Source organism: Bactrocera dorsalis, chromosome 2 (genome assembly GCF_023373825.1).
Source record: "Bactrocera dorsalis isolate Fly_Bdor chromosome 2, ASM2337382v1, whole genome shotgun sequence".
Lineage (NCBI taxonomy): Eukaryota > Metazoa > Arthropoda > Insecta > Diptera > Tephritidae > Bactrocera > Bactrocera dorsalis.
The window spans coordinates 48,110,608-48,182,696 of NC_064304.1; the positions used below are offsets into that span (position 1 = coordinate 48,110,608).

Sequence of the window (72,089 nt, forward strand, 5' to 3'; positions counted from 1 at the left end):
CAGCCGTTCGATTGCCAGCCATTAATGGGCGCATGGCCACATCCAAACAGGCCGGTTCGCGTTGAAGCACTTTCTCGTGCTCGTATTAGCCCACAGGCAGACTCAGTGTACTTTTATATATATATATATTTTATATATATATATAAGTGTATATATATATCAATTACAGCTTTTATGAGTCCGACGGCTTCGTTGCCCCTGTTGTTGCAGCACATTGTTGTTTACCTACTTAAGCAATATTTATGTTTAGGCGCACGTTAAAGTTGCAGTTACCTCGACATATTAGCGACTACAGAAGCATGTGGAATAAATAAATGTATGTGAGCATGAAGAAGGTAAGGCGGGCGCAAATCCAGTGGAGAATAGTGTGCACGCACTGCGCATACAAACGAGTTAAACTTGCACGTATTTGTGGGCGTATGTGTGTGCGTGCGTGGGTATGCGAAAAAGGAAAAGTAAAATATCTAGGCATCCAAACAACTGTAAATAGAGAAATTCAATGCTTGTGAAATGCGCATGCTGACTGGACAAGGGGTTACGGGTTGTGCGTTAATTAACGAACAAGGAAAGTAACTGTTGTGCCGCATAGATGTCGAAACTGCATACAAAACAGCCTTGGAGAAATCATATGGGGCAATGGCCAACTAACATGACAAATACAAATGAACACCTCCATGAGGTTCGAGACATAGACAAGCAGCGACAATAAGGAATGCTTAGTGTAGCGTGTGTTGTTAAAACAAAAAATTAAAAACAAAATGAAATTAGAAGAAAGAACATCGATTCCACACTTCTATTGCAGGCAGTCAAATGTGCAGTTTAATTGAATTCTTTGTCGTCAATGACTCCAAGTGTGTCAGCAACTGTTGCTTCAAGTTTAAAGTAGGCTGCCACTGTTGCCAGTTTGCCGTCAATTACGTTGCACGCAGAAGTATGTAGTTTAGCTAACATTTCGAACTGGTCTTCTACCGCGAATTTTCTGCTTTGGGAAAAACTGACGCAGCTGCATGCGATGTCTAGAGCTCCTTCGATTTCGACTAAACACTAGCCACCGATTGAAAATATTTTATTTGTTCCATTTTTTCATGTCATTATTATTATTATTATGTAAAAACCGATAATGTTGACTTTATTTCCTTCTTCCCCATATGTTCATTTTCCCGTTCTAATGTTCTATATTGACTGGTCCCTGAACCCTGGCACTTTAAGCCTTCTCCCATGAATGCATATTCACTAAAACTGAAAGAGACGAGTTTATTTATTTTTTAAGTATATATATGTTGTATATATGTCTTATAATAATAATTCGATTTCGAAAAGTTGAAATTATTTTATGTGAGGTTGGATGGCTGATACAGAGATCGCACTTGGTCTAATAAAAACATTTATTTATAAAGCTATTAAATTAGAATTCCCCATGTTCGATATTATTAGACAGGAAAAAACAATACAAGGTTGGCTTTACTGAGGACAATGAGCTCACCGAATGGCTTCCGATCGATCTTGGATCTGTTAACAACGCATGGACCGATGGTAGACTAAAGCTGGCCAAGTTCCCGTGAAACCCAGCTATCCCAGCAATAGAACACACGAGGAGAGGGAATCGCCGACGCGTTCCCAATATATTGATAGCGGGTCTAGGGTACTTTTCCTTAGGTGGGCAGATAAAAAGCCGTCAGAGTTTGGTTTCGCCACTCACGATTCCATGGATCCGGTATAAAGTCAAACCCTTTGAGGATTTCCGAATGTATATGTTTATTTACATAGAAACTAAAATTTTCTGAATCTGATAGGATAGGATGACATGCACCTTCAACCATTCTAATAAGCGTCGCTCATTGAACTATTTCGTACTTCCATGCAAGGGTGGTCCTTTCTAGGAAACCATAAGAAATTTTTGAGTTACAAAATTAGGAAAATTTTAATTATTACCTTCTAAAACTTTCAGGGAGTTAACAACAATTAACGGATCTTAACAAGAAACATACGTACATTCATATAACTTTCAATAGCCGCAAATGAATAATGAATTCCGTTAAGTGATGACCAATATACGTAGTAAATTCTTTTTCTAGGTATTTTCACACCCTAACTTCTTTCGGTTTCTAACCAACATCAGTACCAAATATAGCGAGTCTTTCTCCTTTTTCTTAAGGAACTTGATTTAATTTTTTCTCTATATCAACTGAGTTGAGGAGCTGATTATGGGATATATCTTAGTAGAGTAAAATAAAATAGACGGACTAGATCAGCTACTTACTATCGGACAAAATGCTAGTCCCTTCCAATAGTTAAGAATACCCCTCTCTTTAATAAAATATTAATAACAACTATCAACCTTGCAACAGTACCTGCAATTTTTGCCTTCAACTCACACTTTCACACTTAGCGCTCGTCTTCAATACACAATTTTCTAACTAGCTAATCTTTGACCATACGTACATATCTATGTACGAGTATTTATACTTTTATATATAGATATGTATATTTAAGTGTATATATATATAGGTATGTTTGTGTAAATAAACATGTGTATTTACATTTTCCTGTTCATTGCCTTTGCTGTTGGTAAACTTTGGAAAGCTGTTTTCTCCTGCAGCTAAAGGCAGCACGTTGTCTGGTTATATTTATGGAAAATGTTGTTGCAATTGCTTCTGTGGCCATTTAACTGATTTCTTTTCATTCTCAGGAAAGTTGTGGCAGTATTTGTTTTTGTAATTGAGGTTTCTTTTAATTTCTTGTTTGTAATTTATTGCCAACAATTTCGAATGACTTTTCTAAACCACTTTATGGAAAGCTTGTTGATCCTGTCGTGGCTGCTGCACAGATGTCCACACATGTATGTTTATGTATGTGTGTGCGTTTATAACTGCACACTCGATTGCCTATTCACACCAGCGAGCTGTACATACTACTACGAATAGAAGCAAAGTGCATTTGAACATTTGCAGATTAGGCTTACACACACACTTATAGTATATTCGTATGCTATATGTGTATACGTACACAAACACATGAAGACAGCTAAAGTAAGTTGTTTGCGGAAATTTGCACCAAAGTTCTTAAGTTCGTCCATTGAATTGCTGCCATCTTCCGAAAAGTTAAAAGCACCAACAACAACTACAACGAGTTTACAAGTGTTGTTGAGGAACATTTTAAATACTAAATTTATTAGCTACAGTAACTACAAGTTTGTCCTTGTTTCTTTGTTGTTGTTTGTTTGAGTGGAAATTTACTTTAAAGCTTGCTTAGAAAATGTGTTGGATTCCAATCTATATAAACTATTTGCAAAGAAATACAATTCTTAAGCAGCATTTGTATTAAATAAATTCAATCGAAACGCAACACAAAAGCTTATATCCAGAAGTACTGAAGCTAGATACGGAAAAGTAAATTTAGAAATGAAATTAAAGTGATATTCATTTATAACAACAAAAACAACACACTTACACTTAAAAAAAAAACTTTCACAGACAATACATTACTCACTCTCTTTCTTCTGTATTTAATTTAGCGCGCGGCAAGAAGAAGGAAAAGAAGAAGTACCTCCTGCCTCTGTTGATGCTCTTCAAATTGAAGATGGCCGCACTCCTGCCACTCGCCATCGGTTTCCTAGCTCTGATCTCCTTCAAAGCGCTCGTCATCGGCAAGATCGCATTGCTGTTGAGCGGCATCATTGGCCTGAAGAAGCTGCTTGAATCGAAGAAAGAGAACTACGAAGTCGTGGCACACCCACACTACTCGCACGAAGAACACGGCTACGCACGCTCAATGAACGAAGCGCAAAAGCTGGCCTACTCAGCGTATCAGCAATAGGAGGCGAAGAGGAACGTGGCTAAACGGGAGTGCAATATGTATATCCTGAAAAACAAAAAACTAATATAATTTTCTAATTTATTTATTTATTTAATTTATAACAATAATTGAGTTTAATTTAGAGCAATTTTTTTGTTTTAAAAGAACTAATAATGAACGCCATGCTTTTTTGTACTTTAACCGGGGCAGAGCGGGGTATACAAATTTTGAAATGAAGAAATATTAAAAATTAGTGAAAATTGCAGTGCAAATACAAAGTTGGGTTAGTGTGGAAAGCTAAGTGGAAAGTATCTAGTTGTGGAAAACGGAGAATTATTCTAAAATTAAGTCACTAAAGCATTGTTAAACTCCATCATCAAATCAAAAAGCTACTTTTTGCAATTAACTAATACTAATTAACTCATAGTCAAATCAAATATTTATTATATATTTGCACAACACACACACACACACATAAGGATTACGTTCCCGAATTGTTCGCGTCGGTTTCTTTTTATGCCAGCTCAGCTGCCCGCCTGCTCGCTTACTATGTAGTCCAATTATGAGCTCGCTTAAGTGTTTATACTAAAATTTATCTAGACCCAACTAAGTAGTTTATATTTTATTATAACTGTATTAACTTTATTGTACTCGTTATGTACTTATATTCACCGCTCATTGTGTTCTGTTAGACTAGTACTAACTGCATTAGCGTACTTTCGAGGTACTCAACTGAGTACTTTAACACTTGTATTAACAGTTTAACAAAGCTTCGCCTACTCTATTTTTTACTAAAATGAAAGACTGGTCCTACGGTTCCACACACATGCCGACTTAATGTCTTAGCGTATGCTGGAACGGAGGACACTTAAGCTATGACTAACGCACTTAACGCTTAATCTGATTACTTCACCAAAAACAATTTACAAGCTGCATGAGAAAGTTTTCAAACTTCTAAAAGCTACTCGTTCTTCATTACGACACTTTTAGCACGCTTACATATTATGCACACACACACACACATACATATACAAATGTTCACAGTTCGCAAAAACTATCTCAACTTACTAAATCATGCTTTCTTCTCCATCTATATTTCCTCTAAGGCTTACAATCTTTAAATATCTGCGCAAAGTACAAAACTAACAAAAACACTAATTTTATTACGCTCCATTTGCAACGCATTTAACTCAATTCCCTCAATATTTACTCAATTCAATTACCCATAAAGAGAGAAATGCATTCGAAACTCATCGAAATTGAAAACCCTACTAATTATTGTGATTACATAACGGTTTCACCTCCAGTATCTCAGTGTCCTGTATTGCCCTTTCGGCATTCGGTGCAGCCAAAAATGGAAAATTTGCATTTAAAATATTGAATATTTTATCAAATAAGGACGCTTAGAGAAGACGTGGCATAAATTTATTTTTCGTGTTTCAGTTTTTAAGATTACGAGTATAAACAGAATGAAAATAAATGTTTGAAAAAAATATAAAGCTGGTTCATAATGTTTAATTGTGGGTTTATTATATCACTCCTTTATAACTAATTTGTGTCTAAATGTTCTCTGCGTGGTGTATTCGCTCACTGGTACCTAAAATTCGATCAGTTTTCTTTTTCTTAATGTGTCATGTCGTAGCATTTCTAAGGAAGCATCCTCAAGACCCCAACTGGACTGCACTGTAATTTAAGCCGGGTTGTACATTTGTGAAGAAGTGGTCTGACCATTATGGAGAAACTGGAAACATAGATGACAGGAAAAAATAGGGAGGAAACAAGTGACATCTAAAAGTGAGGACAAACCTACTATCATCCTTATTTAAAAGAAACCACTGATTAAAGAGAAACTAAAAAGAATTTGTTTAAAAGCATATAAGATATATGTATCTCTGTGTACACATCGATGTAGACTTCAGAAATCTATCATCAAACCCAATAGTACTATAATTAAACCTTTAATATAAAAAAAACACATATTGAAGAAGATTAGATTAATGCAATATTTACAGATGAGTCGACTTTTGTATTTTTCAAACCTTTGGGACATGTTAAGAAAGCAGACGTTTTTGAAAGGTACAAACTTCATTTATTATGTTTATGTATGCTTCTCTCCTCATGAATTTGCATTTTTGAGATGCTTTACAGAAAACCTGAAGGCTTTTAGAATGATAAAATTGTATAAAAAAGATTTACCGAAGTCAGCTGAAATTCTTTACGCAAAAATAACCATAATTGGATACAGCAAGTAGACAATGATGCGAAAGCATATCAGAGGTCTTGGTCCTGCGGATTATGCGGAAAGTTTAGTGCAGGTTGTCATCAGAGATGTCAGGTTACAACATAATAGACTACGTGGGAGGTTGGGGCAAGTACTGAATAGACGCGAGCTATATGAAAGCAGTTCATTATCAATAGTTGCAACATTTTTCCAATAAACACTGACCATGCTTTGGAAATCGAAAAAGTTAATTTTTTGTTTTCGAATACGGTTTTTCAAAAAGTTGCAGATATTTGGAACAGGATTAATGTCTGGTAATTGCGGGACCTATGGAGTTATTTTTATTTCCATAACAACCCTGCACGTACAAGGTACAATGTGTACTTTGGGTCGATATCCTGTTGAAAATGATTTTACTGCTATTAACAGCCGATTTAAGCACACTTAAATTTTAAATTATCTTGTTAAAATGTTCAGATACATGTGTTTATCCATTTTTGGAATGTATTCAAAAAATAAATCCCCAAACAGTAGGGAATGTGTTGAATAGTGCTGGTTATCATAGACGAATCACGTCGTAAGGCTAATAAAAAGAAGAGTTCGACGTTTGCTGAAAAATATTTAAACAAACCGTATTGGTTATGGGAAAATATTGTGTTCACCAACGAATCAAAATTTAATATATTTGGTTCGAATAGATAACGAAAAGTGTGAAGAATGATCAATTAATAGTCGCAAGGAAAAAATGTATTGCCAGCGGTAAAGCACTGTGGGGGTAATGTTATGGTTTGGGAGTATATGGTATCATCTGAGGTTGGACATTTGGATTTTATTAGTAAAACACATGAAACTGAACATTTTAAGAGAAAAATTTAAATTTTAAGTGTGCTTAAATCGGCTGTTAATAACGATCACTTCTATTTACACAGGATAACGACCCAAAATACACGTCTTATTAAAAATTAATTAATTAAAAATTTTTTATAGGTCCCGCAATCTCTATACAGTAATCCTATTCAAAATATATGGAACTTTTTGGAAAAAAGTATTCGAAACATCGAATTTAATAAATAATAAGGCCAAAAAGCTGGATCATGAACTTAGTGGGTCTAAATATCCGGAAATAGTGCTAAAAATTGAGTGGGGAGCATATATCGCTGTCTAGGGACAATAATATCAACAAAATGTAGGCCAAAAACCGCTACAATTATTGTAATTACTTTTGATTTATATAAATAATCATTGGTGTACGTAAACTTTTTTGATATAAATTATGCCAATTTTAAGCTTTAGCATTAATTTATTTGAGTAAAAAAAAATATTTTGATATGCTATATTTAATGTTAAATATACATATTTTGAAATGGATAGAAAAAAACACAAAATTTATTAATTTTATAACAAATAAACGCGCTGAAATTTAAGAACTAGGTGTATGTAAACTTTATTGGTCCACTGTATGTCCTACAGTAAAAATTTATGTTACGGAAGACAGATACTAGTTCACAGCTAGTAATAATATAAGTATTATTTACATTAAAGTTAAGAAACTTTACTTATCATGCAGGGAGGTAAGAAAAGAAAGGCTTTTATCTTACTCCATAATCGGTTTTATATCTGTCTTGAATTAGTATAAGACTAGTACAATAGGGTTATTCAGACCGAAGCCTGTCAATTTGGTAATTCGTTAGTTGATACTTCGTTAAAAGGCTTAACTGTGAACATATTTTTTGTTCTATCTTCGTAGTTTGGTAAATTTCATTCCGAAACAGCTGATTCAATTTTATTAAAGAGTAAGAATGCCTCAACAAAGTGCGAAATCCAAAATTGTCAGTTATTTAATTGAAAATTATGTGGAGCAGATCAAATTTATTACTGGTAAGTACTTTAAATTAATGTACAGAGGAGCAGAAGAACAGCTGATGTGATATTACCGAGTAACGAAACAATTATTAAGCTTGCCAGATGGATAGTTCGTTACTCGGTAGAACGATAGTCCGTTAATTTTACAAAAGTAAAATACATGTAAAAAAGTAAAACGACTAACGAATTAACAAGGCTGGTCTGAATACCCCTAATGTATTTTTCAAAACTGACTATCTAGTTGCGCTCACTAGTTCATATTTAACGCACAGTAGTAACTATTTTTTTACTACAGGGTGCATACAAACTGTACCGTTACAAATATGTATGTATATATATTACATATTCACATTTTTTTTTTGTATTTATTCAGATATTTTTCTTTCTCGCTCTTCATTTTTGTAATCAAGTCATGCAACGCTTGGTGCACTGAGCACTGTGCAGCAACAAATGCAATCGAGAATTGTTTAGATTTGCATGCAACAAAGTGGAGTGTGAGCACTCACCTGTGGCGGCGGCACGCAAAAGCATACATAGACATGCACATGTGTATTTAACCACATAGTCCATAGTATTTCAAAGCAAGCAAATATAAAGTATGTACATACATATGTATTTGCTACACGATCTGCAAATAATTAAAATGAAATGTATCAAATTCTAAATCGGATATCTCCTTGGAAAATAGAAAGTAAATTTGACAGCATGTGTGTGTATATTCGTGGCCGTGCAAATATGAAAACGTGAATGTGGAAAGTACATAAATTAGCCAGGTTTTATTTGCTCATACATATGAACTTGATCATATAACTGCCACATTTAAATCACAATGCTCTTATATTCTATTTTACCCATATTGGCATGTTTGTGTGTTTTGATTCAATCTTCTGGAGATTATTTCATTAACTACTTTGAATTTTCTGTGGTTATGTGCGTAAGGAATTTTTCCATTTTCCAGTGTTGCAGAAGTAGTACTAAATTCCGAATTAAACGTACAAAAACAGGTTAGGAATACGAAAACATATAGTTGTCTTAGTTGTAATTTGCAATTTCGATCTTTTTATTAAGATTTCTGTGAAATGGGGTACAACTAAAAATCCTTGATTGTTATATGACTACTGAGTGAATACTTGTAAGTATAATCCTTGTTCGCATCACCCGAAACCAACCGAAAAAGATTTAGAGTTGTACATAATGCTATATATTTATATGAATGATAAGCATGATAAAACGGGTTAAAGAGATATAAATAATAAATACAGACAGACAGATGGAGTTTTCGCCCAATTTTGTCCATTTTAGGCACAAAGATAAAATGTTATGAGTAAAACAAGTTATCTGAAACATTATCAGAAATAGATACTCTATGAATTTCAATTCTATACCTCTCACATTGAACAATGTATTTGGTTTAGTCAAATTTAGGTACTGTGGTCCACATAATCGTTCCTTAGGGCGTGAACAAATTTGATTCAATTTGAATAGTTAGGGGTCATAAGATAGCATACTTAAAAGGTACCGCTTGTGCAAAGTTTTATTTGGCTATACTATACAAATTGCTACTTGATTTGTCTACTGAAAACTGATAGAATAAAAAGGAATTTAAAATTGTATGGGAAATATGTGACGAGATATGTGATTTCACTTAAAAGTGGGCGGTGCTACGCTCATTGCCCAGTTTTGACCTCGGATGTAAGATTCAGTTCAAGTTTCATCAAGATATCTCAATTTTTACTCAAATTACAGCTTAACGGACAGACGGACAGACAGACAGTCATCCTGATTTTAACTCGTTTCATCACTTTGATTATTAGGTCATACGTACAACCGTTAGGTGAACAAAACAATTATACTCTGTATGTATCAGGTTACAAGCGTAGTATATTCTTTGTAAAACATAACGACTTTTTTCATACCAGTTGGCGATATTCTTTGTAGTTTTATATTCCACAAGAGGCCTTTTGCCGGATATTTGTCAAAATAATACTGGTTTCGCTATTGCTTATAATATCTACATATTCGTCTAAGGTAATTTGTACTCTCAATGGAAACTTTAACTATATTCCCTTTCTGAAACACAACTTTCCGAAAATTGAAATTTGTCCATTGTTTTTCAGACTAAGTATTTAATTCAGTCAGGTGACTTTGGCTGCAAACTGCAATTTATATGAACCAATTTGGCGTTTCACCCCGGTGTAAGCGCGTAAAATTGTTAACTATAAGGAATGTTTCCAACCAATAATCTGGATACATTTGATAAGCATGCGTCCATGAACGCCTTTTCGTTTGTGAAGCTGCTGCACCAAGTATAATTAAAGGACGACGCCAACATATTTCACCCATGCTGATATTTCTCATATTTTGCTGGTATATACCATACGTATGTATGTATACATATATGAATATGAATATGCGTACGTGAAACTGACGTTGCTATTGAACGCTCAAGTGCAGGCTCTAGCGTTGTCTATTGAGGTGAAAGTTTGTGTGTGCGTCAATGTGCTTTTGCACATATGCTATCGAATATGAGTTCAGAGTTTAAATTAGGCGTGGAAATTGGATTTTGACGCAAAATCGAAAGCGATTAAATTTGCCGTAAATTCATTTTCATTTATTTGAATATACTTGTAGTATAATTTTATCATGCTCTATTTACCAACGTGCTATCTTGCTCTATTTGTGATATTTGAAATTTCTAATTTACATTCATACATATGTTTACTATCGCTCTAGTAAACCAAATAACGTTTCGTTAGAAGCAGGCAATCTTCTTTAGATAACTTACTCTTAACTTTAGCTCATGATGTTTAAAAAAATTAGTAAACAGGAACGGGAAGGTCCTCCTACATACAGTTTTCTATTTTTTCTTATTAGCAAATGGAAAAATTTATATCTCGCTTCCAACAACTTGATAAAATAACTTGTTCCTTAGTTTTTGTAGGAAATTGAATGCTCTACAAAAAGGTCTCGAATAATTTTTTCATAAACCCAACCGTTTAAAAGATATTAACAGATAAAATTTGATTATTTGTGCGAAAACTTTTTATTTCTTATGAATTTTATAACTCAATGAAAAAAATCATTATGAATGTTGAAACTCATAGGTTTTTGGAGAGGCTTTCTTAGAGGTGTCTAGGAACCTATTTTTCAGAGTACCAAACGAAAAAAACAATTTTTTTTTTGATCCACCTTAATATGCATTGATGTTTGACGATGAATATCTCGTAAACGCTTAACTTAATCGAAAAATCATACCAGAACATTTTTATAGAGCAGTAAATTTCCTACAAAACATGCATTGCACCTGGAATGTCTGGTCCTTTAATTGGGAAGGTGCTGCTGCCCAACTGGTTGATGTCCTAGTTAGAGTAAATGCTGACATAACCACCGCCCAAGAAATGCGATGGCAGGGACAAGGACCAAGGCGAATAGGTCCTTTTGGCATTTACTACAATGGCCATATAACGAAGCGAAAATTCAGTGTGGGATTCATTGGATTCACCTCGGTGGATGAACGTCTAGCCATAATCCGCACCAAAGCGAGGTTCTTCAACATATCGCTGATTTGCGCCCACGCCCCGATGGAAGAGAAGGATAATGTGACCAAAGATGCCTTTTATGAACGCTTGGAGCGCACCTATGAGAGCTGCCCCCACCACGATGTCAAAAACGTGCTTGGCGGCAGGGTAGGCAAAGACCGCAACAGTCGGTAAATACAGCCTCCACGAGGAAACAACCCCAAATGAGTTGAGGCTGATTGATTTCGCCGGGGCCCGAAATATCTGTAGTACTAGATTTCAGCACAAGAAAATCAAGCTACCTGGCTGTCGCCGGTTCGAAAAGCCACCAACCAGACCGATCATGTTGTGATAGACGGAAGACACGTCTCCAGTGTTCTAAACGTGCGTACGTTCCGAGGTCCTAACATCGACTCGGACCATATCTTGTTGCAGCCAAGATTTGCACCCGCCTCTGTGCAGCAAAAAACGCACGTCAACAAACACAAGGAAGGTGCAACGTCGAGAAGCTGCAATCACAACAGACGGCCGAACGATTTTCTACTCGGCTTGCACTCCTGCTCTCTAAGAGCACTCGTCAACAATTGAATATGACGGAACTGTGGGACGGCATTTCAAGCTCCTTACGTGCCAGCTACAAGCGAAACCATTGCTTTTCGGAAAAGGTAAAAGAATAACAGGTATGATAAGGAGAGCTGTGTCGCAGTGGAGAGAAAACAGACCGCCTACCGACATGAGACGGTACGAAGAGCTTGACAAGCTGACCACCAGAGGTTATGCTCGAAAATTCCACGAAAGGATTCGGCGGCCAGTGAAGGTTTTAAGACCGGTGCATACCCCCAAAGGTGATCTAGTGATTGATGCCCAAAGCGTACTGAAATTATGGAGGGAACACTTCTCTAGCCTACTCAATGGCAAGGAAAACATAACACCAGGAGATAGCGAACCCGATTCCAGAATTGATGACGATGGAGCCCTTCCTCCCTCTTTAACATCGCATATAAGGTTCTATCGAGCGTATTGTTTCAAAGCCCTCAGTGAACACACTGATTGGACCTTGTCAGTGCGGCTTTCTTCTTCTTCTTAATTGGCGTAGACACTGCTTACGCGATTATACCCGAGTCAACAACAGCGCGCCAGTCGTTCCTTCTTCGCTAAGTGGCGCCAATTGGATATTCCAAGCGTAAACAGGTCTTTCTCCACCTGGTCCTTCCAACGGAGTGGAGGTCTTCCTCTGCTTCCCCCAGCGGGTACATCGTCGAATACTTTCAGAGCGGGAGTGTTTTCATCCATCCGGACAACATGACCTATCCAGCGTAGCCGCTGTCTTTTAATTCGCTGAACTACATATGTCAATGTCGTCGTATATCTCATACAGCTCATCGTTCCATCGAATGCCATATTCGCCGTGGCCAACGCGCAAAGGACCATAAATCTTCCGCAAAAGTTTTCTCTCGAAAACACGCAACGTCAACTCATCAGTTGTTGTCATCGTCCAGGCCTCTGCACCATATAGCAGGACGGGAATTATGAGCGACTTAGGTGTGGCCAACGTTTGCGCCACGATAGATCAACGTGATTTGACTTCGACTGTTTTCAGTTCATTCTGTCGTACATGACCCACTTTTCATTACAGGCAACTCATTCGAATCATTGCTTGCTGAGTTGAGATAACTCCGACTTTATTCCCGTATAATTTCCAAAATTTTAAGTTTTAGGTTTGTTGTTGAGTCAAACCACGTCAAGTGCTCCATGAAAATTTCGCAAAATCACCAATTTTAAAAATTAGCAGTTCATTAGGAAGGGGATGAGATGCATACCCCGTGATATAAATATTTCGTCAAAATTCCATTTTTTGTCAAAGTTATTGAATGTTGAAATTTAGAGCACGATACAATTGTAAAATTATTTTCTCATAAACTACTGGAGACAAATCGATGAAATTTTGTGAAGTTAAAGAAAAATGTTCTTTATGTAAATAATAATATTTGTTTAAATAATAATATTTTACATAATTTTGGGTTAAACAATTGAAAATTTTCATGTGTTCTTCACGCTAAAAAAAAACTGAAAACTGAATTTTTTGTCCCCCTACCGCAAAATGTATGGCACATCCATCGAAATGCATAAGCTAACTGCTAATTTTCAAAATCGATGAACTACTTGACGTGGTTTGGCCCATTAATTAAATACTACGATGAATGCAACTCTCTCAAAGCAACTCCTTACTATGTCCTTGGGAGTAAGTTTATCTTTGAAAGTAAGAAATTTCTTTCGTCATTATAAAATTGATTATTTTAACAAAAAAAGAATTAAATAATAATTTGCTTATGATCACGAACGTTCACTATCATTCCCGTCAACGCATTGCGTAATGGAGAGATCCTACACAGCGAGTTTAGTTGAGTTGTGATAGCTCAAAATGAAAGTTATAGATATTTATAAACTTAAATTGCCAAAAAACATTATTTCAAACTTTAAAATGTTTGACATGTGACGTAACAACATCCAAACATCCCTAGTTATAATAAAAATAATTGCACCAGAAGTACTGTTAAGGAAGAGAAAAAATACGAACAAATCACAGGACAAAAAGTTTTTCAATTAATTTCAATTTCGGGCTTTACTGCAAACTTCTAAGAGCTTCATATGCTTTTTGTGTTGTGTAATTATGTATGTATATATGTATTTTAAAGGGTCTCCGACGTTTCCTTCTGGGTATATATGTAGAGAGGCGTTATTGTACAAGAACTTATAAAAAGAAACCAATATTAGAAAAGAAAGTGTAAGGCAAATAAACTTAAACTTACTGGAAGCATCATTAGGAAGCTTTCTACATATTCACCCAATTCTGGCTACTTAAACACACTTAAGCATTTTGAGTATAATATGTATATTCACAGAGAAGTAAATGGAAGTGAACTCATGCAATCATGTGCTTGAAGTTTGAAAAATGTGATATACAAAACTATTTAATAACAAAATTATAGAAAAACATGCAAGTAATAACAAGTAAGAAAGGGCTAAGTTCGGGTGCAACCAACATTTTATACACTTGCAACTTGCAAGGATTAAAGCCAAGGAAATACGTTAAGGTGTAAAATGTCAACCAGAAAATCTGAATACCAGCAATTTTTATATACATACTTTTTCCTTATATAACTATACATACATCACCATATACTAACCGACATATTTTACATAAGATTTGTTAGGAAAAATATAATCATTATACATATGAAGTAATATCGAATCGATTTAATCTAGTTTTGCCAATACCACATACTAACTATTAACCTGGCACATATTAAGCAATATTCCCTGGATTTAAATTGTCTCACATACAATCACCTATCATATGGAATAAAGTCACCTGGAAGTTCGTTGACTCTGGATTTACACTAGAGGCATTATTCGTTCAAAGTTTTAAGTTCCGTTACATTAATTCATTCTTGATTTGTGTTTAGGATAGTAAAAGATTGATGTAGACGTGGTTGTAGTCCGATTTCGCCCGTTTTCAAACTTTGACAAAGAAATACGAGAAGAACGCCACGGACAAAAATTAGTCAGCGGGACCAGACATATTGGATTTCAACTGAAATCGGGCGGTGCCCTATCGTCCAATTTTGACCGTGGCTCGCATAAAGCATTCAGTTCGTGATTTATTTCACCTTTCTTAGTTTTATAACAGTTATATGGGGAGGGGATGAGGGTATCTTCTGATTTCATCCACTTTTACAGTGTCGATAGAGGTGCTAAACGAATTTATTCTGAGTCATTTAAGTTATTGTAGCTTTAGTGACTTAGGAGATATGTGCATTAACCCAAATAGAGGAAGGGGTCACGCCCAATTTTTGAAAATTTTTAGCCCACGGGAAGCTCCTGCTACTGCCATCTCCTATGCCAAATTACAGTTATCTATCTTAGTTTAGTGCTTAGTTATGGTATTTTATAAGCTTTCGAATAATCGTGTTTTGGGGGTGTGGGAGTGGTCCGAACTTCGCCTCACTTTTTTGCTAAGGAACATGGACCAAGTTTCATCACGATATCTTAATTTCTACTCAAGTTAGAGCTTGCACGGACGGACGGACGGACGGACGGACAGACAGACAAACAGTCACTCGGTTTTCAGCTCATCTCGTCATTCTGATCATTTATACATACATATGTAATCCTATATATATGTCGATTAGTTTTAGGTGATACATACAACCGTTAGGTGAACTATTAAACTCTGTAGCAACATGTTGAATTTACGTTAACAACTGTAAATTAACTTAAAGACCTTATTTACTTTTATTTATAGTTCTACTGTATTGCCATTACTTCCTTGGATTTTATGACTTTGACATGCGGCTTCTGTTATTACAGTTCATGAACGCCATAAAGTTTTGCGTGAGCTTGAATGTATTGCCTAAAAGCATGCAATACTTTTCTTGCTTTCAATATTCACATGCCATTGCAAAGTGCCGCTTGCATGTACAGGCGTATAGGCAGACTACAGAAATGGGCAAGCTTTTGTTCTTTCCTTAAGAAAGTATTCTTGACAGCGACCTTGTTTAGTTTCGAATTAATCCGACAAACTTAGGCTGAAGTGTAAGCCCTTGACCATTATTTCTACCATCCGATTTTAATCAAACGAATATTCGACAGATTAGAGCCCTGTGAACTTTTTTAGATAGCCGATTTAGATCACACTTTGTGAATCACAGAAAACGTGCACCGACTTTCCGGCAACGAAGCAATAGAGAAACTATTTAAAAGTACACTAAAACAGCATCAATTACTTCTGTTAAGTGGTCTCCAGGCTGCGCTTGATGCCCGGTCAAAACAAACGCATCAACTATCCAGTTGACAATTATATAAAAAACTTCACACAAAATATGTCCCACGCTGTCTTTTGAATTGTATACCGCCTTCAAACGACGGTTTACGATTCCAAAATGCCGAACATTTGTCACGTTATCTTATGAGTTTCGACACATCAAATTGCTAAAAGGGCCCTTCCAATAGTATAATCTTATAAATAAAGCAAACGTAAATGGGTAAAGTTTACGTAAATTGCAGTTCTCATTACCGTAAATATTTTATTATCCTAATCCTCTGATCTTAAAATCTTAAAACTGTTCATTTTCTTTACACTCAAGTATTTACACTGCAATTTTTCTCTTTCGGCAAATACTCCTCAAATCCGATTTTCAGCATCCAATATAATATTAAACCGAGAGAAAGTCAATTACTCTGCATTTTAAAGCATAAAGTCACAGAGACACCATAGAAACAATCGTATACGTCTCTACACCCGCCTATACTCCAAATGAAGAAGAATTTTGATTACGTTTGAGTGATAAATTGTAATATACTTATACACCCACATACATAAGTATATGTACATACCTCAATCTGTCATCTGCGGACCATAAACACCGCCATAAAAGATGGAAGGTGAAAACGGTATGACCCAATTATATAAAATGCAGCGACATTAACAGGTCACATGCTAATATTCTAGATAACGGCGACGGAAGATTGGAAGGCAAACGCTAAATTGTTGCTTTGAGGGCGTTTGTGAGTACAAACTTTTAATGAGAGCGGTGAGTTGGGGCCAAACATACGCGCTTACATTCAATGAATATTACAGTTACAACCACAAATAAGCAATTTCGGTTTGGGTAATTACATAAAGAATTGTGGAAGGTACAAGGTCAAGTAGCAAGTTAAACATTAATCTGATCAAATTACCTTAATGTTAGTTTTTGAAATTAAGCGGTTACACAGAGTTGAAGTAATGGTCATTTACTAAATGATCAGTCGTGACTTGAAAAGTAAATTAGTGACGGACTAAACAGTTATGCAAGATATTACCACTATGTTGTATATCCGCTCTAAGATATACTATATAACATCAACGAAGTAAGTTTGTAAATACATTTTCTTAACAAACACACATTTTAGACCAAAGAGTTCTTGCTTTCTATGAATATTAAAAACATAAATATTATTTAATTAATATTTGTTAATAAAGCCCTAAAATAGAGAAAAGTTAAACAAGTAAGGAAGGGCTAAGTTCGGGTGTAGCGGAACCTTTTTTTATCCTCGCAAATTGCAAATTAAGAAAGCTCACAGATTGACCAATATACATATAAGGCATTTATTCAAACGGATGTATGAAAATCCAGATAATAGCTATATCAGGAGAACTATAGACCTGATTCTATTAATCTTAGGCAAGCGAATACACTGATACTAGAGAGAACGATTTTTACTGAATTTCACTAAGATTACTTACAAAATGTGGTATAAGGTGAACCGCAAGTTCGTAAATATTTATACTAGGAATCTAGGGGAAATATTGACCAGATTTCACCCACACAAGTGCACAACAAAAATATTTTCCTAAAAACTCACATCTAAACCTCAAAGATGGAACGATATATTCGATCATACATCTGCCATATGTCCACGTATTTGGTGTGTGGGTCTTTGAAAAGTTATAGTCCGATTTCAAAAATTTTTGGCCAATAGATGCAATGCTTTCAGCACACTATTTGGACAAAATTTGATTCTGACGACTTAATTGATGTTTGATTTGTAGACTGTAAAGTAAGAAAATCGGATGAAATTTCAAAATTTTTATATGGGAAGTAGGTGTCGTGGTTGTCAGATTTCACCCATTTGCCACATTTTATAATAGGAATATTTGGGCAAACTCACGCGCAAAAGTTGGTTGAAATCGGCACCTGAAATAAAGGATTTCACCTAAAGATACGAGCGGTGCCACGCCCATCAAGATATCTTAATTTTAATTTTTACTCAAGTTACAGCTTGCATGAACAGACGCACGGGTGTACAGTCACTCGGATTCCAACTCGCCTCATCATCCTATTATAACTCAATTAGTTTTATGTGATACAAACAACGGTTAGGTGAACACAGCTATTATAGTCTCTTTAGCAATATGTTGCGAAAGCATACAAGTTATAACTTTATTTCACAAGTGGCATTTTCGTGTGAATATTATCTTGTCAAAGTTTTTAAATTAAAATTTGCTATGATTACCTCTAACCATAGCTTTAGAGTAGCCAAATTAAATGGACCTGAAGGTTCAAGACAAAACTCGCAGAAATTAATACTTTTAGCCGATTCTATGCTGACAAGGTAGGTCTTTTTGAATATTTAATAAGTATTTGAAAGCTGTTTTTCTTGGACGCGTTTTGGTTCGTCCTCGATTTTTGCTGTTTCCAAAAACTGGTTCAAATAGTCTCTATAAAATTTTGTGTGAAAAACAAAATTAAGTGCGCGGACGCATTCCGAATGTGGACTGTGACATGTGCTGAAACTACTTTGGACAAAAGTAGCGTTTAAGCGAACGACGAAGAGAGTGCCGGACGCCACGTCAAGAAAAGACGAAAACATTAATGAAGTGTGTGAGTCGGGTCGTCGCGAAATTTGTGCTCCAGAGGGTCATAACTGATGACGAGTCATGGGTTTATGGTTATGACGTGAAACCAAAACTCAAACATCAATCCACATTAGTAAAGACAGAAATAATGCGCCAAGTTAGGTCAAATGTGAAGGTTTTCTAACATTTTCCGCCAGAAAAGCCGGGAACAAATATTGGCTTTGCATCATGATAACGCCTCTGCTCACGAATCGTTGCTTGTGCGCAAATAGTTGTCCAAAAACAACACAGACCACCCCCTTGTAACTCTTTTTGTTCATAAAGCTGAAGAGGAATCTGAAAAGACATCGCTATGCTACGATGGAGAAGATAAAAATTGCATCCAAGGAGGAGCTATCGAAGATAAAAAATTCCTTTTTCTAGGGCTTGGAGAATTTGAAACACCCTAACAGAAGTGCAATACAAACAATTTTTGTTGGTCCAACAACTAGTTTTCCTCAAAATACACAAAATTAAAAAAGAGCCTTGTCCCAGTAATTTTCTTCACATTTAGCCCGTAATTCGTAGAGTAATTCGGCAGATTAGAGCATTGCCTTAGCTATCTCTCGCACTCTCAATCGGCTGTCTTTCAAAACTTTATGGTGAACCCTGGTTTTGCCCCGTGGTAGACGTTTATTGTTGTTTATTTGTAAATGGTTATAATAACAACCGAGGTTCTTGGTTTCATAATTATAAAGTGTTTTTATACTTTTATCGCATCAACATAATATTATATCAGCACATGAACACGGACATATTATATATACATATTACATTTCTATATGAGCATGCTTCTGTGCACAAAAGTCAATTTAAATCATTTCAATATGACAGCAGATTCCCAAATATGCGGAAAGGAGACGAACACAATGTAAACTAAGCCAAGAAATAAAATTTCTACGCCCCAAATATCAACGCCGTTTTCCTATCACTCTTCACCACATAGTTGCAACTAACTGTGTACATTCAGACAATCACTTTTGTCTTTTTTAAAGTCACACATCGCTAACAGATGTGCAAATTTCATAACTTTGGCCATTTTCATTTATCATTAGGTTAAAATCTGCGCTGAATGCATAACAGATCGGCCGACGAAACGAGTAACACACTAAACACATTATTTCATGCATATGCCCCTAATAAAACGCGCTTACATAATGGAGCGGACACGGGCGAAAACTGCGAAAATCGGAAAATCCGAAAATCTACCAACGAGATTTAATGTGAGCTCGTTTAGACGCCAGCGGCGTGCACTGACCATGGCAATGGGTGCAGCACGCAGCGTTTGACGCCTACGAAACAAGCAAGCAATGGCCGATAAGCCGGTCACTAACGACGCCGAGACACACACTCACTGACAGTTTCCGCAGCTGACTTTTTCTTTGTTTGTTTTCGTCATTTTCCTAAAATTCGGCTTTGAAGCTATTAAGTCTTTAATGTGCGAAAATTCAAAGCACCGGTCTGTTTTTGCGAACTCTATGTGTGTCGGTTTTTGTGCAGACGACCCTAGCGAATTACGTACAACAGTGATTTTTCGGTCAAAAAGCACATACTCAGCATATACATATGTACATACTCATATATACATATTTTTTGGATTTGTTGGTCGCATTAGCGAGTCTACCTGAGAATCAGAGTGCATAGCAATAAACTTTTTACAACACCAACGATGTAATCCGCCTTGGCTATACTATAAATCTGTGTAACAAACAAGCTGGCCATTTCAGTTGAACGCCTATTCTTCCAACGCCTACATCGCCGGGAATTAAATCTGACGAAAAAGTGAACGGTTCATATTTCAACATCGTAAAATGTCATCCTCGCGTGGAGTTTTCGTAACACTAACTTTCTTTGTGTGCATAACTTTCGTTCAAGCTGTCACTAATGTAGACCCGTCATCACGCGAACTCGATCAATTCCGTTACTGCATGCGACAGTCGCAGCATCCGAGTTTGCGCGAGTGCATCGGTCGCACAGCACTCAATTTCCTGCAGCGCTTCGATGAACAGGACAATTACACACTATTTAGGGATTTAGTTTCTACGAAGGACGATAAAATTTCGGCGCGTTCTTTAGTAAATTTTTTGGACACAGACCCTGTGGATTTTAGGTGAATAAACAATTTAATGTTACAATTTACTCGCCAGCAACGTGGAAAAGAATTTGAATAAAGTCAAATAAATTTCCATAAAAGCGTATTAAGAAGTGAAATTAATCAAGAGCCCTCAAAAAAGATCACATTTTGACAATTAAATCTGTGAGAAGGAAGTGTAGCATAGATTATTGTCAGATAAATATAGCATATAGCTGCGATCGGAAAAAATTCCTTGTAAGGAATCGTTTGTATTTACGGTATAACAAACTTACCTTCTGATTATTTTTTAAATCCCACAAACCTAAGCCCGTAGCATAATATATCTGAATATAGTTTTTCATGATCCATCTAGCCGTAATATCTTTGTCATATTTGAAATATTCAATTGCACCAGAATATTTCCAATTAGGCTAGGCAATGTTCTTATCAATTGTTTTCGCCACGAACACCAACAAACAATTGTTAGGCAGAGGATGTCTGCTAAATATATCACATAGATCGAAATGGAAGGACTTTGCCGATATATATTGTGCCACTTATTAAATATAAATTCAAATGTGCTGTGATACTGTCTCAAGTCTCAAAATTCGAGATTTTAAGTTAGAGACAATTATTGAGACTTGAGACGATTTTGCTATTCTGTAAGTGACAGTCACAAAATCTATTACATTTCATTATTCAGAGTTTTTTTTTACGCTAGAATGAAAATAATTATGTCGACAACAAATATTAAATTTTCTATAACATAGTCAAAAAAAAATATTTATTAATAAAAATATAAACACTATATATGTTCACCTTGTTTCATATTTACGAAATTTATGTAAAATTGATTTATTTTTAACCTTTTCCTGTTTGTGCCGCTTACAGCATATAAAAAAACGACAATCGATTAATATCTATGATGATCTCTGTTCAGTATATTCAAAATGGCAGACAAGAGTTCTTTTTTAGTTTTGTGACGGCTAACTATCAGGTCTCAAATTTGAGGCAATGTTTTGAGACTAACGCTGGAGACTGTTTAGTGAATACTAAATAGTCACAAATTGAGACTTTACCTCAAAATGTCTCAAATAGAGACTAGAGACGGGTTACAGAATCCGGCTATTAAAATAGGGTAATATCAAAAGTGGGCTTTCGGGTAATCCTCGGTAAATTTCGTCTAAAGGTTGGCGTTGCCATGGCCATTGTCGAATTGTAAACTTTTCTTGTGACTGAGGCATAACACTCAATGTAACAGAGCTAATACTCTCTGCACAACGTAATAGTGGAAAGCACATAAATAAAAGAATAAGTTCGTGAAGAATCAATTTTTTTAATATCATTTATTTTCAATTACACCAGTCCCTGATTATTTTTAACATTGTAGAGGAATATTGGAAAATGCGGGTGCCGTAATGGGTCAACGTGGGCTTGAATGGCATATGGATGCAATATATCCGGGCTTAATGTTCAAGATTGGGCCCACTGCTGATACGAATAGTGTGGCGCAGTTTGTGCTCGATCCATCTACTGTTGAGCGAAACTTTGGCTATGAAGAGCCATCAACAGGTAAATTGAACTTTCGAATGCACTATAAATCACTGACCAGTGTTTTTACTTCATACTCCCTCCAAACAAACAAAAGCTCGGCTCTTAGCGAAACAATACTTGCTGCCATTTTTGCTTGGCTTTAAATTCAACTTGGTCGCACTGGTGCCGCTTGTGTTCGCCGGTATCTGCTTGCTGCTGAAGAAGTCGCTTTTCTTGGCTAAGTTCGCCATTTATCTAAGCAGCTTTTTAGGCGTTGGTGGAGCTTTAACTGCACTCAGTGCAGGCGCTGGTGCAGGTGGATTTGGTGGCTTTGGACTTTTCGGCGGAGGCGCCGGTGGTGTTCCGCTGGGTCCCCCTCCCTTCAACCCTCTCGCTCATGCATATGGTGGTGGCGATGGCTACTTACCCGGCAAAGCAGGTGTTTTCAATCAACACTATGAAAATGATGAACTTCATCACCATCCACCATATAAACGCAACGATCGTAAAGTAAACTTCGAGAAGCCACGTGAATATGCATCACGGGCTACCGTAACAGCAACAACGCCGGCTCCTGATCGATTTTACGACTATGAGAAGCAAGTGGCCATGATACATAATAGAAGCGGAAAATTGCGGTCAACGAACGGAAAACTCGGTCCCAGTGCTTATGATGACGACGAAGGTGAGGTAAAAATTGCTGATTTCAAGACAACGAATCAGGAACATAATGGTTGGAAAGTCGTTGATTTGAGGGTATGAACAAATGTTCGTTTTCTCTGATGCGCGACATATTCACAAAGCTGCGTTTGTAAATGTTTGACAATTTAAGTTTTAGTTAAGTAAATTATTTATATGTACTTGTTATTACTATTATTAAGGTATATTTTTACGTAATTAAAAGACAGTTTTTGTAAAGATGGTTGTCGTTATCTAATTAAAGGTTTTTTAGAATAAATCGGTTATATTCATATCCACTTCAGCTCTCCCATTCAGCTGACTATTAATAAGCTTTGAGACCTTTTGAGAACAGAATAGCTGGCTGAAGCCCACTGTATCGATTATTCCTTGATATGTGGCGTGTAACAATGGATCCCACTTCGGATTGGTTTTAAACAGCTCTGATGTGATGTGGTCACAAAGTTGGGATTAAAGCCTGCAGTGAATAGTAACATCGTGGCGACAGCATTCTTATGTCGCAATACCTTAAGCCTCCTGCTGTCTCATAAGAATCGCTAAAGTTCGGCTCATTTTGACACTACGAGACCACACAATTATTAATTGATTCTACAGTATCGGATGGTGAAGGTAAATACTAATTATCGAACCCACCATGCAACAAAATTGGGTTGTATCTTTTTTAAGTTTATTCACGTTTGGGAATAATGTTGAACGTAGTAATAAACAATTTAGGCACGGATGAACCATATTTGCAATGAAACTTCACTTGAATCCATTTATCATGTATTTATTAAATATCTTACGTTTGGTATTTACGAAATGTAAAAATGTTTAACGAAACTTCGTGATTTTGGAACCAAGTAGAAACTATATATTTGGTTTTTTAAGACCCAACAGTCAAATATACTAACTAAAGAGATCAAATGCAGAGCCAAACCAGTTCTGAAAAAAATGGTTCAAATCTTTGAAATTATCCGAGTCATCTCTTACTTTTATTTAAATGTGGTTTATACATTTTTGTACTCTTTCAACAGAGTATAATAGTTTCCGTCTGAAGAACAACAAAGCGGCAATAGATTGCAGTGGATTGCTGGCCGAACTATTCAAACACGGCCGTGAAGGACTACTGCAGAGCATGTAAAATATGGTCGGACGAAAGCATGCCCGACGATTGGAATTTAAGGGTGCCTTGCCGATCCACAAAAAGAGAGACCCTACAATTTGCGCCAAATACCGTGGGATAAGCCTCCTCAACATCGCGTACAAGGTTTTATCGAGCATATTGTGTGAAAGATTAACGCCCACCGTCAACAATCTGATTTGACCTTATTAGTTTGGCTTTATTGACTTTGGGAAATAAAGTCCTATCTCTAAAGCGAAAATCTATAAGTCACTCATTATCCCGTCCTGCTATATGGTGCAGAGGCATATATACTAGATAGATAGTCCTTTGCGCTTTGACCACGGCGAATACCGCATTCGATGGAACAATGAGCTGTATGAGATATACGCCGACACTGACATAGTTCAGCGAATTAAAAGAGAGCGGCTCTGAAAGTATTCGACGCAGTATCCATCGAGGGAAGCAGACGAAGAGAAAGACCTTCAATACATTGGAAGGACCAGGTGGAGAAGGACCTGGCTTCGCTTGTAATCTCCAATTGGCTCCACCCTATGAAAAGAAGAAACGACTGGCGCGCTGTTGTTAACTCGGCTACAACTTCGATCTAAATATTTTCTTCGGAGATTGTAGAAATGCCTTCGATTGTAAACTATAACAAATTTTATGAAGATACCATACCCTGTGAAATACAAATGTTTTTCATATAAGGACTTCAGATCGTTCACTTCGTTTCACAGCTTTATGCTACAGTAGTCCGATATCGGCAGTTCCGACAAATTAGCAACTGCTTGGTGAGAAAAGGACCTGTTACAGGTCTACTGTATATGTATATCGAAAACTGAAGGACTAGTTCGCGTATATACAGACAAATAGACTGACACACTGATGGAAATGGCTACATCGATTTAGGTGACCACGCTGATCACTTAATCATATACATACTTTCCTTTTCGGCGCAACAAACATCGCAAACCTAATATTCCCTGTTCAATGTGTAAAAATATATCTTTTGGTAAATAGTAGTGACGTGTGTTCGCTTAACTCTTTATTCACCTAAGGCAGATATTGAGCAAGTTTGTTTGATATTTTACAGAAAATGCTATAAAAACTTAGGAAAAAATATTTGAATAAATTGAAAGAGACAAAAGCAAAGCACATTCTCTAAGGCGAGTATGTCATTGCAATGAATTTCATTAGCTGTAATGTAATGTCTATTAAAATACAAATTGAAACAAAAATGCTCGAGCCATTACTTATACAACTCTATCATACTCTAACTTACTTATTCTCTTATATGGAATAATATGTGTGTCACAGTATCGCCTAACAGTACTGTTTGTATGGCGCTACAAACCAGACAAAGTCGCAGCACAAAAGCTAGGTAGTATCATCACTGATTAGATGGCAATCAATTTCTAATTTCGGTTTTCATTTTACCGCTTTGACAAACACACTAATTACAGTGCTTTGAATAAGGAGAGCAGAATTTTACAGAAAGACAAAAAGCGCGTTTTGCGGGATGCACCATATTAACCCAAGTAATTCGTTTTTACCTTTTGTGGCTCGTGCTGTCTGTCTGTTCTAAAAATATACACAACTTTTTCTCAAAGTCAATTACATTGAGGTGTTTTTTTAATTTCCCATTTTCATATTTGTATTACCAAATTATTTCTTCTACGTTTTTATAGGTTTTTACCTAAGTGGTTGCTGCTAACAACAACCATAGGGCCGACGGAAAAAGTTGTGTGCACCCACCCATAGAACTCCTATAAATGCAGACAAATTAAGAGAAAACATTTTAGTATTTGAATAAAGGTGTCGGTTGCGGTTGTGTCCCGCTGTTGAGGTGAAACCAACGAGAAAAGGTCATAGTGCGTAGAACGAAATTTACCTTTAAAGTGCAAGAAATAAATTGGTTTTACGAAATAAAATTTGCAATTGGCGAAAATGTCTGCGGTAACGCGTGGCCGACAGTGTTTGTGTATGGCAGGGCTTGTTTTGCAATTTTTGATCCTTTTCAAATGCTGCCCGATTACCGTGACCATAACAATACCAAGAAGGACAGCCAATAATGTGAGTGACACAGTTGAGTTGATGACACTGCGTGCTGTTGGTCGCTCGGTCACACAGTGCTTGGCAGCGACGGAACAGTGGCCATGTTTGGAGAATCAATTGCTGAGGTTCGTCGATGCCGTCGCACAGGACAACAGCACGTGGCAATGGGGGGATTACATTTTCGTCGAGAAGTTGACAGGCAATAAGAGTGAAGAACAGCTAAATTTTTCGAAAAATCAGGCACCTCGACAACGCTCACTCCAAGCAGAAGGTGACAGCCAGCATAACGAGAGTGGGATTGCAGCGGGTTTGTTGCAGCTGGCTAAAACGCGTTCAATTCGCTTGCAGTTGCCAACCTCCGTTGGAACACTGACAAAAATTGGCGCTGGAATCTCGGATGCAATCGATGGGCTGGCGTTGCAGAACATTGCGCCGGCTGAAACGTTGCCCGAAACGGAGGCGGCGCAAGCGGATGAAGGTACGCATCGACTATTCAATGGTCTAGTAGATGATAAATTAGAAACATTCAGTGCTAGCAGTAGTGACGACACAATACTCTTGCAAAACGACAAAGACAAAATTGAACTGGACAAGAACAAAGACAAAGACAGCAAGAAGAAAAAGAAAAACAAACATAAGAAAACAAAAAAGAAAAAGGTAACTAAAGATAAAAATAAGCACAAGAAAGACAAATACAAAGATAAAGACAAAAAGAAGAAAGAAAAGGACAAGCACAAAGATAAGGACAAAAACAAAACGAAGAAAGACAAATACAAAGACAAGGATAAACACAAGGACAAGGACAAGCATAAGAAAAAGCAAGTAATTAAAGAAGGACTTTCACATAATTACAATTCACTTAAAGGACGCAAAAAAAAGGGCAAAGACAAAAATATGGCAATGATGGGTGGAATGGCAATGATGGCTATGGTCGCGCAAATGTTCCTCGGCAAGGTGATCCTGATCGCGGGCGCCGCCTTCGTTATGGCGAAAATAGCACTGATCGTTTCCGTACTCGTGAGTAAACACACAATTCCATACATACATACACACATAAGTTCATATAAGCGGTATTCCTAACGGTCTTCTAAGTCTAGTTGTTCCTTATTCTATAGTAATAGTTCCTATAAAATTAAGGAATTAACTAACGCATCTACAAAACTTTAAAACCCAACTATTTAACCGGTCTGATTTGAATTCAGCTATTGGTATTGCTTTAATTATCTTTACCCTTTGTTCGCAGTTAACAATTTATAATTTCGTTACTAAATTATTAAATTAAATTCAGTTAATCGGTCAGCAGTAAATTTAGTCCTATATATCCATCTCTTTATTTCCTATTATCTATTTTCCAGGACGAAATTTTAAATGAAAATTAAGTCTTGGTGGAGAAATCCTTTCGGGTTTCGGAAAATTGTCGGAACAAAGATTTGTATAAAGTTTTGGTATGATTTGAATAACAGCACTTTAGGATTTAGGTATTTTTATAACAAGTTTAAATATTTTATTAAGCACCGTTTATATTGAGTTTCAAGTATTTCCCAGCTGAAATGTAGACACCAGCATTGCCTTACTGAGAAAGTCACCCATACCATAGGAATTTTTCATCCGAAATATCGTAAGGTTTTTTAATAAAAGCTCTTGAAATCAGGGCAGTAACTCAAATTTTTTATTGAAATTGATATTTTTTCACCACCGACAACAGTAACTACGGGAATATTCTAGCAATTACAGACAGAGCCGAGTATAAAGAGAATTTGTTACTTTAAAATGTCTTAAAAAACCCACAAAAGGGTAAACAACTACGCTTAATGGCAAGTACATTTATAATATGCGTAGAAATCTTTACAGAATACTAAGTATTTTGGATTATTTCACAAACCAGAAGACATGCATAGGTCATTTGAATTTTGTCAGGCACTGAATTGTATTTATTTATCCTGGCACGGTTACGATGAATGTCAATCACAACTAGTTCGAAAAAATATTGTTGAGTCGTAGAACTGGGAATGAAGTTCATGGTCTTTAAATAATGTAAAATAATTAGCTACGCCAGCAACAGAAGGCAACATTTCTTAAAAAGAGCAAAAAAATTTGAATTAGTTAACTCAAGTCTTAAAGCTGATTAATTTTGGCAATATCCACCGAATTAAATATCTATTAATACAAAACACTTCCAACGCACCATCAACAATTGACCTCCGTTAAATTAATCCAATTCATAAGCATATTAGAATTAATCCTTTTATTTAACGGTCATTTGCATAAGCCACATTGAAACTTGTTTTTTTAGGGCAGTCTCAAAAAGGGATCGACTGGAAGTAGCGTTAGCACGGAGCGTATTGTTGTAACCGGCCAAGGACATGGCAGCGGAGGTGGTCACGGCGGATATGAGCACGATGAAGGATGGCATCGTCGCATGCCACATATTTATCCTGTGACAGAAATAATCAGCGAAGGGCTACAGCCTGTCAAAGCTTATCATCACTCGCCTACGCCACCTCCTCCACCAAAAGCTTCCGCTAGTCATCAAAATCACCGCTATTACGTCAATGAAATCAACGAAGCAGCTAATGAAGACACAGATGATGGTTATAGACGCAGACAGGCGCAAGCTGGATTTCTTTAGAGTTAATTGAGATTATTAAGTGAAAATGTTCATTATGACAAACATATTGATATAAGTGTGTAGCAAAGTAGAAAATGAAAAATCTTAAAAATGGGAAGCGAATGTTTTCTTTATTACGTCGATAAGCTTACAGACTAGAACTTACTTGGCTACAAATACATACAACACAACTAGATATATTAAGCATTAGGTTTAACAATGATATAAATACATATATGTATATAAATAAAAATGTAAATAACACCAGTGTGCCTTACTAAACGTGAATAATTTACCTAAGTTTCAATTGTCATTTTCAATATTCCATATATTTCCTACTTTTTGGTGATCAGCTTTGGTTTGACGTAAGATCGCTTAACTGCGACAGCGACGACTCTCTTCAACAACGCCGCTTCGATGTATACTCCAATATATAACCGCACTGTATACATTGATATAATTTAGCGTTCTTATGAATGCACACGCGACGGCACCCAAGCGTTGTAAGCCTTATCCTGCATCATCATCTCGTCATCGATGCTGCGATGGTAAGAGCCACTTTCATGCCCAGCTTCGTACTCGCCCGCATGACTTGATGAATAGGTTTGGCTGTGCTGTACTTGCGGATGCTTCACTATTTCGTAAGTGGTTTTTTCACCACCCTCCGCCGACACCAACTTCTTGAGTCCAATTATGGCGCTGATTATGAGCGCAATTTTTCCCACGATCAGTGCCTTGCCTGCGATAATTGCAATAGAGTGGTAGGCCATCTTAAGTATGGCCGTCTTTAGCATTACAGCCGCAATAAATGGACCCAAATACTTCTTATCGTCGCCCTTTTTTTTACGTCCCTCATCGACAGCATTGTCAGCTTCCACGTCACCCAAAGCAAATTTTTGGAAGTAGCCCATTGCCGTACCAAAGAAATCTTGCCCATTATGCTGTCCGAAATTAAGTAGGCGCGGTAAATTCACCTGCAGCTGTCGACTGTCAACAAAGCGCAAAAAACGTTCCAGTAACAGCGCATCCAAGCTTTTCATCGACAAATTATCCAAATCGCGATTATTCAGAATTAAATCGGCATTTGCGCTCGCACGGCCAGTCCGTGTCTCATTTTCCACCTTCTTGACAATGGTGACTCCCTCCAAGATATTTATGTTGTGCACTTTCAACGCGCGACCCAACATACGTGCTGCCTGCACCTTGAAGCACCAAAAGAGATCATCTCGATCACCACAAATACCGTAAATATGCTTTAATGTACGTGTAAGTCCATTATCGAGCAGTGTGCTTCGAGCGGCTTTGTGGGGACTGCTGTTGCCGTTACTGTTCTGAGCGGGCAATTCCAACAAGGTAGCTTCCTGACACAGTGCGATCAGTATTAATGCGATCCCTAGCCTGAAATTCACGTCCATGGCTATGAGGTTCGGCTTCAGGAGAACAAATTTATCCACTTATTACTGGCGTGTAGCGGTGGCGGCTTCTACCACATATCCTTGCCGCGCCGTTGCAGTGAAAGGAGAACGTCGAACTATCCGCTTATCTCTTTCCCTATATACTCATGAACAGCGTGTTTAAAATGTAGCAAAGAATATCCAGTTCTAGCAGCCTCTCCAAACTTTCAACGAAATGCAACTGATCAGCGCCGCCTGTGTGCCAATCAAATTTATACACTTTACCTTGCCACAATTAGTGTGGCGTTGCAATTGACTGCTGGACCCACTTGCCAAGTCTGCCAGAGCCGTACAAATCATTTAGTATTTTCCTTTGCAACCGATCTGCACACACACGTCCGATTGCCACGCTTTTGTTTTTTCCTCGCATGCGCTGGCTATTTAGAGCGTGTTGGATTCGTAGCTATTTACTTTTCCATTGCGGCCCGTTGGCTTAGAGCGATTACATTACAAGCATCGCTGCTGATTTGGTGCAATCTTTTGCCGTTGCTGCTGCTATTGGCTACCAATTGGAAGTGATCGCCTAATTATTTATTTTAAATGCGATTTTTTATTGTTATTACAATCGCAAGTAGCGATCGGTGCTAGTGCTTCAAATGTGGACTCGGTTGGATCTGTGGCACTGAGTGTGCGCAACACTTTCATAGACTAACTTTTCCCACCCACTTTCTTCTGTAGATTAATCGTTTGCATTCACTCACTGTACCGTATTGTACGTTCGTGCCGAAATTTCAAAGAAAACATTCTCATTTCTCTACTTGTCTTTGGTGACGTTCGTGCTGCTGCCGAACTGTTTATCGACACGCAATACACATTATTGGGGTGCTTCATTACATACGTGTACACACACGCTGACTAAGAGGGAGAAATTTCCCGATTAACCTTCCGATATACAGGGTTTTCCAATGTGATTTCTAAAAACACTCTAAGAAAATTCAAATGTTTTTTTATTCGATTTGCAGGAACGAATACGATGAACACAATTCTCGAGTACTTTTTGCACTAAATCAAGTCGCATGTAATGAATGGCACGTTCAATATTAACTTCTAAAGCTTGAAAAGAGCCTGGTTTACAGCTACAGACCAATGACTTCAAATAACCCTTAAAGAAGTAGTAAATTGGTGTGTTAAATTATAATTTTTTGGAGACCCTTCAATGCCACAATTTCTTGAAATAATTGAATCTCCAAACTTATTTTACAATAATTCGGTTGTTGCACGTGCTGTATGGCACTTAGGCTTGCCTGGTTGGAACCAGATGCTGTCAAGATCTACTTCCTCCAATTGCGGGCGTAACAGGTTGGTTGTCATCGATCTGCTATATACCGCTCTTCATTGGCAGTGACGGTGTCATCAGCTTCATTTCAAACTATCAATTAGGATGTAATGATTGTACATGAATAATTGCCGATTTTCTTTACGCTATAATCGGCAGTTTTGTTTATTTGCCGCACCATTCAAATGAATGTGAACCTCATCAAAGGAGAAAAGTTTTTAAAAACATCGTTACATTATTTAACTTAGTAAGCGTTTTTCTTGCGTATATCTTTCCATGATGAAATGGTAAACATTACTGAATACAACGAAAAAAGCTAATAGATCATGGCATATTAAAAATGGTCGAAATGGCACTTAGAAATCATATCATCGCTATAGAAAGACCCGGTATATTTATAGTATGTATGTAAATAGAGATATATAAGAATGGATTTAAAAGCACTACCGGCCTTCAGACAGTTTTGGTTGCTCATTGATGACCATTAAGAAGAGTTAAAATAAGTCGCCAGCACACAACATGTTGCCAAAGAATATAAAAGTTTTGTTAAACTAGAAGTATTTAATAGACATAGAACTACATTTATATGTATAAATGATCTGCTTTACGACACGAATTTAATACGATTTACGATAAGTATTCTACAAATACTATAAATGTAATTGGAATAAAAGTTGAAATATTTTGATGTTCCTTGCTACTGATGTAGATTGGCGGAATCGCGTTATTGTCACGTCAACAAAATGCCATTAACCAAAACTATAATGGTCTGTACCTAAACCGCAAATTAAGATACAAGACTGTAATTTGATACATTGATTGATCGAAAAATGGTTCAAGAAATAAACTTGGCCCCGCCCCTTAATAAATTTATATATTATATATCACAAACCCATAAAACTCTATCAAACAAATTTGCGGAAGAAAAATATTTTCACCACCTCTTCAGACATTGTGAAAATTAGTGATATCCGATAATAACCTCACTTACTCAAAATAAACGCTAATAACGCTGGTAAACACTGTTTTTGCCACATGAACATTGTGATCATTTTTGTATATCTTGGTATACCCTTATTAACAATATGATATACTATACAAATTTTGTCAATCACGTCCCGTTTTTTATGTGAGAGTTACATATTCATTTCTGATCTCATATATATAACATTAGGCCAATTGCAAAGTTCCCGGCCGGACTCATAGATAGATAGTACTACTTAGCCCTAACGTTCAACAGGCGCGTTTGTACGTACGTTGGCTTTTATATATCGGAATTAGAAAACTAAACCAAATAATAATCGTCGTAAATTGCTTTATTATTTTTCAAAATATTCTCTATTAAAACCTGTACACTTTTGCATGCGTATGAACCAATTCTTAAAGCACTTTTCCCCCTCTGTTTGTGGTATCTCCAAAAACACTAGTCTTGTATCTCCTACTAGTCTTTTTCGTACGAGAATAAAAAGAGTCGGTAGGTGCTAAGTCAAGACTATACGCTGGATTATTCATCAAATCTATGTTTCAAGTGCTCAAAAATGCAGTTGTTTCAGTTTCCTGATTTCTTAAAAGACAACTGGCAAACAAATAGTTGTATACTGCTCAGAATTCACTGTTCTGCGTTGTTCTAGAACAGCGTTGTCCACGGCCTATGCGCACAATAGCGCACGGACAGTGCCAGACACCACACCAACATGTCGCGACAAGTGTCTGTGAAAGCACGATTGTGCTACTGTATTCAACTTCGTAGGCAATCAAAGCAGAATTTTGCGATCAGTTGACGCTAGAATAACCAACACAAACATAACGTGCACACAGTCACGTTGGACAACACTGTTCTAGAAGCATAATTGCGACATGTGCAGGTTTTCCAAATAAAAACAGGCAACGATTTGCTTGGAAGTACGTCGTAGTCGAATCTCCATACAGTCGACTGCTGTTTACTTTCGGGCTCATTCGTATAAATCCGTGATTTTCAATCTATCACTTTGTCATAAACAGATATTGAAACACCATTATCGGTTTTCAATATTTCTATCGACCAATCGACACAAGATTTCACGGTCGGATTCACCATACTATCGATAAATACTGGTCCTTAACGAAGCTTCATCGCCAAAAGTTTAATTAAGTGCATCGATGAACTGATACTAAAACTGAGTAACTGCCAAACAACAGGTTGCTCATATTGTAACACCGATAATCTCACAACTCCACATTCAATACAAAACTGCACATCATTGGAACACAACCGTCTTAACTTAAACTTAACAGAATTACTAACAAACATAACACATACTAACATAAAAGAGTTTATAAAATTATTATGTATCTAATGTACGAATTTAATGTCAATTTTGAAGTGTGATACTCCTAAACTAAAGCATTGTACAAGTATATTCGTTTATCAATATTTAATATTAAGAAGCTGGTGGGCTTAGTCGCTAATGCTGTAAAATTATAGAATGTTAAGGTATAATTGTATTATATTTATACTTTCGCAACATAGCAGCTTTGTTGGAGAGTATTATAGTTTTGATCACATAACGGTTGTTTGTAAGTCCTAAAACTAAAAGAGTCAGATATAGGGTTATATATACCAAAGTGATCAGGGTGACGAGTAGAGTTGAAATCCGGATGTCTGTCTGTCCGTCCGTCCGTGCAATCTGTAACTTGAGTAAAAATTGAGATATCATGATGAAACAGGGTAGACGTATTTCTTGGCTCCATAAGAAGGTTAAGTTCGAAGATGGGCAAAATCGGCCAACTGCCGGCCAAATGGCGAAAACCGAAAACCTATAAAGTGTCATAACTAAGCCATAAATAAAGATATTAAAGTGAAATTTGGCACAAAGTATCGCATTAGGGAGGGGCATATTTGGACGCAATTTTTTGGAAAACTAAGTTTTTTGTACATATCTCGGAAACTACTAAAGCTATGTCAACCAAACTCTATAGAGTCGCCCACCTCCCATACAAAGGTTATGTTAAAAATCACTAAAAGTGCGTTAACCGACTAACAAGAAACGTCGGAAACACTAAATTTTACGGAAGAAATGGCAGAAGGAAGCTGCACCCAGGCTTTTTTTAAAATTGAAAATGGGCGTGGCGTCGCCCACTTATGGACCAAAAACCATATCTCAGGAACTACTAATCTAATTAATTTTACAGCAAAATAAAAAAATATGTAAATGACGGATAATGAAATCTCGATTATCACTTTATCATGCGAGAGTATAACATGTTCGGTGACACCCGAACTTAGCCCTTTCTTACTTGTTTTCAATATAGTAATAATAATAAACCCGAGTTTTTTCGTTGAAAAGCGCAATACGCAAGGTTATGACGTCTGAATTTTAAGATGGGCATTGAATAGTTTTTACTGACTACTTTTTGAAAACGAAAGACCGGCAGCAGCTACTATTACATAGCATTATTGGATCGTTTGAAGAACGAAATCGCCGAAAAACATCCGCATTTGAAGAAAAAGCTGCTGCTTCACCAAAACAATACACCATGTACCAAGTGAAAGCACTAGCAAAAGCCCAGCTACTATTTCCTGATCACAGATCTGAAAAGAATGCTCGCTAGGAGAAACCATTCGTCGAATGAAGAGGTGAATGCTGAAACTTTGGCACATTTCGAAGCAAAGGCCAAATCGTTATAAAACAAGTAAAGAAGGTCTAAGTTCGGATGCATCCGAACATTCTATACTCTTGCAACTTGCAGGAATAAAAGAGGATCGGAATCCAAGCAATTTCATATATTTATAGATATACCATACTATACTTGGAGGATGGAAATATGTGCAGAAGTTCACGCAAGTGAGGAAAGTTCTCTGATTGTTATTCACCTTAGAGTGGCCAGATACGATTCTTTTACATATGGTTCAAGCAGCTCACGCCTTCTGATCTTAGAACATCCGTTTGCAGGCGGAAGTGACCATCCTAAGGGTTGTGCACTGGGTTTAGGACCCGCCACTTGTCAGCAAACAAACAGTCGTCGCACTAGCGACATGGCTCCCACGTCACTGTTGACGGTTTTTTTTTTTATAGTTCGAAAGTATCGAAAGCCGGAGTGCGGATCTTTAATCCGCTAAACCTAACCTACTCCCAGCTCAAGACTCTCCCACGGAACCACCGGCTAAGTATTACTTCGTGGGAGGGACAAGACATTTAAGTCTCCTCTATCGTGCGGACTGACGGACGCCTAATTTGTTCAAAAAGTCTCAGTTTTGTCATTATGGATGCTGACGCTTCGCTGACAGCTTTCCATTTATCGGTCGACTGACACATGAGTATCGTTAAATTATCGACTGTAAAACTACCACCGAGTGTGGTTTTTAGTTTTTCCCTTGAATTTGAAAATCTAGGACAATAAAATAGTACATGTTCAGAGTCTGCTATATGCTCTGTACACGTCGGGCAGTTCGGACTAATGTCATTGTGAATCTGAAAAGGTAGCTTCTGAAGCACCCATGTCCACTAAGTATTTGGGTCAGATGAAAGTCTAGGCCCCCATGTCATCTGTCTATCCACGAATGGATGTCCGGTATAAGTTGGTGGGTCCAACGCCCTTTGGATGAGGAATTCCACCGCTCCTGCCACATATTAATGCTCTTGTTCCTCTCCTCTGTCTTTTTTTTTTTAGGCGCTGATAGATGATATAAACGCTCGAGTTCATCTCCCTGGATGTCATTGGGCGGCATGCTGGCTAGTACTTCAGCAGCGTCGGTTGATATAGTCCGGAAAGCACTTATTACTCGAATTGCAGAAAGCCTATGCACTGCTATTATTTGTTTAGCATACGCTTTTATATCCATTGCCTGTAAAACTTTTGTTTTTTCCTCCGCCAGTTTCAGACTCACAGAAGAGAACCATTGGCGTAGACCATTTAAGCACTCATTACATTTATTTCTCAGGTCGGCTAATTGTTTGGCCACTGCTACCACCACGAGGTCGTCCGCATAAGCTACTAGTTTCACGTCTGCTGGTTGCTGTCTTCTTAGCACCTCGTCGTACATAAGGTTCCATAATATTGGGCCTAACACTGAGCCTTGGAGTATTCCACTCGAGATAGAGTAGCTCTTGGTGCCTTCGTCCGTGTCAAAAAGCAGCCTTCTGTTTTTAAAATAACTCGTTATTATGTTAATGAGGTATTCAGGGGCTCTTATTTCATCCAGGGCTTTGATTATGTCTGCCCATTTTGCGGAGTTGAACGCATTCTTGACAACCAGGGTAATCAGCGCGCAGTACTTTTTTGTGCCACCTTTCCATTTTTTGCCACTTACTGCACATTTCGCAGTATCGACGACTTCTCGTACTGCGTCAATAGTGGATCTCTGTTTTATAAAGCCGTATTGTCTCTCTGATAATCCGCCGGCTTTCTGGATTGCTAACTCCAAGCGGTTTCTTATTATATTCTCATATACTTTACCCATTGTGTCGAGCATACACAGAGGTCGGTACGATGAAGGTTCTTTTGTTTTGGGAGTAGAACCAAACGCTGTACTTTCCAAGAGTCGGGGAATACCTCTTCCTTTATACAAGCGTTATACATTTTAGCGAATACTCGAGGTTTTGAGCATATGGCTTCCTTCAGAGCTCTGTTTGGTATGCCATCCAATCCAGGCGCTTTGGTGTTTTTGATTTTCTTTGCTATTGCCAATAGATCGTCTTCCATGACTAACGACGGTGATCCTGCAGCTTCATTTCGTCGCTTGGCATATGAAATCCGGTGGTGTTTCGAGAATAATGTTTCGACGACTTTTCCCATAAAAGAGGCATCTTTAGGTTGCTGCTGCTTGTTTTTAAATCTCGACATACAGATTTTGTAAGCAGTACCTCACAGAGCTTCTCAAAACATGATTTCTTGCTTCGGGTAATTGCCGACTTCAGGAGCTTCTTGTGGCTTTTAAATTCTTCATTAAGGCGATTTTCGTTCGTTTCGCCCCGGCTACGCTGTAGACGCCGTCTAGGTGAGTGACAAAGTTTTCTGAGCGTGGAAATTTCCTCGTTCCACCGTTGACGGTCACAACTTTAAAGTTGTAAATAGTTTCGTCTATCTGGAACCAGTATTAACATAAACAACAATTTCAGCCACGAAATCCAACAAAGAATAACTCTTACCAACAGGTACTATTTCGGACTGAGTAGGCAATTGAGAAATAAAGTCTTTCCTCAACGGACAAAAAGCAAACTCTATAAGAGGCATAGACGAAGACGACATCTGATGAGTCGACGTCACGAGTTTACGAGAGAAAGGTTCTGTGGAAGATTAATGGTCCTTTGCGGATTGGCCACAGCAAATATCACAATCGATGGAACTATCCGTATGGATGATACGTATACAATATAATCATACACTGACATACTCGGCAAAAGTTAAAAAAAAACGAAATCGGTATATGTATAATATGGGAATTAGTTTAGTATCGACCGGATTTTATTTATTAACTATTATGATGCCTCATACAAAAAAAATTTTCTCAGGGTTTCATTAAGGTACCTCACATACGAGTACATTCACCAATCATATGAAGTAAAGTCAGCCAGATATTATATGTTTGTTATATGAAGTTTATTTCAAGTTTCGCTCAATTTTATTTATTTTAGACACAAAAATACACTGTTATGAAAAACCACCACACTCTGCAATTTTAATTTTAATACTCACATAATGCCCGATATGTGCAATATTAAGTCATCAAGTCATCCGGAAGTTCGAAAATCTTTGTATTAAGTATATGGGGGCTAAGAAAAGTATTTACCCCATTCAACCTATTTTTGACACACAAATATACTACTATCATGAAAGGATCTTCTCTGAATTTCCTATGTAAAGTATATATTGACCGATATTTTCGTCAATGGGCTTGAACATTTTTGGTTGTATTTGGCCACTTTTTCATAAGGTGGCATACGGAATTATAAGTGTAAAATTTTATCCCGTTAAATTAATTAATTCATGATTTGTGTACTGGAAAGGGAAAGAATGAAATGGAATTTAAAATTGTGCTATATGGGAAGTAGGCGTGGTTGTAGACCAATTTCAGGCTGTTAAATAGAAATTACAAGGGAATGCCACATCCCAAATTTAGTTGAAATTGGTCGGTCGAGTTCTGAGATATGTGATTTTACCAATCGCCCTATTTTTTCACCGGCTTTCATAAAACCCTCTCATAACACTCAGAGGATAAATTTACTGTCTCTGGCGAATTTAGTTATTGATTTATTACGCTTTTAGTAGTTTTGAACAATACCGTTATATGGGTTGCGAGCAGGGTTATCTTCCGATTTCTTTCATATTCAATTGTTTAGGAGAACTGTATATAAAAATTATTGGAGGGCAGGGCTCCAAAACATTTTTTCTGGTGGTATCTAATAAAATATCTAATGGTATTTTCTTAGAACTAAGTGTTACACATTTTAATTCACCTGAAATGACTCACTTAAAAAACTTTATTTAGCATTCTTTCTTTTGTCAATTTTAGCGTCAATGTTGAGTCCTACCGGCAAAAGATTCGCGATGAAATGGAACTTTTTGAGTCCGAATCAAAAACTCTTTAAAGTAAGACCCTTTATAAAATAAGCAATCGTTTAGTAGCTACTTGAGCGCAGGGCAAAGGCAGTGCTCATATTATTGTTTTGAGTAAACAACATTGATAGCCAAATAAAGTAAAGACGCTGTGTACCATCATAGTAAACAATCATTTAAGCACTAACAAGCTATGACTAGCGCTCGTTGCCCACAGAATTCGTTCAACACAACAACACAAAGAGTCATTGCATTCGCCAATTTTATTTTCTTTCACACTGCAGACTTCGTTTCATACTTCTTTGTTTTCTGAATGTGGGAGTTTGCCTTACTATAGCTAACGAGTTTTGGTTGCCTAGGTCAGTCAAGTAATGCTCAAAGTGTGCCTGCACAGTTAACTTTGAGAAGTTAAAGGTGATGTTGTTGAAGAGGTACATAACAAAAGCTTAGCACACTCGTCGGTAAACACACCTGCTGTTCACGATTTACAACCACAAAACAAACAAAGACACTTTCACTATTTAATGATGATTACCGAATTATGGTAAGTTGAATAATTTTCGCTACTGCATATCTTGACAGGCAGCAGCAATGCCAATAAAACAAATAATGAAGGGCAAAGTTCAGATGGAGCCTAATATTTAAAACTCTTATAAATGCATATCTATACCATTTATAACTAAAATAGCATTTTAGGAATAAAATTGAGAGTGGAATTTCTCCATTGGAGAGAGGCATTGCCTTTTTCCTTAAGTTATTAAGGCTGTATAACATTCATAACATTCGTTCGCTTTTTGGACAGATGTGAAATGCTCCAGATTCAAAGCAGATCATGAGCATTCTTTCTGTTAAAGTAATGAAGAAGAACTCCCCGCAAAAACACGTTTTCAATCACAAAGGGTAAAACTTGTCAAAATAAAATTATTCACCAAATTTGGATGACCCTGGGAAAGTAGTTCCTGAGATATGAGACTTCTAAAGGTGGGAGGAACCACGCTCGAGGTTGTTCCATTTTTACTTTTTCGTATCATAATTTTCAGTTTAGTTACAGAATTTTATAGATTTTCGATTAATGACGTTTCGGGGGCATGGCAGAGATTCAATTTCGCCCAATATCTCCCCTCATTACCAAGAAATATGTGTGCCAAGTTGCTTCAACTATCTCAATTTTGTCCAAGTTAACACTCGCTCTGAACTCAGTTCACCTCATCTTCCTAATCATTTATACATTGTACATATCTCAATTCATATCTATATTGATTTGTCTTAGGTGCTACAAAAAACCGTTAAGGGGGCAAAACTGAAATAGTCTGTAGCAACATGTTGCGCGTGTGTAAAAAGTGTGATCCTCAATTTAAATGAAACAATTTGGTTTTAGCTCTAACAAATACTTCTTTATATAAGTCAATTATTTATTTTGGCTGTTCAGTTTTCACATTTCGTCAAATTCAAACAATCTGTCATTAATAATTGCGCAGCCACAACCGTTGAAATGACGAACTTTCACCGCATCCACAGCTTGCTTTGAATCCTTTTAATTACGTTTGTGTAGCTATGTGGGTGCCGCATGCCGCTTACTGTAAACATCAACCATCAAAAGCATACATCATGCGCCACAAAATTGTTGTTGTGAGGGAATTCAATTTGAAATTGAGAGATGCATGCCACAGCGGTGGCGGTGGCAAACAGGTCATTCAACCAAAATGATAAGCAACAAGCGTTTAAAATTCAAGGTGGAATGTAAAAATCTGAGGTATTTTCCCAACGTACATATGCCGCGCCAGCCGGGAAATTGCAAATTTATACTGTGACCGCAGTAAAGTCAGCTGCAAAGCCGAGATGAGAGTTGTGTGCAGACATGTTTCCTCAGGCATACACGTCTAACCTCTCTTATTTGTTATGGCGCAGATTGGGTTGAAACCTCGTTGGTTGCTTTGCATTTGACAAATTAGTTTCCCCATTTACGTGACCAAAAATAACAGACTTGCAACTACAGCAGCGAGAATAATAACAATAACGCTAAAGCACACGCAAATTAAGCTTTAAAGTCATATGGGGAAAACACGAAATTAATGACAACCGCTCATCTATGTACGTGCACACTGCCATACAAATTAAGACGCGTGATTGCTAAGCTCGTCGCTTCCACACAGCTTCGTGTGCTAAGTATGTAATTTTAACTTTGTAGTTTCACAGTTCGTGCCTACAACCTTGTCAAATTCATGTTGCATGTCAAGCAGGACCACTTTGATGTCTGACTGTAGAGACACAGCTTGATAGCACCTCCTCTGTCTGGGCAATGCCGGCTGAATCAAAAATCAATTAGTGCTCGTGCGGATAATGAGCACCGAACATTCCATTTCACTTTCTTATATTTTGGAATTTCGTTACTGTCATATAATATATTTGCTTGAGAATGAAAAATAATTTACCACATACCCAATGCTGATTGCTATACGAGTACAGTTATAAAATATTATATCTCTATTAAATTGAACAGGGTGTAATCCTACGAAAATAATTATGGGAATTCCTTCACAAATGTATCAAGCACTTTTTGACTAAAAGTTGTATACTTAAGGAACAGTGTTTAATAGTTTGTTGACAGCTGTTTCTAAGACCTAACAGAAATAGAGGCAGATATGTATTAATATAATCGATGTGATAAAAAAAAAAGATAAATAAATAAAACTCGGGCCAACCATGGTGATCCCAGATGTATTAAACTTAAGGGCTAAAATTGTAAAGTAGGCCTGGTTTCAATCGATTCAAAAATAATTCAACTCTATAATGTAATGGTTTTTATTCTCTTGTAGAGATGAGCGATATTGCGATTTTTCGATATCTGTGATTTCAGTGATTGCTATTTTTAAATCACTGTGATTTTATATTGCTATTGCGATCGCAACTAAGTCGACGTTCAAACGGAGACCTTTTGTTGTTGTTGTTGTAGCGGCAGATTCTGCCGATTTGACAGTGTTTTGCCGAATAACAGTCCAGGTCCCTTCCAGTTACGTAGACCCGACTGTCGTAGGAACGACGGAACCTTTTGTCGTTATTGGCGGCAAATCAAGTTTTTCGCCTTTCTTTTCACTACATTTTCGCAAATGTTGGAGTGGTTTGGCTACCTGAAACTTAGAGCTTATTGCATAGTTCATTTGTATATTGGTATGATCCGCTTTTAATATTTTCAAAGAAAAACTAATGACGGGAATTCCATAATCCATCAGAATGTTTTGAATACCCGCCAATAATATTTTCAAGACCAAATTAATAACGGGGGTTTCCTAATCTTTGGGAAAATATTAAAACCCCGTTCTTGTTTTAAATTAAATAATATTCGGTTAAACGAAATAATTATAAGAGCATCTTAATTTAAGAATAAATAAATATAAAACAGTAAAAGTAACTCCATTTTTATTAAAATTCATATAATTTATTACTAAGTGTTATTAAAAACTTAATTTAAATATTTATGAATATTGCAACCATGAAAAGAGTTTCAATTTGTACTCTAAGCTAATTTTTTAAATTCATTACAAAAGCTTTCAAATTTGGTTTTAACAATACGTAAAATTAAAAATTTCATCTACTACTTCAAACATCTGCCATACTTCCCTTCTTTCCTTGATAAATTTCCTGCCATTATTAAAAATTATAAGAACGTTGTACTCAAAACTTCAAGCCGCTATGACGAAAAATAGCATATACGTACATATACAATACCCTGAAGAAAGCTGCTACTTTTCTGCTATTTGCTATTGTGATCGCATGTACTGTACTATTAAAAAATCACAGTTTAACACATTTATTGTGAACTGCTATCGCAATCGCAATTCACAGGTTCTAACTGCTATCGCAATCGCAGTTCATAGAAGCGAATTGCTATTTATACAATGTGATCGCAGTTGCGATTTGCGATTTTTCAATCACAGTGAAAAAATCACCGGTAGTGAAATATCGCTCATCACTATTCTCTTGCAACATGTTACTGCTTCTTCTTTACTGGCGTAGACACCGCTTACGCGATTATAGCCAAGTCAACAACAGCGCACCAGTCGTTTCTTCTCTTCGCTACGTGGCGCCAATTGGATATTCCAAACGAGGCCAGGTCCTTCTCCACTTGGTCCTTCCACCGGAGTGGAGGTCTTCCTCTTCCTCTGCTTCCCGCCGCGGGTACTGCTTCGAATACTTTCAGAGCGGGAGTGTTTTCATCCATCCGGACAACATGACCTAGCCAGCGTAGCCGCTGTCTTTTAATTCGCTGAACTATGTCAATGTCGTCGTATATCTCGTACAGCTCATCGTTCCATCGAATGCGATATTCACCGTGGCCAACGCGCAAAGGACCATAAATCTTTCGCAGAACTTTTCTCTCGAAAACTCGCGACGTCGACTCATCGGTTGTTGTCATCGTCCAAGCCTCTGCACCATATAGCAGGACGGGAATTATGAGCGACTTATAGAGTTTGGTTTTTGTTCGTCGAAAGAGGACTTTACTTTTCAATAGCCTACTCAGTCCGAAGTAGCACCTGTTGGCAAGAGTAATCCTGGGTTGGTTTCCCAGGCTGACATTGTTGGTGGTGTTTACGCTGGTTCCAAGATAGACGAAATTATCTACAACTTCAAAGTTATGACTGTCAACAGTGACGTGAGAGCCAAGTCGCGAGTGCGACGACTGTTTGTTTGATGACAGGAGATATTTCGACTTGCCCTCGTTCACTGCCAGACCCATTTGCGTTGCTTCCTTGTTCAGTCTGGAGAAAGCAGAACTAACGGCACGGGTGTTGAGACCGATGATGAAAGATTGTACCTGCTCGATTCAGTTCTGCAGCTCTAATAATTTTCTCCAGCAGCAGATTGAAAAAGTCGCACGATAGGGAGTAGCCTTGTCTGAAACCTCGTTTGGTATCGAACGGCTCGGAGAGGTCCTTCCCGATCCTGACGGAGTTTTTCGTGTTGCTCAACGTCAGTTTACACAGCCGTATTAGTTTTGTGGGGATACCAAATTCAGACATCGCGGCATAAAGGCAGCTTCTTTTCGTGCTGTCGAAAGCAGCTTTGAAATCGACGAATAGGTGGTGAGTGTCGATTCTCCTTTCACGGGTCTTTTCCAAGATTTGGCGCATGGTGAATATCTGATCGGTTGTTGATTTACCAGATCTGAAGCCACACTGATAAGGTCCAATCAGTTTGTTGACGATGGGCTTTAATGTTTCACACAATACGCTCGATAGAACCTTTTACGCGATGTTGAGGAGGCTTATCCCACGGTAGTTGGCGCAGATTGTGGGGTCTCCTTTTTTATGGATTGGGCATAGCACACTTAAATTCTAATCGATTGGGGAATCGGGTTCGCCTTCTCCTGGTGTTATGTGTTCACTGCCATTCAGCAGGCTGGAGAAGTGTTCCCTCCATAATCTAAGTATGCTCTGGGCATCGGTGGCTAGATTTGGGGGTTCTACAGGAGTATGCTCCGGTCTTGAAACCTTCTGTAAGTCGCCGCATTTTTTCGTAGAATTTTCGAGCATTACCCCTGTCGGCCAGTTTATCAAGCCGTTCGTGCTCACGCATTTCGGCCTCTTTCTTCTCTGTCTCCAAATGCGTCTCGCACGTGTTGTGGTCGATCGTAACGTTGCGAGGTAGGCAGCCTGTTTTCTCTCCGCTGCGACACGGCACTCCTCGTCGTACCAGCTGTTCTTTTTCACTTTCCAAAAACCAATGGTTTCGGTTGCAGCTGTACGTAAGGCGTTTGAAATGCCGTCCCACAGTTCCCTTATACCGAGTTGTTGTCTTTCGGCTGTCTGTTGTGATTGCAGCTTCTCGACGTCGAACCTTCCTTGTGTTTGTTGGCGTGCGTTTTTTGCTGCACAGAGGCGGGTGCGAATTTTGGCTGTAACATTATAGTGGTCCGAGTCGATGTTAGGACCTCGGAGCGCACGCACATCTAAAACACTGGAGACGTGTCTTCCGTCTATCACAACATGATCGATCTGGTTGGTAGTTTTTCGATCCGGAGACAGCCAGGTAGCTTGATGAATCTTCTTATGCTGGAATCTAGTACTACAGATAACCATATTTCGGGCCCCGGCGAAGTCGATCATCCTCAACCCATTTGGGGATGTTTCCTCGTGGAGGCTGAATTTACCGACCGTAGTGCCAAAGATACCTTCTTTGCCCACCCTGGCGTTGAAGTCGCCAAGCACGATTTTGACATCGTGGCGGGGGCAGCTCTCATAAGCGAGCTCCAAGCGCTCATAAAAGTCATCTTTGGCCACATCGTCCTTCTCTTCCGTCGGGGCGTGGGCGCAAATCAGCGATATGTTGAAGAACCTCGCTTTGATGCGGATTGTGGCTAGACGTTCATTCTCCGGAGTGAATGATAGTACTCGACGACTGAGTCTCTCTCCCACCACGAATCCAACACCAAACTTGCGCTCCTTTATATGGCCACTGTAGTAAATGTCACAAGGACCTACTCGTTTCTGTCCTTGTCCCGTCCATCGCATTTCTTGGACGGCGGTGATGTCAGTCTTTATCTTTACGAGGACATCTACCAGCTGGGCAGCGGCACCTTCCCAAATAAGGGACCGGACATTCCAGGTGCATGCCCTCAAATCATAGTCCTTATTTCGTTTGCCATGGTCGTCATCAAAAGGTGGTCTCTCATCGGAGGCTGTTTGTTGTTTTTCATTGGGGGTGTTTTTTACGTGGCGGGTCCCAAACCCAGCGCACAACCCTATGCAGGGAATGTTTCGCCTTCTCACTTTAGCTCGCCTTCAAACGGATGTTCTTAGGCTACCCAGAGGATACTTGGTCAAAGACCGGAAGTCGTGAGCTGCTTGAGTCATATGTAAAAGAATCGTTTCTGGCCACTCCCAAGTGAATGGCGATCAGAGAACTTTCCTCACTTGCGTGAACTTCTACACATGACTCCATCCTCCACTACACATGACTCCATCCTCCGAGAGTATTATAATTTTGTTCACCTAAAACTTAACGAGATAGATAGGGGTTATAAAAGAAAAGTTGAACTGTCTATCTGTCCGTCCGTCCATCGCTCAGTGCAAGCTGTAACTTGAGTAAGAATTCAGATGTCTTGATGAAACATCCTTAGTACAAGAGATATTTCGAGTTCGTAGATGGACATAATTGGACCACTGCCACGCCCACAAATCGTCATTAACCGAAAACATATGAAGTGCCTTAACTAAGCACCTAATTAAGATATAAAACTGTAATTTGGCACAGGGGATCGCAGTAGAAAGGGATTCAAGATAACCCCGCTCACTCCCCATAAACTACTAAAGGCGCAATAAATCAATAACTAATTGCACCAGAAACATTAAATTTTTCCTTCAAGATGGTATGAGAAAGCTTTGTAGGAGCCGATGTGAAAATTTGGAAGATAGGCGTGGCACCGCCCACTCTTTGGTGAAATCCCATATCTCGGGACACGACCCATCGATTTCGACAAAATTATTGTACGTAGCATTCTTATTCTATTTTTATGTCACAATGAGCAAATGGACGAAATCGAATACACCTACTTTTCATATAGAACAATTTTAAATTCCACTTGATTCTTTCACTTTCCAGTACACAAATCAAGCAATAATTAGTGTAACGATATAAAACTTTGCACGAATAATGGCCTTAGTGCACGCAATCAGTTAAAATTGTTCAAATTCAACCAAAAATTTTCAAGCCCCTTAATAGCTTGTGGAATTGGGAAAGATAGATAAAATCGGGTCGATACTACTCCGACTCCCATTAATATTACATATTTGATTAACAAACCTAATACCATGTTCAGGACCGGCCGACTCTTAATCACACATTTTCGGCTGTTGAGTAGTTTATCCCACTAATCTTATAAATTTATCAAGATTTCGCCATACAAAAATAACAGTTCAAAACCCTTCATCCAAGTGATTTGAAACTGATCCACTCTAAATCACTCGGTGCGACTCTGATGTTGCACCATCTACTTGTCAGAATTGGAAATCTATTACATTATCACAGCTTATTTAGACACTGCAACAAGAAAAAAATGTAATTAAACGCAATCAATTTGAATTCACCTCAAAATCGACTCTTTATACCAAAATACTATAGAACAATGTTTTCTTTTAATAAATATTACGCGATGTGCATGGGTTACATATATGATTAGAGTATATTTATACATAAAATTGCTTGTATCTCGATCCTCTGGTGGATGTTTTACACCTTAAAGTATTTCCCTAACATTGATTCTAGCAATTTCCGGTTGACTTAAACCGAATATTTCAAGCAATATACATTAGCCACATTGTAATTTAGTACCAAAACTATTGAAATCCGTCATTAGTACTAACACCGAGTGTTAGTTATTTTAATAAATATGTGATTAAATATTTTCCAGCACGTACTTTGTTCAATACAATATATAAATGAAATCGGCTTAGATTATTCATTGGACTAAATATATCCAATATAGTGATTCTCGGTCTATTGCCATATTTTCTGGCACACAATGTGGTGTATCGTATAAAAATGAATGAAAGTGGTCCAGAACTCGATCTAACCCACATTTACCTAATTTTCCCCACCATTATCTTTTTTCCTGCCAAATAACTATAGAAAGTGACATTTAAAAGACATTTAGTAAACAGCATAGGAATAATGTGGTATAATGCTGAAAAATTTAGAAAACAATCCTTATATTCCACTAACACCCATTCAACGAATATAATTATTTCAGTACTAAATTTTGTCTTTTTTGTGGATATCGTATACTTCGGTATTCCTCCAAGATATTTTAATATAAATCAATTATGCTATTTTATTTGGTTGTATCAATGCGTATCGCACAGCACTAATATTATGAATATAGTAATTTGCTTTGACTAGTCTAGAATTAACTGAGTCCATAGGCCACAGCAGAAGTTAAGGGATCGTCTCAGTGTGACCCTGATTACTGATTTTCGCAATTTTTTTTAATGTTGAAATTAACTAATCGGTTCGGTTTTTTCAATAAATACATTCATGACAAACACAAAATTATTTTTTTATGTTTATTTATTGGGGGTATAATAGTTAAATAAATTGTTGAAATGACACGTAAAAAAAGGGTCCTGTACGATATCCACGATTGCAGCTGCAATTTTGATTTAAAACAATAATTTCAAAAACATTATTAATTTGTAGGCAAATCGCTATAGCGCTATAGATGCGTTTTTTATCGAAATTTGGCAAAATGGCGGTGGTTTGAAAACAATCATGGAATTTGAATATTTTTTTGTATAAAGATTTCGAAAAAATGGAAGCGCGATAGAAAATGACGTTAGAAATGTTCTCCCCAAATTAGAAATAGATATCTTCAAAACTCTTCCTTTGAGAGTTGAAACCGTTTTGAAAAACACCATTCTAAGAAAAAACGCGTTAAAAGTCGCTCCATTCTCCGCTTTGTTCTCGTTCTGCAAGAAACGCTTTAGTGAATGTAATAATTTGAGTCTCGATTTCTAAATTTGAGAGAATGTTCATTACAGTTTATACTATCCGATAAACAACAAAAAATAGATTTTTCGAAAGTATTCCCAATGCGACGATCCCTTAATAAGATTGATATTTATTCACGATTTCATCGAATAACGAGTATTTAATTCATTTGCAACCTGTTGCCAGAATATAACAGTTTTGTTCCCTTCAAACAAATAGATAGACAAAGGGTGATAAACACATATACATATATAAATTTCAAAATGATCACTCCTTGGCACTCTGAATTGAAGCTGGAATAATAATAAGAAACAAATCGGAACATTGCACATAAAAGCATTTTTCTTCAAAAACCGGACACACGTGAGAATTACAAAATCCAGCGATGCTACTCAAAATTGATTTTTTTAGTACCTAAGTAACCGTACTACAATAAACCGATTAAATTATTGTACCTTCAGCCCGCTATATTGCCACACAACTAGTCGGAACCTAGACTTCGTTCAGTACGCACGTCCTTATTCACGATACTCTCTATCGTTCTCGAAATTGCAAGTAGTTTTTTGTGTTGCGTGAAGCGAATTCTGGAAAATATGTTTAATGGATTTTGGACAACATGGTATATATTTAATATTATTAATATAAAGATTAATTTGGTTAATGTATTATTTTGTTTTTCTCGGGAAAACAATGAATCATCAAAAAAAACTAATTTTTTTTTTTTTTTAATTTTTTAGAAATTAGTGTTTTTATTATAGTGCCGGGAGAGGTCGAGCTATAAATGATTTGTTTTACTAAACTACAAGGTTTCTACTTAACATATCGGTTTAAACATTTTCCCCATCTTTGTTTTTTTTTAATTAAATATTGAAATCCTGCTTATTCTAGACGGGTGGTATATAGATGGTAAAAGGGGGCTCTATCGGAGCTGGTGTGAAAATTTGACAATGGGCGTGGCACCACCCACTTTTTGGTGAAATCCCATATCTCGGGACGCGAAAAAATTTAGTATGTAATATTCTTCTGCAATCACAACTACTTCCCATGTAACACAAATTAAAATTCCTTTTAATTCTTTCATTTTCAGTACACAAATTAAGAAGTAATTGATAAAACGAAATAAAACTTTGTGGTAATTCCCTTAAAGTATGCCACCTTTGGACCAAAAAGGCTGAAGGTTATTCATTTAATCGGTTCATTGTAGAACTTAGCTATTTAGGTACTAAAAAAATTCCGGTCTTGTTTTACGAATAACTTCGCAAAATCGACGCATAATACTCAATTAATATTTTTTGTTAACAGTTTGGTCAGTAAAAAAGAATTCGAAGTGCACCACACCTCGATAATGGAAAAAAATCATTAACATAACCTTGGTTTTTGACGTAGTTTTTCGGCTTCGTCTCACCTTTGCCACTATATTCTGAAGATTGATCTTCTGTTTCCAGGTCGTAAGCATAGTCGCAAAACATTGTTTGACAGACGTTAACGTGACGCTGTTTTTCAAAAAACTATTGAGCAATTTTGGAACCAATCGTGCTGTCTTGCTTTTCTTAGGTCCAAATGATTTTTCAAAATGGTTTACACTGATTCTTTCGATATTCCAACGAGGCATGTAAGATCTGTGACTATTAATCCTCGACTATCAAGCACCAATTTCTTTATTTTACACGCTCTAGATCCTCTTTGAATAATTTGTAACAATCAAAAACGCACACAAAATGTAATGGAACTTCTATGTTGAATAATTTCACTCATCCTAAAAATCGCTGAATATACTTTATGTACTCCAGAAATACTATTGTTTTAGTGTTATGACTGACAGTCATTCCAACTAATAAAGAAATATTTCGTGAATGTGTTTTCGCACGAAATTTAAATTAAATAGTCTTATTATTTTTTGCCTACAGCTTCATTGAGAGCACCAAATAGTTTTGGGATTAAAACAAGATAGCAAGATTATAAAGATATTTATTTGGTCCATAGTGGCTGCACTCTTACCTACTAACCTATTGTTTTTAAATCGACTTATAGAGTTTGGCTTTTAAATACTAAATACCTATTGGCAATTTAATTTCATTATTATTTATGGAACAAACAGTATACTGAGAGCTTCAATAATAAAACGCTGAAATTTCCACGCTTATGAAATTTCACATATGTTGTGAGTCTTCACAATCTTAATTGAAATTGCCATGAATTGGCTGCTCTGCAGCAACCAAATTCAACCTCGAAATCACCAGAAACAAAATATTCCCTTGCAGAGCGCCGCAAGACGGTAACTTGTTTATAGCAAAGGCTTTTCGTGGGCAATGAACCAGCAAAATTTTCAGCTGTCAGCCTCCGCATGCTGAATAAATTTGCTATATGCGACCAAGAGCATGTGGCACTCCCCCGTAATGTTGCCCTGTACTTCTACAAGTAAATGCTCGATGTATGTATGTATACTTGTATAAGATGCCAACTCAAACTCATTGTCGTAGCCAAAGAAAATTCCTGGCGCTCATTTTGCACGTTCCACTCAAATTGTAAATAACAGTGGCCACAAAAAGTAATACCCATGGCATCAACTGCTAGTGACTTAGTGAGGCATCTGAAAAAAACGTGACATGTCACGGAAAAGTGAAAGTATCCTAAACCCTCCGAAGGCTTCAACGCATATGCAACAATCCAAATCTGTGGCGCATCTAAAACGCAGAAACATGCAAAGCATAACGAAAATTCAACAGATAAACAAAAACAACAACCCTGAAGCACGTAGAGTATACACAGGGTTTTCCAATAAGAGTGATATGATTTCTTACAAAAAGACGCACTAACAGTTAAGAAAATCAAATGTCTTTTATTTAATGTGTAGCTCAATCGATACAATTAAGTTCTGAATTTAACATCATTCAAATGCCCTCCACGGGTTCTTTTGCCGGAACGAATTCGATACACCCAAGTCGTATATCATGAATAGCACGTTCAATATTGACTTCTAAAGCTTGAAGAGCGCCTGATTTACTATTACAAAGTAATAGAATACGACACCAACTAGATCGCTGAGAGTGCAACAAGTGTAGTGCCAACCTGTGGGAAGCGCAGCGTCAGCAAACAGTATGGCCGTTGCAGCGGCAAACGTAGGTTAAGAGTTAAGTGTAATCAATTGTAAACTTTAGTTCTTACACAGAATTTAATAAAGGAGCATAGCTCCCAAATAAAGGAGCATAGCTCCCGAAAAATATTTTTTTATAAAAACTAAATAAACGTTTTTAACTTATACCGCTCTCCATTAAGAGTAACGGTGTCACCAGCTTCATTTCAAAAGAAGTGCGGACTGATGCTTCCACCAGACCGGGAACCACACCAAACAATCAATTTAGGATTGTTCATGAATAATTTGCCGATTTTCTTCGCACTACAAGTAGAATCGACAGTTTTGTTTATTTACCGAACCACTCAAATGAAAGTGAGCCTCATCAGAGGAGAAAAGTATTTAAGAAACACCGTTACATTAATCAAGTTCTTCCAAGACAAAATCAAAAAATTCACGACGTTTACGGTTGTCCTATGGCTTCAATTCTTGAGTGAGAACAATTTTATACGTATACTTTGATAATAAAATTAATAATTTTCAAAGGTTGTTATTGCGCTTATCTTTCCATGATGAAATTGTAAAAAATACTGAATGCAATGAATGAAAAATGGCCGAAACGACAGTTAGAAAAGATATTATCCCTATTGTAAAACCCGGTTTTAGACTGAAAATACAGAATTCGGAATGTAGAAAGTGCAAATGCTTGCAAGGTAACGTTGCGATGCTGCACTTTGTTTGCGTTTGCAATACCGAATCAAAAACAAAAACAACAAAGAAATAAATAAGCATTATGTTGATGCTACGTGCATTTGTTCCCTCAAGCCTAAAGGACAATAATGTGCAGCGGAGATGCTTAAACATACTTATGTGCACCTGGTGCGATTTTTGTTTCTGTAAGCAACTGTGCCTGCAAGGTGCCATCTTCAAGAAAGTGTTCGCTCAACATTTTAACTCTTTCTTTTAGAAATTAAATTGGGCATAAAAATTATTATCTATCTTTGGCTCTCGTACCGAGGAAGTTGTTCCTTATGATTCGTGTGGTTTTTGACCCGGTCTAAAATACACCTGCGTATAATTCTGAACATACCCTATTTAACTACGTAGGATTTGATGTTCCATTTTGGCTTCTCTAAAGCAGAAGAGGAAATATACCCCATTGCCATTTTGAAGAAGTTGACGTGATACCGTCTCTAATATGTATGTTTAAAGTGCAAGTATATCTCAGAAACCACTGAAGCTAAATCAACCAAACTTCCTCAGGAACAAAAGTTTCTAACAACTCCTCATACTCTTCAAAAACAGTAATCAAGGCATTGCATAGATTCTTTAAAATTTATTCATATTAAGGGGTATGTGCATTAAACCTCCGAATTATGAACGGGAAATGGAAAATAATAACAATTACAAAACAATACCTTGGCAAAAGCCTATAACAACTTCACACTATAATCCAGATAATATAATTTTGTTAGGAGACAGCATTGCTTGGGTTTTATGTTTAAGATCAGGTAATATCAAGAATTTTTTAAAGTTACAAATACTACCTATGTTATTTGCTGTCGTTTGAGTATAGTATATTCTTTGTTTTGATACTCAATAACAATAATAGAAAGTGAAAATACATATGACATTATAACATCAGCACGTTTATATCCCGCTTTGCTCTTATCTTTATAGGTACGAATAGATACACACAAGTTAAACAACACTCAGATACGCGCAAATGTGTCTTATATGTATATAAAGCTGAAAATATCATGAACGCAATGTAAACTCAAGTATAATGGTAGACTGTCCAAGTAGGCCTCTGAAGTTTCCGAAGCGATCAAAACAAATTTGTGGTTACCAACAACAATGTAACTTACACTATTCAGCGAAGTTCGCAATTTACAACTGACACATAATGTCTTAAAAATAGATAGTACAGAATGTAAATAGATATACAATATAACAATCAGTTTGACTTCCTGGAAACTATTTTTTTCGCCTCACAGCGTATACATACATACATAGTATGTATGTGCGAAATCATCTGACATACAGATGGTTAAAAGGATGGATCAAATTTACAAATGTTTGCTCCTAGTCTCCAAATAATAAATTTTACACTCATGAGTTGGAAACAAGAGTCCGTTAGAAGGTCCGTATTGATTCTTTGCGACATTCACTGCAGCCATCTCGATTAGCAATAACATCCGAATAGTATTGCGTGAAATGTAAGCCGTCTTTGATTTGTTATTTCTCTGCTCTCTAACTTTCAGCGCTGTGCTCTTGTCAAAAACTTTACTTCTAAAACCAATAACGAAGTTAACGCGTTAAGATTAATATTTACAAAAGTACAAAAGAGTATCGGGATATCTCATTGAAATAGTATAACCACTTTCATCAATATTTTGAAATATAATATGAAAATACAAATATTTGTTAACAAAGTTACCACTTAACGAATATAGAAACGCAAGACGAAATAAGACGTTATTCAATGCAAGGTTGCACAGCCAGTCTGTTTGAACTACATGTTTAGATTGTTCGATTCGCTACTCTCGAACGGTTAGATCGTGGAATCACACAATATGATAAGTATGTTAAACATATTGTTAAAGCATAAACTCGAATAGTTTATATTTCAAACTTTTGCCTGAGTTCATTTCATTTCATTAAAGAACTAAATAATTAGAAAAATCGATTGAAAAATCTAACTATTCCTTTGCATCGGAAACTGACTTCATTTCATTTGACTATCAAGCATAGCGGTATCGAATTCGGTTCAACAGCTGCGTGGTTATCTTCTTGCTTTATTTGAAGTACTTATAAATAATATTAAATAGATAATTAAACATTTTGACATTTTCAATTCTTTAAATTAATATTAAATGTTAAATAGTGTTCAGTTCATTCGGCACCTTTAATGTCATTTCACTCAAATTTTATACCCGTCGGAAAATGTGAATGATAATACGAGTAATTTTAACTTGGGCAGAAGAACATTTACGGAAGATAAAAAATTAAATTTTATTATTGAACTTAGGTGATAAGTCGGTTACACCGATCTTTCAAATTTTCGAAACCATTTTTGATTTAAAAGATTACCATTGTAGCTAAATTAACTTCCGGTGGGCACTTATTGAAGTTTGAGAACAGGAAAATGTCACGGGCGGAAAATGTTAACTATACAGAAAGCTTCTTTGGACATCCAGAGGAATTGAGCGTCTTCGGTTGTTAAACACAAGACATTTATTTTTATTATAAATAAATAATTCCTTATTGTCCACCAGTTACATAAAAAGATCTAAGCATAAAACATATCCATTCCTCGCTTTCACTCATATAATACAATAATTTGCGAGATCAAGTTTCCGTGCACTTATATAACATGAATGCCATCTTCGAGGTTAAAATTCATCCGAACTTAAATTATTCTGCGCTCTTTGTATTATTTCATCGCAGTTTTTTCAGAAAAGGGAACCCTGGGCAACAGGTCCATAATAGTGTAATGCCTTCAAATAAACGTAAAAAAATAGGAATATTTATATTACTGAATTCACAATGGGCCTCCTAGAGGCCTGGTTGCGTCGGCAGACAACCACTTTATATAATCTATAGTCACCGAGTAAATAGATCTTTACTACCGAACAAAATTTAGTCTGCCTTATTTGTTTTTCTCGGAACAAAAGTGAAGAGCAGGCAATTGTTAATACGAAGACAAAGCGAGTTTCCGCTGTATAAAAAGTCAGAGATGACTGCGATATCAATGTCAGTCGTCAAGTTGCGGTAAACATGCGTGCGGTGGCATAGCGGCACAAAACGTGAGAAATTTACTCCGATAGAATTTTTACTTTCCTTTGTTTTTTGCTTCCACATTTTATTGGACCATTAGCAGTTGTAATTTATTTGTTTTTCTCCACTTTTTTGTTCGATGTATTGTACTTTTAAATGTGTGATGACGCTGAAAAAAGACCACAGCGCATTTTCTTTCCACATTTTCAAACTTTTCCTCTCAGTAGCTACGCGTGCACACTGTATGCTTGCATATGAGCACCTAATTGTTTTTATTACTCAGGCGTGTGTGCTTAAAGTGGGAACTGGTGGCCGATGTTACGCGGATTTCTTTTTTCTTACATGAAATTTCAATTTAACTCAACAAATTATGTTCACAGTAGCTATGGGCTTGTACACTTAAAACAAAATAAAAAGTAACAATGGGTCCCAATGGCAATGGCAATTATTACTGAGGTCAGATGGGCAAGAGTTTTTAAAATAAATTTAAGGTTGCTTCGATGTACAGTTAAGTGTGGAAAAATTGCATATTCATGAATTGAATGTGTTTATGTATCTATTATTCAACTCTTACTAAATTAAGGTGGACATTAAAACAATTTTTAACGTCAAGGTTAGAATCTAACGTACGTCTCTGTCACTATGTCTCTGTGACCGATTTACATGTACAAGTATGTATATAGGGTAAAAATAAATATATATTTATAAAAAACATACACATTCTCTCTGCTGCTAAAATTAAGATAGAAGTGGGAAAGATGCCCAATAGCTTTTTCGCACAGCCAAATTAATTTAGTACATCAAAATTATATTTGGGAAATTATGGATTAAAATTCATGAGCTGATTGCTTTTTTTTCGATGCACACAACCAAATGTACAGTCTGGGCATCAACCGGCAGAGTTAAACAAAGCCAAATATGCAGTGTGGAAAAACCCCTCATAGTTTCTCTCCAGTTTCAACGCGACTTCAATTCGATTAAGAATTAATTTAGTAAAATAAAGTGTTTATTCTGTATGCTAAATCGATCCATTAATTCCTGTGCGAAGAGGCCATAACTATAACGAACCCAGATACGAATAATAGATAGTGAACGCAACCGATCAGCCTGGAAATCCAACGCAGGATTACTCTTGCCAACAGGTGCTACTTCGGACTGAGTAGGCAATTGAAAAGTAAAGTCCTCCCTCGACGAACAAAAGCCAAACTCTATAAGTCACTCATAATTCCCGTCCTGCTATATGGTGCAGAGGCTTGGACAATGTCAACAACGGATGAGTCGACGTTGCGAGTTTTCGAGAGAAAAGTTCTGCGAAAGATTTATGGAATTTAAAGACAGCGGCTACGCTGGCTTGGTTATGTTGTCCGGATGGACGAAAACACTCCAGCTCTGAAAGTATTCGACGCAGTACCCGCCGGGAGAAGCAGGGGAAGAGGAAGACCTCCACTCCGTTGGAAGGACCAGGTGGAGAAGGACCTGGCTTCGCTTGGAATATCCAGTTGGCGCCACGTAGCGAAAAGAAGAAACGACTGGCGCGCGGTTGTTAACTCGGCTATAACCGCGTAAGCGGTGTTTACGCCAATTAAGAAGAAGAAGAACGCAACCGATGATTACTAATAATCCCTCTAACTCAGAAAATGTTAACATACAAGTATGTGATGAGGAACTTAAATTCCTTAATATACCCACACTATAGTTTAACTTGTGACAGTATATTAAAAATTAGTCTAAGTAAACTATTTTGTAGGTGCATTAGAACTGATAACAAGAAAGAAAGGACTAAGTTTGGGTGGAACCGAACATTTTATACTTCAGAGCTTTTGAAAAATCGAATACAAGGCCATATTATCAAGTGTTTACTTTATAATACGGCATGTTGCGTAAAAATGTAAAAAATGCTATTCTAGGAAATTATGAATGGATTACAATCATATTTTTACTACAAACTCTTGAAACACGTTGCTATAGAGTATAATAGTTTTATTGACCTAAGGGTTGTATGTATGAAACTAATCGAGATAGAGATAGAATCACGCAATTTTATTGCTACATTTTGTTTTATGCAACAGATATTTACACCAAAATCAGCCGCAAATGAGATATAGATAAATATGTGATATTAACTCAACCAAGAGGCTAAATTTAATATATTCATAATTTTTAAGAAATCTTGTCCACTAAAATTCTTTACGATAGTCATATTCATTTAAGCGTAGAACGGTTGTTTCCTTTGAATCCCTTTTTAGTGCAAAATCTGAAACTTCGGGGGTCGTTTAAGAAAAACTACTTGGGAAGCAACGAATACCTTTATATGTACCTAAACTTGTATGCCTGTGATTGCTCAAACCCAAAAGAGTGAAACATCTTTTTGAGCAAAGGAAAGGAATTTTAAAGAATACAAAGTATTTCAAACAGTACAAACAGTACAAGCTATGCTTTTAACTATTACGGAGATGCTATGCGCTAAAATGGCACGTAATTAACCATAACAAATGTAACAAACCCGTTAATTTCAAGAAAAAAATATGCAGAGGCACGTAATTTGTGAACAAAATGACTTTCCAACTGCTGTAAAAAGACACAAACTCAAATTGATGGTCACGCTGATCATGTTGAAGCACATGCGCGTGCGGTTTAAGCACAACTCACTAACTCAAAAAAAGGGACAAGAAAATCATGCGCTGAAATGAAAAACTGAACAGCAGTTAGGTAAACAAAAACATTTGTGCAAGCAAATAATGTTAAGCAGCAACAACTAAAAAAGTGTTGCTCGAAGCAGTTGCTGCTGTTAGCAGTGGCAGTGAAAGAGTCGCCCACAATAGCAATGACAGCTAATATGTTGACCACGGACAGCATAAACAACAAAAACTACTTCAGTGGCAGTTTTAGGCCGTGATTTTTCTTCGGCTGGTTGATAACTCTTGCCGTCGAAGCTCTCACACCCGATAAGGTGGCAAACAATTCGCTCTACAGCATTGACGGTTGAAACACCTCTGAGCTTTACTACATATGGCATTGCGGCAAGATCCACCTTATATAGTATATGTAAGATATGTATTTGTATTTTGCAGGCTGCTGACAGCTTTCAAGCCGCTTGATACAATAAAAAAACAATATAAATTAGTCATGGAAATAATTCAGCACATGTTTACAAGTAAACACTAAACTTCACGTCACATACATAGTGAACGCGCATCTTTTTTAGTCCACCATTACTCCTTAAAAATACTTCTTAAATTGGTATGATTTAGTTCATAAAGAAAAGTATTCATTTTATGGGCTTATTAACTTAAAATTAAAGAAATCGTATACGCATATGCTCTTCGTTGATGATAAATAGTTTTTACTATTCTTGTTCAACGCGAGAACCCACCGATATGTTTGCTTAACAATGATTTGGTGAGTCAATGTCATCAATGAAACGGGGTATCTTGGATAACAATGATCCATTTTCATTTTCCGTTTCAGTATCAAGCTTTACTGATCGTCGGAACAACGATATACTTATTGAAACCTGAACAGGGTATATTAAGTTTACTACGATATTTGCAAGATCCGAAAGAGAACGTCGCAGAAGCCATAAAGTTCATGTGTATATACACATTTATATAAATGATAAGCGTGACGAGTTGAGTGAATTTAGCTATGTCCGTCCGTATACACGAGAATTAATTCCTCAGTTAATGAAATATCGAGCTAACACACGTTCTCTTTCCACCAAAAACCTGCTCATTTGTCGGAACCGCCATTTCCAAACACCTTTAACTATCATACAAACAGACAAAGTATCACCACGAAATTCGGTATACTTTATTATCTAAGGCATACCTGCAATCTCTGAATAAATTGTTCAGATCGGATCACTAAAGTATATAGTATATATAAACTGACCGATCAAAATCAAGATAAGAATCTTTTTATACTCTTTTAAACTTCAGTGCAGCCGAAGTTAACATATGTATACCTAATATAAAGATTTTTGAACTTCGCGGTGACTTTATACCACATATATCGGACAATATGTGGGTTATCTCAATGAAAGGAAAGGGCATGTTTTAATCCTTGTGCCGAAAATAGATAAAATTCGACGAAAACATGATCTAGCTTTCAAATAAGTAAAATCAGAATATTTGAACATACGGTTGGCTTTAATCCATATATATTGATAATAATATGTGAGGTCCCTCAATAAATCACATAGAAAATTTTTTTAGTATGAGGCATTATAATATTACAGATAAAATCGGGTCGATACTACCTCAGCTCCCATATACTACATACTACTACATACTCGTATATGTTTAGTGATTTTCGTTTTTCTAAGAAACCTTATGGACATGTCTGTCAGAGTATGAGTTATATATAGTATATGTATTTATAAAATTGCTTGTATTGTGATCCTCTGGTTGACGTTTTACACCTTATGGTATTTCCCTGGCTTTGATTCTTGCAAGTAGCAATAGTATAAAATGTTCGGTTTCACCCGAACTTAGTCCTTCCTTACTTGTTTAATTCAGGGTCCTTTGCGACGAGCTTAAATTTATTCCCAGTTTGAAATTCGAGTTGGTACGTGATCTGTCGATAATGCATACATCAGTTCATAGTTTCGAACAGATGGTTTAAGCCCTTGAACGGAAATAAAAAAACTTTGGTTAGCGAGGGAGCCCTGTTAGCAAGCTGAGACAACCAACTTGTATGAATATATCTGAAAATTTGTACATACAACTCGGACTAACCTAGACTTCTAACTAAGCACTTCAAGTACCTACCTACTCGGTTTCACTTAAAACATTTTTGTTCCACATTTCTCTTAGTTATTTTATTATTCAAACATTACAAACAAAAATTTATAAGCATTTAGTTTCTTCTCACACTGTTGGTATTTATATCACCACTTAAATATATTTATATACACATATTTCTTAATGTATATCTGAAGATATATGTATAGACGCCTGTACTTACATGAAGAAATGTCATCTCATTATACGCCTCATAATGATTTGTGTTCGTGCATATCTCGACGCAAAATATTTCGAATTTACTGGCTTACCATTTTCTCATCTCTCTCTTGAACAAAACCACTTTTCCCGCGTTTATTAAAATCTGAAATCTCTTGAATTTCATTCGTTGTGGCTTTTCGCTAATTTGTGGATACGCAGCTTGTCAGTCTATTGTTTTGTTGTTGATTGCGCTTTCTGTTTTGTTTGCGCCTTCCAGCAACATCTGTGACAGCTATGCTTGAACTTTTCCCTAACGACGTTTCTATTTCGCACATCAACCAATTTTTAGCATGATTGGTCATTTACAAGTTTGTAACGGCTTTTTCGAGAACGTTGAAAAAGCGAAAATAACTCAAATGCATTATTTTCAGATTTCGCTGGGCTATTACCATAACTTCGACTTTCATAGCAAATGAAGTCTGGGAAACAATATGAGTGTAGCATTTGCAGTTTAGGACACTTGCAAACATGCCTACTTTTCCACGCTCATTTGTCTGAACTGAAATAAATAGCACAAGCGTACAAACTGTTATAACAGAGGACAACAATGCTATGGGCACAGAAGGCAGCGAAGGGGGACGGATTCAAAAATTTTTCTTTATGCGGATTTAAATATATTATATGCAAATAAATATACATGTACATTAACAAACCTGAAGAGTTCGCCATAGTGTTCAATTCTTCGGTATTAGTCGATCTCCAAACTTAGATTGTATGTGGTAATTACGCTAGTTCTGGGTAGGCTTGACTTTCAACGGTAACGTAGTTTCCGAAACGAGAGGTATCTTTGAGTAGAGTCTATAGGTCTTGCCTTCGTTCATAACAAGACCAAACTATTTCGCTTCTTTTTCTAGGGTGGAAAATGTTGCGCTACGACATTGTTGTTAAGGCCTATGACGTCTTTGTCATCATATGCAGAAATACCTGTTATGGTGATGAGAGCCAAGCCGTCACTACACAGAAATACGCTTCGTACAAACCGACTGTGCAGCCGATTGGGGTGAGACATGGGAAAAAGTCTTACTGCGAGAAGAGGGGATAAGAGAGACGTATTATCAAGAAACAGAATGGTATACAAAGAGATGTGAGTATGAAGGCCATAAGATGCTAGCTAGCAGAGACTCGGTCCGAAGAGTTTTATAGAATTAAAGGTAGTAAACAAATGTAAAGAAGGCAGAAATGCAAACCTCGTAACGGACACTCAGAGTACACTCTAAATTTGTGTAGAGCTGTAGCTCCTATAGGGCGGACACTCACCAGTTAAATAACGATATCTTCTCTGAAGAGAGTTCACCCGTGCCAGATGAATTTTCCTGAATCGTGTTTCTTTATGAATTTGCTGTAGGCGTCAACCTTCGTTAAAGGCAAATCCGCAAGATTTATGGTGTTTGGGGGATGGTACTCTATCACTCCGAACTCCGGAGGAATGGTTCGACGACTCAGAGCGACGAAACCGACACCATGGATAAGCCAGCTGGCGGAAGACCTGTGACGACGAATACCGATCAAATCATGGAAAACATCGACATCGCCCAGAAGCTGGGAGTTAGTCACCAAACCATTTTAAACCATCTGCAGAAGGCTGGATACACAAAAAAGCTTGATGTTTGGTTGCCGCATGATTTGACGCAAAAAAACCTTCTGGACCGAATTAACGTCTGCGATATGCTGCTGAAATGGAACGAAATCGACCCATTTTTGAAGGATGTTCCAAACAGAGGCCAAGACGGGATTGACGGCCAGGAAGGTTTTGCTGTGTGTTTGGTGGGATTGGAAGGGAATCATCCATTATGAGCTGCTCCTATATGGCCAGACGCTTAATTCTACCATCTTCAGCGAACAACTGCACCGCTTGAAGCAGGCGATCGACCAGAAACGTCCAGAATTGGCCAACAGGAAAGTTGTAGTGTTCCACCAGGACAACGCTAGACCACACACTTCGTTGATGACTCGTTAGAAGCTACGGGAGCTCGGATGGAAGGTTTTATCGCAACCACTATAGCCCAGACAAGGCCAAGTAATTACCACCAAAGAGGATTGTGAAAAATGGCTTTCCGAGTTTTTCGCAAATAAGGAGGGGGCTTCTATGAGGGGTGTATTATGAAGTTGCCGTCTAGATGGAAACAGATTATCGAACGAAACGGCACATATTTGAACTAAATCCGATCACTGTAACACTTTTTATAAAGCATTGAATAAAGAGCAAAGGAAATAAATGGCATTGAATATAATTTCTCCCGTCAAAAACTGCATTGACATTAAACCTCAGAATAATCTTCAGTTTATGACCATTATAAGATTATCGTATTCCTAATTCGGAGTCTTCAAAGTAAATATTCAATTTTATTTTGCCTTTTACCATTTTTCTAGGAGATCATTTATACAATTTCCATGACGACAGCGACATTAAACATTTCTAGATTTTATTCTGTTTTTAGTAATGAAATATAAAAATAGTAAAGGCATGACGCGTTTGAATGAAAGAACGCCTTTCCTCACTTAGTCAGAAAAATGTAGGCAATTTGATTTTATTACACGCATACATACCGGAATAAATAATTGCAATCGCTTATGGGTTAGCCGATGGCAATTTTTGTTTTATTGCCTTTACTTTTTCTGTGTCACTTCACCGGTAACACATGAAACACAAGAATAGCGGGCGCAAAATTGCCAATTCGACATACGACTTTACGTCGATGCTCATTGTACACGCTCAAACTCAATGCATCAAATACAGGGTGGCGTACGAATCGTAAATCAAAAACAAACCGTAAAATATTTTTTTCACTTCCACTTACTTCTTTTATTTATTTGGCATGTTAAATTTTTATAAAAATTAATGCTTGGGATACCGAAAAAGGGGTTTAGATAGTGCAGCGGTACCGTTAGCAGACGGTCATTACAACGGATAATTCAAGATGACTTAAACCTTTTTCCGTACAAGTTTCAAATAACTCACTAATTGCTGTTCGCCTGGAATTTTGCCAACAATTATTGAAAGGTCAAAGGGGCAATTACTTGATAAATTGCGTGCTTATGTCTGATGAGGCCCATTTCGATCTAAACTGACTCTCTCAGTTTTATAATTCGTTCCTGTCCATATATTCGTCATTTGCGATGGAATACCTTGATAGCATTACTTATGCAACGTTTTGTTTCGATATTAGTGCTTTATTTATATATAATGAAGTGAAATAATCAGTTAAAACTAAAAATTTTACTGTAATTACGATGCCATGGTAATGTACAACTATTTGGATGATGTTGAGCAAGCAGTTGCTGAGATAAGAGATTTCGCTTAGAAACGGGGCGACGACAAGGCCACTGTCCAATTTTTACACCATGCAGCTACTTCGTGCCGTGCTTCTATGGATTTCTTCAACTAGTTAACCCACTTTAAGTAGTTTTAGACATAACCGTTATTTGATTTGTGAGCATTGTAATCATCTCATAACATTTTCACACTCGATGAGAAGGTGTTACAAAGATATATATTATTTGATATACATATCTGGAGTATTTCGTGAATACGTACTATTCAAATATGAAATATAAGAGTCATATTTGTATAGTATTTACCTAATTACTGTTTTGTTTCTCAAATTGTAGTTTAGTTCAAGCACTTTATAGGTGCTAAGGAATACAAAGTTTTTTCAAGATATCTTAATTTTTACTCAAGTTATCATTTCTACGGACAGACGGACGGACAGAAGACATTTTAGCTCTTCATGATATTTTATATACAAGTATATATAACTTTAGCGAACAAAATTACTATGATCTGTGGCAATATGTTAAAACATTTTTGTAAAACATCCAACTTTTTTGGGATGCAAAGCTTCGTTACTATGGCAACATTTGAAACTCAAAGTGGCACGAGTTTGTGTATACTGTTGTTCTACTTTGTTTCCACAGTATTCACCTTAGTGCATGGAGAGAAAATATTAAATCATTTTTGGACACTTTCTGCAATATACTCGTAAAAAGTTAGTTGGCAGGGAAAGTAAAATGGAAATATTTCCCTTCATTAATCATAAGGGTCCGGTCCATAATCTTTATTACCCGTCTTAGTATGAAAATTAATTTCTGTTTGTGTTTTTACGGACACATTCTAAACAACTCCAACTGTAATAAAAGGTAATAAAAACGCCTGAAATTACCTGTCTCTCCGAATTTCCCGCCATTTCAATTGTTAAGTCTACATTGTCGCCAAACTTTGCTCCAGTATAAGACAATTATTAAGGTATGCTTTTGTTAGCATTTCTACTCCTGCAACTAACTGCCTCCAAACTAAGTGAATGAGTGTGTGCTAATGAAGATGTTATATGTGCGTGCATATGCAAAATGAGCCCATTGAAGTACACTTTCCTGCGGAGAATATGCACAGGGCTGCGCGTATTATTCGTACTTTGAGGCTACTTTCTTTTGCTGTTAACATGCTCACGAATCTTAGTTTGTACAGTTTGTGTGCTTTCAACATAGTAGTATGAACAGTTGTTTTTTCTCTATGCACGACTTACTGGTTTTTACTGTGACTGTGTGACAGGTCAGCGGAGAACAACGATGATTAAATACTACATTCAAGTGATTATCATATTATTTTTATATACTTGCAACATGTTGCTACAGAGTATAATTGTTTTGTTCATCTAATGGTTGTTTGTATCATTATATTATAAGTATATTATAAAATTTTAAGGATGACAAGCGGAGTTAAACTTCAGTGACTGTCTTTCTGTCCGCCCGTCAGTGTGTCCGTGCAAACGATAACTTAAGAATAAATTGAGATATCTTAATGAACTTGGTAAACATATTCCCTGATAAAACAGTAAGGACGAGTTTGTAGAGGGGTTAATCGGACCACTGCCGCGCCCACAAAACGCCATTACTCGAAAACATATAAAAAGCTATAACTAAATATAATATTTGTACATTAAGATACAATACTGTAGCTTGGCCCAGGGAAATTGCAATAACATAAATTTTGAAAAAAATGGGCGTGGCCTCGCCCTCTAATACGTTTAATGTACATATTTCCTAAACCATTACAGCTATAATAGCCCAATTGGAATAAACCTTAAAAGAAGCCCTACTGACAGTATGAAAATAAAAGAAATCGGATGATAATCCCATATAACGGTTTGTTAAAAGTACTAAAATCGCGATAAATCATTAACAAATAACCAGTTACATTAATTTTAAACCCAGAATGATACAAAAGTGTTTTATAAGAGCCGGCATCAAAATTGGACGATGGGCGTAGCATGGCCCTATTTAGGGGAAATAAATCCAATATAGTATAAAAATTGTAAGAATAGCTGATCAAGCCCCTACATATCCGATTTTAGCCGAAAATATCAAATAATCAGTCTGTGAGATTTCTTACTGAAATTCGAGAAATTGTTCGTTTGATAATAATTAATTAATTTAATAATAATTTTATGTCAAAAAGAGTTGAATCTGGTCAATACTTCCCTTGGCCCCATACACCCAAAATAAATTTTCGAACTTCCAGTTATCTTCATACATACTAAGCTATCGGCGATGTATCTAATTTGTATCTAAAATAGATAAAAACCGGGTGGAAACTTGCTCTAGACCCCTAAGGCTAACAAAACTTATGCATTTCCCCGTCTTTGATCCTGGCAAGTTCCAAGATTATGAAATATTGAAATGAAATTATAAATATTCGTTTTTTATAGGTTTAGTACTTATCGGACCGTAAGAAGAAATCTTTTAAACTAAATTTATATAATATAATACAATAACAAATATAAAAAAATCTTGAATAATAAAAAGCATTATATACTCATGAAAAACGCTAACTGTGATTGCGGCGAAGCTAAAAGCCTTTTAGAAAAACAAAGCAAGAAGTTGATTTTTATCCATTTGTGTGTACTGCAGCTATATGCTAAAGCATATCGATCTGAATGATTTGTCCGAAGATTGTACCGTTGCCTTGAACAATAATAATAAAAAAAGCATTTTGGAAGATATCTTTTAAAATGAAATGAATTCTTGGTGAGCAAAAAATGTGTGCAAAATTTCAAAGCACTATCTCAAAAACTGGGAGACTAGCTAAATCGACTCAACTCGTCACGCTGATATTTATAGGGCCTCTGACTTTTCTTCTTGATTACAAACTTCTCGGCGGGTTTACAAAATCTTTGACGTGACAATCATTCGCTGTTTTGTATAGTGTTAATGTAATAAGATTCCCTAACAAACTCGATTTTGGATTCAAATGATTGGCCAGAATTTGAGATGAAACCTTATTGCATGGCGCGCATTAATATAGTATACTGTTATGATATTATGAACATTTGATTAGAAGCACGTGCCACCACTTTGGAAAGCTGAGTTTGATCTTAAGAGTGGTTTTCAATCATCTGTAGTTATGTTTTAAAAAGCTTTTTAATGAGTTTGTGTAGAAGCGAATTACTGCACATTAAACTGATAAACTTGTAAAAGTTTCAGTAAAATTTAATTACTGATAACTCGTTTGAAACACATATATCATTGTTTAAATGTAGCGTGTCAATTAATGTTAACTAGAAATCGAATCTGTAAATGAAGACAATGAACTTAACTTTAACATGTGTACTGCTAGCAAACCCTAGGCTTTAGCAAGTTGTTGCCAGTGTTATGGGTGCAAAAAGCTTTCCGCTTCAGTAACGATCAACACGACGTGAATCTGATTACACTCGCCTCTTTGTACATGCATACATACATAGGTACATAATTATTCGAATATATGTACATATAATCACTGATAACCATAATTTACTTTACAAAATGAAAGACATTATGTGAAAGAGCCGCTAATAAGCCGCAAAGGACCACGACAAAAAGTGAAAATTAAAACTAAAAATTAAATAAAGTAAGCAGTTACCAAAACCTGGTGAAGCAGTACAAACACCTGTCATACTTAAAAACAAAGCTCACCATACTTAGGCCAGCGCTTGTTTAACTGTAGAGGAAAGTACGTTAATCATTGTTCCACCAGTTTCTGGCTTGTACACTGTGGGATTTGCTACGTTGTTGAATGTTTGACCTTTGTCGTGCCCTAGTGGACGCCACCGTACAATTGAAAGCAACTAAAAAAGGCTGTGAAAGTGAAAATAGCTTTGAAGACACACTTTATATAAATATATGCCTCTCTCTTAGCTCATATAATATTATATGATACAAAAATATTGTATATTTTGTCTTTTCTTAACGCACTGGCAACATGTTGTATAGGATAAGCATCTTTGGTCTAACAATGAAATAACGTTTGAATGAAAATGAAACTTTAGTAACCACCCTTTTCAATACCGGCTCGATAGTATATAATTGAACAGAACGGGACAGAGTTGCCATAACATTTATCAATCAAACATTTCTGATCAGAAATTCAAAAAAACCTCGAGATCAATGAATTAAGAACATGGAATAAATTATAGTAAGTTTGGTTCACCCAACGGTTGTTAGTAACATCATTCCTATTATATAATATGTAAAATAACATGGTCATTGAAATATCACATTTGTTATCGTCAAACAATATACTTACTTTTTTCTGATATAAAGTCACCCACACTATCAAATAAGATCACAACGGGTATATGGGGAAAGCTCAATATCGACAATTTTTAGATGAGACATTATAAGTAATATTATAGCTTGCTTTTATTTCGATATATACATACATTGATGTAATTTTTTCTATTGTAAAATGGAAGGATCTAATGAAAAATAGTATCATAATGAGGTGGAGATTTTAAGTAAGACATCATAGATTATGTGGATCGGAGATGAGTTCTGTCTCGGAGCAATATTCAAACATTGTTCCTCATTCCATAGGAAAGGATGTTGTCGAGCCAGCAGGATTTCAGATTCTGGGGCAAGTTGGGGTCGACAGACTCAATCTGAAATTCGAGCCCGATATAGTCATCCATATCTTTGTTAAACACACTCCAGGGGATCTTTACGTCATAGTGTTTGTACAGCGGTTGGTTTACCAAATAACGCCACCAGGCCTTAACCCTTTCATGTCATAATTAAACTGGGCCTATTTAAAAATATTTTGAGTATATGGGGATACTATTTGAGCCTTGAATATGAAACGATATCAATTTCAAACCTGTATCTCTTCTGATTTTTGAGTTATAAGATGTTGCTTATAAGCAACATTGAGCCATGGTAGTATACAATCAAACACATACAAATATTGATAGTTTTCATTTTTTTGTATTACTTTTCATACATTTTATATGTGATATGAGACAAAACAGTTTTTCTGTGGGTTACAGCATAAGTGCACCTTACATTTTGAGCATTTAGATTTTGGAATACCAGTCTGGCATAATCTACACCTTCCTTTTCCTCCCCATTCAATCCAATGACCGGTTTGATCAAGGCGAATCGACTTTGGGGGTTCACTTATGTATGATCGCTTTGACGACGAAGAGCTCATTGAAATTTCTGACACGTTAGATGGTACCGGCGACGCTGGTGAAGATGAACCTGGTTCCATTCTTTCAGGTATTTCCGATGGACGACCTCTTTTACATGGGTTTATTGACGTAATATTAGACGCGTGAAGAAGCTGGTTTGCTATGGATAATTGAAAATCCAGCAATGTCATATATTTCGTTCGTGTGACTTGATTTTTTAGGTCTCGTCTATACAGCAACCAGCTATTGACTACCACTGTGCTGATGCACCAGTAAACTATGCGCATATACCATTTCTTAGAACGGTGGTTGATTTTATATAAGTCTAACAACATGTCAGTCAAGTCTACACCTCCCATGTGCTTGTTATAACATTCAACAACAGCCGGTCTAGGTACATCTAACTATGTATGTACTTTTTTTGTTTACGACACCAGCGTCTGCATTGTGAAACCGGATTTTCAGCTATATAATTTGACAAAAGTTGCACACCTTTGTTATCGTACCAGCGACAGGCAGCTAAATTATGTACAGCTTCATACTTGAAGTCGTATGATCCCCGACCTTTTTTCAAGAGGTCATTTTCATTCATAAGGCTACAGTTTTTAATCCGATTGCCTCGTATTGTTGCTGCTGCTAAAATACCTCGTTCTTTGAGTGCAATCATCAGGCTTATGGAAGAAAACCAATTATCGAAAAATAACTTATAATTTTTGTCTCTAGGCACAACTAGCCAAATACAACACAATATCTGACGAAATACCCAATCCAAAAGATGGACATGTTCCATCTCCAACATAGAGAGCAAAATCGTATACGATGCCTGAAACTCCAGCTCTTGTAAACATTTTAAAACCCCATTTATTGGGTTTCATGGGTAAGTATTGCTTTAGACTGTGACGTTCCTTAAATTTTATCATCTGTTCATCTATGCTCTGATGTTCTTCCTGCTGTAATTTGTTGCATTTCTCCTTCAGTTTGGCCAATAATGGACGTATTTTATATAGCTTGTCGTAATCGGGTGATCCTGGTTGCGGCTGCTATCATTTAGGTGAGAGGCTCCTTTGATTTTCTCAAACCGTGTTCTGGATAAAGAATCCGCAACAGCTGATAATTTGAGGTTTGGCGTCCAAGCCATTCACATATTTGGAACTTGTATCACGCCCAAATAAAGAAGTACGCCAATAAATCGTCTGATTTCGAAAGGTGCACAATGAAGCTCTACGCCATTCGTTTGCATAGAATAAAGATTTGTTTCGGTACAAATCTTCGTTATGATCTCATCATCGAAGAAACCATTGAAGTAGTTTATAGGATCTTTGACTTCTTGTAGGCATGCTGACCTCCATCTCAAACTATCCAGGTTTACTTTCTCATACGTTTCACTGACAATTTTTTCTGTGAGCACTTCTTTTTCAACTTCATCAGCATTTCCACCGCCTTCAATGATTTCATTTAACAAATTCATTTCCACGTTTTCTCCCTTTTTTTCCCCTCTTCAATTGTTTCTTCAATAATTCTCTCCAAATTCTCTTCCTCTTCTTCTTCTTCATTCTCATCTTCAGAATTATTCCAGTCAAAATTGATAATTTTATTTATTTCTGATTCTGTAAGACCTCTGTATATCTAAAAGAATTTAAAAGAAAAAAAAAATGTTACTTTGGACAAATGTTGCTTATAAGCAACATTGTGTTTAAAAAAATTCCTGGAATCACAATATTACACACAATTTTGTTCTGTAAATTTTATTTCATTTTCTTACTTGTTATTTATAAAATAAACCACTTTGTATAAAGAAATGGCAGTCAGTTTACTTTTTATTTAACTTTTTCAAAGCTTATTTTTGTCACTTTCTTTTTCACAAGCTTTTACGCAACTTTAGCTAGTTATCAAATGAACACCTGTTAAGCTATCGTCATGAAACTTCGCAAACTAGTGCTCACAGATATCCGTTAGAGACGAAAATAAACAAATTGTAAAAATATTGATATTTCGAGAAGTTATCGACAGAAATATGCAATGTTGCCTATAAGCAACAAATGACATGAAAGGGTTAATAACTAATCTACATACGAAACCTCTCAAGTAATTCGATTTATGAATAAGTTTCTTTTTTATGTTGACATTAAAAGCAAAATCGTCGTCTATCCGCCTCGGTAATTGCTGCATTGATTACCTGGCCACTATACCATAGTTACCTTCGTAGCGTAATCGACGAATTTACATAAATGGTAACCGGAGGATAATGAAAACCGTTTGAGCGCGCAGCGTTGGGATTTTATTGGCATCTATCGATTTACTACAGGTACTGCATAAGCGAAATTCCGTCACATTTTCATCGGGTAATTTTTTTGAAGGAAAGAAATGTTGCGATGTTTCTCTTTCGAACCAAAGTCGATCACAAACGCTGCAAAATAAACCAAACGGATTGGCTTCAAATACCGTTTTGAAGCGTTTATCCGCTGAACGCCAATGATTTTGCATTGCTTTACTTCTACTGATATTGACATCTCTCAGTTCCGTGGCAGATTCAATAGATATGTATATCGTCTGTTCATTCGTTACGTCCATAAGTATAGGTATTCCAGTGGTAGAGGTACTCGCGAGGTCGGCGGCAGCAGCTTTGCGACGTTCCCGAAACCGTCTCGCTCGCTCGGCGCCGGACATTGGGGTACCTATGCGTGGCCCATAGCCCCCTCTTTGTAACGATAGCCGTAATTTATATTTCCAGCTGGCTCTTGCACGAGCTGAGGCCGACATTGCAAAAGTTTATATATTTATTATCACTTTCAGGTTATTTTAAATATAAATACTGTCCAAATTACACTTATTTTTGTATAAATCAAGCGGTTTAAATAAACCTGACAAACACACGAAAGAATGACCGCGCTCTAAAGTCGGAGTGACGAGTAACACTGAATAGAAACAAGCGAGAGCGCACAGTTAACGCAATTTGACTCCCCCGCCGCCCCGCTCGACTCCGCCACGAACTCAATGTCAGAACAACGGGCTGACTATATAAGCGAAATTCACACCACATTTTTGTTTCTAAGACTAATAGTTTTTTTAATTATTAAGGTACGATGATATAGACCTTTTCGTTACGGTCCACTTTTTAAACTTGGTACTCGTAT

At 36.8% G+C, this 72,089-nt stretch overlaps 4 protein-coding genes and 1 long non-coding RNA gene across 6 annotated transcripts in view; 3 read left to right on the forward strand and 2 right to left on the reverse strand.

The window, feature by feature from the left end:
- The window catches only part of LOC105221928 (uncharacterized), an 8,783-nt gene extending 3,477 nt beyond the window's left edge, over positions 1 to 5,306 (forward strand). The window contains exon 3 of the mRNA XM_011199075.3: positions 3,515 to 5,306. Coding sequence (XP_011197377.1) covers positions 3,515 to 3,816 — 302 coding nt within the window. The 3' untranslated portion in view covers positions 3,817 to 5,306. The remainder of the gene's footprint in view (positions 1 to 3,514) is intronic.
- A 15,281-nt stretch (positions 5,307 to 20,587) lies between these two features.
- On the forward strand, positions 20,588 to 23,464 carry LOC105221938 (uncharacterized). The gene is made up of 3 exons (XM_029548602.2): positions 20,588 to 20,948; positions 22,303 to 22,484; positions 22,561 to 23,464. Exons 1-3 carry the CDS (start codon positions 20,650 to 20,652, stop codon positions 23,205 to 23,207), a joined length of 1,128 nt encoding a protein of 375 aa, XP_029404462.2. The 5' UTR covers positions 20,588 to 20,649; the 3' UTR covers positions 23,208 to 23,464.
- A 2,138-nt stretch (positions 23,465 to 25,602) lies between these two features.
- On the forward strand, positions 25,603 to 29,188 carry LOC125776190 (uncharacterized). Of its 2 annotated transcripts, none has more exons than XM_049447150.1 (4): positions 25,603 to 25,873; positions 25,938 to 26,782; positions 27,170 to 27,321; positions 28,598 to 29,188. In XM_049447150.1, exons 2-4 carry the CDS (start codon positions 26,197 to 26,199, stop codon positions 28,931 to 28,933), a joined length of 1,074 nt encoding a protein of 357 aa, XP_049303107.1. In that variant the 5' UTR covers positions 25,603 to 25,873; positions 25,938 to 26,196; the 3' UTR covers positions 28,934 to 29,188. The 2 variants fall into 2 exon arrangements, with proteins under 2 accessions (XP_049303107.1, XP_049303108.1); XM_049447151.1 differs by having other exon boundaries at positions 25,603 to 25,787.
- On the reverse strand, positions 29,023 to 31,086 carry LOC105221927 (uncharacterized). Its single transcript, XM_011199074.4, has one exon. The coding sequence runs from the start codon at positions 30,325 to 30,327 to the stop codon at positions 29,383 to 29,385; it is 945 nt and encodes a 314-aa protein (XP_011197376.2). The 5' UTR covers positions 30,328 to 31,086; the 3' UTR covers positions 29,023 to 29,382.
- A 37,647-nt stretch (positions 31,087 to 68,733) lies between these two features.
- On the reverse strand, positions 68,734 to 71,009 carry LOC125776198 (uncharacterized). The gene is made up of 2 exons (XR_007421489.1): positions 70,718 to 71,009; positions 68,734 to 70,581 (listed from the first exon to the last, which is right to left on the reverse strand). It is a non-coding gene; the product is annotated as an uncharacterized LOC125776198 (long non-coding RNA).
- Between the last annotated feature and the right edge of the window lie 1,080 nt (positions 71,010 to 72,089).

What these genes read in the sequence shown, in the direction of transcription:
- LOC125776190 (XM_049447150.1), top strand. Translation starts at nt 26,197, where the DNA reads ATGTCTGCGGTAACGCGTGGCCGACAGTGTTTGTGTATGGCAGGGCTT. An exon ending in GGCGGCGCAAGCGGATGAAG is followed by an intron (nt 26,783 to 27,169) that starts GTACGCATCGAC and finishes ATTCACTTAAAG; the next exon opens with GACGCAAAAAAAAGGGCAAA. An exon ending in CACTGATCGTTTCCGTACTC is followed by an intron (nt 27,322 to 28,597) that starts GTGAGTAAACAC and finishes TTGTTTTTTTAG; the next exon opens with GGCAGTCTCAAAAAGGGATC.
- LOC105221927 (XM_011199074.4), bottom strand. Translation starts at nt 30,327, where the DNA reads ATGGACGTGAATTTCAGGCTAGGGATCGCATTAATACTGATCGCACTG.
- LOC105221938 (XM_029548602.2), top strand. Translation starts at nt 20,650, where the DNA reads ATGTCATCCTCGCGTGGAGTTTTCGTAACACTAACTTTCTTTGTGTGC. An exon ending in ACAGACCCTGTGGATTTTAG is followed by an intron (nt 20,949 to 22,302) that starts GTGAATAAACAA and finishes TTAACATTGTAG; the next exon opens with AGGAATATTGGAAAATGCGG. An exon ending in CTATGAAGAGCCATCAACAG is followed by an intron (nt 22,485 to 22,560) that starts GTAAATTGAACT and finishes AACAAACAAAAG; the next exon opens with CTCGGCTCTTAGCGAAACAA.